The sequence below is a fragment of the Carcharhinus amblyrhynchos genome, chromosome 10 (assembly GCF_965287045.1).
Source record: "Carcharhinus amblyrhynchos chromosome 10, sCarAmb.v2.hapA, whole genome shotgun sequence".
Taxonomy (NCBI): domain Eukaryota; kingdom Metazoa; phylum Chordata; class Chondrichthyes; order Carcharhiniformes; family Carcharhinidae; genus Carcharhinus; species Carcharhinus amblyrhynchos.
The window spans coordinates 98,257,138-98,329,226 of NC_137333.1; the positions used below are offsets into that span (position 1 = coordinate 98,257,138).

Sequence of the window (72,089 nt, forward strand, 5' to 3'; positions counted from 1 at the left end):
TACTCTAGGTGTGGCCTACCAAGTCCCTGTATAATTGCAGCAAGACCTCCCTCCGCTTGTACTTAAATCAGCTCACTCTGAAGCATACCATTTGTCTTTTTTACTGTCTGCTGCACCTACATGCTTACCTTCAACAACTGGTATACAAGGACGTACCAGATCTAGTTGCACAATCCCCATTGAAGGAATGGTGGTACATGTGTTCAGGACAGATTGTATGTAGAAGATTGAAAGATGATTTACTTAAGCCCTATCAAATGAAAAAGGGGAGGAAGGAGCTACAATCTTCACATTGGAACCAGACCATATTGGAGTGAAATCAGGAAACACTTCTTCACAAAAGGATGCGAGTACTGGATCAATTAAGTGAGGAAAATGGAAGAAATGCAGCAAAATGGAGATGAGATATACCAATCAACACTTACCTAATTAAATGGCACGACAAGTTAGAGGGGCTGAATGGCCCTGTTTGTGCAGGATCTTGCCAAGAAGGCCTTGAGGAATTGGCATGGAAGGCGGCTCGGTGGCACAGTGGTGAGCACTGCTGCCTCACAGCGCCAGGGACCCGGGTTCAATTCCAGTCTCGGGTGATTGTCTGTGTGGAGTATACACATTCTCCGCTTTTCTGTGTGGAGTTCCTCGGGTATTCTGGTTTTCTCCAAAGAAGTGCAAGTTAGGTGGATTGTTCATGTTAAATTGCCCCTTATTGTGAAGGAGATTAGCCGGGTAAATATGTGTGGTTATGGGGATAGGGCCTGGGTGGTATTGTTGCCGGTGGTGCAGACCGAATGGGCCAAATGGCCTCCTTCTGCGCTGTCGAAATTCTATGAATTTTTATTGGTACCATCCAGGGTCTCATTTGCACTTGAGTTCTCAGCAGGCTTGAATACACCAACAGTACCACAAGTGATTCCTTACACTCAGCAAGGACAGCTGGATGTGTTTTATTGAAACTAATTGGGCACACTAATTCATTAATTCTGCACAAAAAATGTGTTGAAGCGGCAAGCTTTTCTTTCTGAGCATGCAAAGCATTGAAGCTGAGATGGGGAGCCAATAAACGGCGATGATAAAAAGATTTTTCTTATTTCTTTCCAAACCCTTCAAAGGTTTCGAAGGCGGTCTGACCTCTTTTTTTAACCTCGGGCGTGTTTGTGGTCGCGCTTTCCGTTGGGTTCCACAATCCATGCACAGCGTCAAGCATCATTGGAATTATTAATAAAATTGCCTCTGGCTGTACACACTTAAGGAGATGTGAAGGAGTCATGCAGTAACGGAGAAGAAATGCAGCTATACTCGGGGTGGAGGAAGGGGGAGCTGGGAGAGGGATGGGTGTTCTCTCTGGACGCAGTCTACCACCATCATCATGTCTCCTCCCCCCCGCCCAAAACCCCACACCCACGACCCCCTCTCCACCAGTGGCAGGCGCGTTTGTGAGCATTAGAGAGGATTATTCTGCCACGTTCATGACAGGGTTACAGTCGCACCATGGGAGCAGATTCTGGCCACAGTTTCCAGCACTTGACTGCACCGTAATGAAAGCCACACATGCTCCCTTTGATGTTTCCCTTCACAAAGAATGAAACGATTGCCAAGCATCTACAAATTCGAAAACAACTCCCCAGCAAATTCATAGCGATGCAACCGTAAATCTTCAACCTGCCGCAAGCGCATATTAGAAATAATCGGAGAGACTCGGATCCGAGGGCCCGGCCTCAGAGTAAAGGGATGGCTCTTTAGAACCGAGCTCAGGAGGAATTTCTTCAGCCAGAGAGTGGCGAATCTAAGGAATGCATTGCCACACAAGGAGAGGTCATTGAGTGTATTTAAGACGGAAATAGCTAGGTTCTTGATTGGTAAGGGAATTGAAGGTTATGGGGAAACGGCAGGGGAAAGGGGGTCAGAAACTTATCAGTGATGATTGAGTGGCGGAGTAGACTCAACGGGCTGAATGGCCTAATTCTGCATCTATATCTTATGGTTTTATGGAAATATTGTGATAGCTGAGTTCGCCCTGGGCAGGCATCATGGCGTGTTTAGAGGAGATAGTAGCATTTGGGTCATGATGAAGTGTATTATAATCCTAGCTCCTTTTTTGGGAATATCTAGATCAGGAATATTCACTCAATCCCCAAAAAAAGGAGGCATATTCACTCAGTCATAGAATCATAGAGTCTCTGCTGTGCAGCAAGACCCAACAAGAATGCACTGTCTCTCTCCAACAGAGCCCTGTAAACCCACATATTTATTCCGTTAATCCTTTTACTTTACAGATCTTGGGACACTAAGGGACAATTGAGCATGGCCACTTGACCTAACTTGCCCATGTTTGCATTACTTTGCAATGGTTCTATTCTTTTGAACAAAGGAACATTCAAAATCGCGCTCTGCTATCTATATCTTGGCCAATATCGACTTGGCGATTTTGCTATTTTGAACACTGCCAACCATTTAATGTTCTCCTCCTATTTGTCCTGTTTTATGTACAGCTAAAATGGATAATGTTTCCTCTGATAGACCCACAACATTTTCCTCTCTTGAAGACAGATACAAATATTTTTTGATACGAAGCTAGTATCATCTACCTCAGAGAAGTGGCAGATGGACTTCAACGCGGGTAAATGTGTAGTGGTCCATTTTGGCAGGACCATCATAATGCAGGAGTACAATATCAAGGGTAGGAGTCTTAGCTGGGTTGAAGAGCAGAAGGATCTTGGGGTCCAGGTCCATAGGACCCTTAAATCGGCCTCGCAGGTGGAGGATGTGGTCAAGAAGGCGTATGGTGTACTGGCCTTCATTAATCGAGGGATTGAGTTTAGGAGCCGGGAGGTAATGCTGCAACTTTATAAGACCCTTGTCAGACCCCACTTGGAGTACTGTGCGCAGTTCTGGTCGCCTCACTACAGGAAGGATGTGGAAGCTAGTGAGAGGGTGCAGAGGAGATTTACAAGGATACTGCCTGGATTGGGAGGCATGCCTTATGAAGATAGGTTGAGGGAGCTAGGTCTCTTCTCCCTGGAGAGACGAAGGATGAGAGGCAACCTGATAGAGGTTTATAAGATGTTGAGAGGGATAGATAGGGTGGATTCTCAGAGGCTATTTCCCAGGGCTGAAATGGTCGCTACGAGAGGACACAGGTTTAAGGTGCTGGGAAGCAAGTACAGAAGAGTTGTTAGGGGTAAGTTTTTCACTGTCAGTGGTGGTAGAGGCGAACTCACTGGGGTCTTTTAAAAGACTTCTGGGTGAGTATATGGGATCTAATGGGATTGGGAGTTACAGATAGTTCTATGGCTTGGTAGGTATAGATGTGATCGGTGCAATGTGTGGGCCGAAGGGCCTGTTTGTGCTGTAGTGCTCTATGTTCTATGTCCTATGTTCTATGTACCTCGAAGAAATGCTTTTCCTGTCATTCCCCAATTACAGCCAACCTCTCTTTGACGGCCACATGACGTCTTTGTCAACATATTCTCACAGGTTCAGTGTCAAGGTCAACCACAGCAGACTGAGTTTGAAGACTTGACAGTGAATTTGTCAAATGTACACACTGCATTCACGCTGGGTCCTTATGGCAAACAGCCTCCTTCTGCACCTCCTACAGGGACATTGCCTTCTCTCGCATTGTTTTTGCCTGTTGTCTCAAATTATGGTCTTTGACTGAAATTACTGATGCAGAATATTCTATGGAGATGATCATTTGTATGTATCAGTTTATAGAACATCAATAAGGAGGCATACGGCACGCTCGCCTTCATCGGCCGGGGCATTGAGTTTAAAAATTGGCAAGTCATATTGCAGCTTAATAGAACCTTAGTTAGGCCGTACTTGGTATACAGTGTTCAATTCTGGTTGCCACACTACCAGAAGGATGTGGAGGCTTTGGAGAGGGTAAGGAAAAGATTTACCAGGATGTGTCCTGGTATGGAGGGCATTAGCTATGGGGAGAGATTGGAGAAACTTGGTTTGTGCTGACTGGAACAACGGAGGTTGAGGGGCGACCTGATGGAGGTCTACAAAATTACGTGGACAGAGTGGATAGTCAATTACTAGGGGGCAGGGATTTAAGGTGCGCAGGGCAAGGTTTAAAGAAGACATTTGAGCAAGTCTTTTTACACAGAGGGTCGTGGATGTCTAGAACTCGCTGCCGGGGGAGATAGTGGAAGCAGATACAATATTGGCTTTTAAGGGGCATCTTGGCAAATACTTGAATAGGATGGGAATAGAGGGATATAGTCCCCAGAAGAATAGGAGGTTTGACTTTAGTTGGGCAGCATGGTTGGTGTAGGCTTGGAGGGCCTTTGTTCTTTGTTCTTAAGACTCCACTCGGGAATTCAGTCAGTTAACCAGTTGTTAGTCAAGGTATGGTTCGCTCCTCAGATGACCACTCTCAATTAAGGTTGAGGAAGGCAGGCCTCACAGACACTTGAATGGACCTTAAGAACTGATCGAACTCTCCCCAAAGGAAAGGAGCCACCAGCAAATATTACCATCCTCCAGATAGCCTTTTAATCATGTCTTCGTCAGATTATAACAACTTGGATATTATAAGGGTCCAGGCATCTCTCTTCAACAAAGAGTGGTGGTGGATGTGTGGAATTCACTACCACAGAATGTAGTTGAGACTAAAACATTCAAGAAGAAATTGGATGTGGCTCTTGGGGCTAAAGGGATCAAGGGATATGGGGGGAAGCTGGGGGGGGGGGGGGGTGGTCAGGATATTGAATTCAATGATCAGCCATGATCAAAATGAATGGCAGAGTAGGCTGGAAGGGCCAAATGGCCAACTCCTGCTTTGTATGTTCCTATGCAAAATATATTGCTGAGCTTATGGAGATGAGTTTTCAAGTTTGGGTACAGCAGGCTAAACGAGGCAATGGGCAGAATGTTACAAGATTGATTCTAACCATCCAGTTAACGTGAAAATGGGAAAGTTCTCGATCCTTTTATTGGGAGAGTTTTCATGCTTAATTTTACGTACTTCGTCATTGAAAAAAATGGTCCAAGCTGTCTCTTGCTGCTGCAGCCAATGGGTTGGGCTTAATTTGCCAGCCAGCCTGTAGAAGGAGCTACTGCACATTTACAGACCTCTGACTTTGCACATGAACAATAGCAGCAACAGGGCTCTGGCAGACAGAGAAAGAATGCTGTCTGGCTCCTGCTGCTGCAGACAACATCAACACATCATTCCCCCCACAAACAATCGCAGGAGCATATGGCCAGTTGTGAGCCCCACAACACATGGGCCGCTCAGACCGATTGTGCCCCCCTTCCCCTGATCAAATCCCATTGCAGAGTGGATCATGATTGGCTGAGTGGCAGGAAGCAGTGGATGATGGTTGAGGGGTGTTTTTCGGACAGAAAGGCTGCGTCCAGTGGGGTCCCTCAGGGATCAGTTTTGAGGCCCTTGCTGTTTATGTGAATGATTTGGATTTGAATGTAGGAGGGTTGATCAGTAAATTTGTAGGTGATATGAAAATTGATCAGGTGGTAAATACTGAGGAAGATAGCCTTAGATTGCAGGAAGATATGGACGGGCTAGTCAGATGGACTGATCAGTGGCAAACTGAATTCAATCTGGATAGGTTTGAGGTGATACACTTGGGCAGGACAAACAGGGCAACGGAATACATGATGAATGCAGGACTCTGGTAAGTGCCAAGGATCAGAAGGACCTTGGTGTACATGTGCATAGGGTATTCTTGTCTTTATTAGCCAAGTATAGCGTTTAAGAGCAGGGAGGTTATGCTTAACTGTATAAAACCACTATATTGGCCACTGCTGGGGTATTGTGTGCTGTTCTGGAATCCACATTACAGGAAAGATGTGATAGCATTGGAAAGGGTGCAGCTGAGATTTACCAGGATGTTGCCTGGGCTGGAGCAGTTTAGTCACGAAGAGAGACTGGGGTTGTTTTCCTTGGAGCAGAGAAGACTGGGATATGATTAGGATGAATAAAATTACGAGGGGCATTGCTAGAGTAGACAGGAAGAAACATTTCCCCTTGGTGGAGGGATCAACGCAGTAAGAGGTTTTACGACACCAGGTTAAAGTCCAACAGGTTTATTTGTAGCAAAAGCCACTAGCTTTCAGAACTGGCTGTCCCTTCATTAGGTGGGTGGGATCAATGACCGGGGCGGGGGCGGGGGGGGGAGGGGGGGGGGTGGGGCATGGAGTTAAGGTGAGGGGCAGAAGATTTCGAGGGGATGTGAGGGAAAACATTTTCACCCTGAGGGTGATGGGGGTCTGGAACTCTCTGCCTGAAAGGATGGTGGAGGCAGAGACCCTCATCACATGTGAGAAATATTTAGTTGTGCACTTGTGATGCCGAGACATACAAGGCTATGGAAAATGTGCTGGAAAATGGGATTAGAACAGCTGACTGGTTTGCCTTTGACCGGCACAGATATGATGGGTTGAACGGCCTCCCTCTGTGCTGTACACCTCTATGACTATGACTAACTCCTGAAGCCCTTTACTGGGACTGTCGGTCTTGATTTTGTGCCCACAAGCACACAAATTCAATTAAGTTGCTTTTGCTTATGGCTCTGCAGTTATCCAAATGGGCACTTGGGCAGACTCACAGGAGGAGATCTGGACTCAACCACATTGCCTATCATGACCACTCTTCTCATGGATCCCAGTCATGCATCATGGACAACTGCTTAGCCGAGCTGCTGAGACATTGGTAGTGCTGGAATTGGTGTGACTTTGGTGACAACCTCACCTCAGTAGTAACGCCCTTATCTTCATGACTGAATGTAATGGGTTCAGGTAACTCCTCCAGCACAATGTTAGTCTCTCTCAGGAACTCCCAGGTTCATATTAGTGAGAAGATTTTGATGCAGTTTTTAATTGTATTTTGAGGGCACGGGGCCCACTATCATTTGAAGGAAATCACAAAATTCCTTCACTGCCCAGTGGGTCCGCTCCTCACCACTTGTAAAGGACAAAGACAGACTGGGTCCTTGGTTCCAGTACAGATCTTTCCTTCAGACTAGAAGCAACTGTTGTTGTGAGTGTGACAGGAGCCAGCTGGTCAATCATAGAATCATAGAACCCTACACTTCAGAAAGAGGCCCTTCGGCCCATCGAGTCTGCACTGAACACAATCCCACCCTGGCCCTACCCCCACATCCCTACATATTACACCCACTAATCCCTCTAACCTACGCATCCCTAGACACTAAGGAGCAATTTCTTAGCATGGCCAATCAACCTAACCCGCACATCTTTGGACTGTGGGAGGAAACTGGAGTACCCGGAGGAAACCTATGCAGACACGAGGAGAATGTGCAAACTCCACACAGACAGTGACCTGAGCCGAGAATCGAACCTAGGACCCTGGAGCTGTGAAGCAGCAGTGCTAACCACTGTACTACTGTGCCATCCCTTTAAATTCTTCCCTGTGGAGACACCTCTGCCCTCTGGAAGAGTCACTATGTGTGATAGGTCCAGCACATTGGAGAAAATGAAAGATGGAGAATGGCTGTAGGACAAGTAATATCAACACAAAAGGTATTTCACTATATTTATGGATCAGACATTATTTTTATTGCAATCATGGCTTCCACCAGAGGAATGGAGCTGATATGATGAGCCTATGGTTTGTTTTTTCCTTCAATGCCTTAAATATCATTGGCCCATACAGCACAGTGGAAGGCCATTGCCATCAACCCCATGTCTTTCCCCATTCACAGAACGTTATTTCTTACACGATTCCAAGAGGGCAGGACGGTGACACAGTGGTTAGCGCTGCTGCCTCAGAGCACCAGGAACCTGGCTTCAATTCCAGCCTCGGGACACTGTCTGTGTGAAGTTTGTACGTTCTCCCCATATCTGTGTGGGTTTCCTCCCAGTACTCTGGTTTCCTCCCACACTCCAAAGATGTGCTGGTTAGGTGGATTGGCCATGCTCTATTGCACCTTAGCATCAGGGGGACCAGCAGGAGAGGTATGTGGAGTTGCAGAGATACAGCCAGGGTAGGATTGGTGTCGGTGAAGGCTTGATGGGCTGAATGGCCTCCTTCTGTACTGTAGGGATTCCAGTATTCTCCGATTCTATGTATTTGTAGTGGGCATCAAACAGAGCTGCACTGTTATACCAAACACCAGTTTCTGCCTCACTCTCTACAACATTTCTGGTTCTTTTTCTTCATGCTGTGCACCCGAATAAGAAATCTCAAACTGTACCATCAATGGAGGGGATGTGCCACCCAAGAACCAGCTATGTTCCAAAAGTTCCATCCTTCCCCTTGCAGATATAACCAACATGTGTCTCAGAAAAGGTTTGTTTAGAGGGGCAGAGACTGAGCAGATGAAATGTCCCATTCCTATGTTGCCATTTGGAGCTAAAGCTGTCAATAGGTTAAGAGTTCCACAGAGCTATTCCACAAATGACACATTGACCGGGTGGGTACGGTTGGTGGTGAAGCTGGGCAGAGCTGGTGAACTGGGAGTCAGCCTTTTTGAGAGGCTGCGCACAACTGGAAAATATCTGTTCCCATCAGCTAGATCTAGGATGGCACAGTGGTCAGCACTGCTGCCTCACAACTCCAGGGATTCGGGTACAATTCTAGCCTTGAGTCACTGTCTGTGTGCAGTTTGCATGTTCTCCACGTGTCTGCATGGGTTTCCTCCAGGTGCTCCGATTTCCTCCCACATTCCAACAAAGGCATATGGATTAGGTTGATTGCTGACGCTAAGTTGACCCTTAGTGTCAGGGGGGTTAAACATGTGGAGTCAGAGGAATAGGGTCTGGGTGGGATTGTTGTCAGTGCAGGCTCGATGGGCTGAATGGACTCCTTCTAGGGATTCTATGATTCTTTCTGCTTCTAGATTTTGCTTCCTTTTGTAAAACCCAACTCAATTTGAGATCATGACCTGAATTCTCCCATCCCGCCTGCCACTGGAAGTTTAGCAGGCGGGTTGCGGAGAATGTAAAACCCCTTTGAGGGTCAGGCGGGAATTTCCGACTTTTAGACTGGTGCGGCTGGAGAATTCCGTCCGAGAATTCCACAGCCGAGAATTCTTGTGCTCAGTCCTTCTCCCACCTACGTCCTCAGTTATACCTGACCTTCACTGGCCTCCCCTTAATACATCACAGCATTATTTTTCCAATGCTGTGGTGGCAGATTATGAGGTGGGAGCCACGGGCTTATAGGACTCAAAGGGTGCAGTGCTCATGACAGGCTGCAAATGTGGCTGAGACCCAATCCAGTGGAGGCCTTTCACCTATCCGTCTAGATCCCCTTCATGTAATGATTGTTGTGCAGGCCAGTGAAGACATTTGAGGTCCCCTCCCGGTCTCTGACCTCCCTCACTAGTGCCTACCTCTTCTGCTGAGGCTCCAGAGCTTCCAGCCCTCTGATTGGCCCAGCAGCAACAAGAATCCGCCTGCCTTCTTTCCTTTTGAGAGGATGACAAGTTTGGGAGCAGCCAACTGGGGAGTGTCCTCCTGGAACATTGTGACACCAGTCTCACTGCTGGCAACGGAAGGTTCCAGACTCTCATAGAAATCATAGGAACCCTACAGTACAGAAAGAGGCCATTCGGCCCATTGAGTTTGCACCGACCACAATCCCACCCAGGCCCAACCTCCATATATTTACCCATTAATCCTGCCAACCTACACATCTCAGGACACTAAAGGCAATTTTTAGCATGGCCAATCAACCTAACCCGCACATCTTTGGACTGTGGGAGGAAACCGGAGCACCCGGAGGAAACCCACGCAGACACGAAGAGAATGTGCAAACTCCACACAGACAGTGACCCAAGCCGGGAATTGAACCCAGGTCCCTGCAGCTGTGAAGCAGCAGTGCTAACCACTGTGCTACCATGCCGCCCCTCTCATTTGGCCTGATGTTGTGGTTTGAAACCCATGGGAAAACTCAGCCCACTGAGTTCAAAACGCTCAACTGCATGACCTACTATGGGGCAGTACAGTAACACAATGGTCAGCACTGCTGCCTCTTAGCGCCAGGGACCCGGGTTCGATTCTTGGCTTGGGTCACTGTCTGTGTGGAGTTTGCACATTCTCCCTGTGTCTGCATGGATTTCGGTTAGGTGCATTGGCTATGCTAAGTTCTTCCTCAGTGTACCTGAACAGGTGCCGGAGTGTGGTGATGAGGGGATTCTCACAGTAACTTCATTGCAGTGTTAATGTAAGCCTACTTGTGACACTAATAAATAAACTTTAAGCTTTACTATGCTCCATCTCTGCAATCCCTTCCTAATCACGGTGCCCAGCCCTTACTTTCTGCTTGGTCAACTCTGCCACTTTGAGTAGCAGGGCCAGAGGCCACCTCGCCCCACACTCTGGAATGATCTTCCTGGCTACTTCACCCCAATTCCTTCAAACATATCTCTTAGAATCCCTACAGTGCAGAAAGAGACTATTGGCCCATTGAGCCTGCACTGAGAACAATCCCACCCAGGTCTTATCCCTGTAATCCCGCATATTTACCCTGCTAATCCCCCTGACACTGAGGGTCAATTTAGCATAACCAATCAACCTAACCTGTGCGGGGAAACCGGAGCACCCGGAGGAAACCCATGCAGACATGGGGAGAACATGCAGACTCTGCCCAGTCGTGACCCGAGGCCGGAATGGAAACCGGGCCCCTGGCGCAGTGAGGCAGCAGTGCTAACCACTGTGCCACTGTGCCGCCCCACAGATACTGAGTGAAAGGAGTTACGTAAATTCTTACTGTAACCCTTGATTAAGATGTAAATGTGAGTCAATTAGATCTTTGAAAAATATCGCTCCTCTGTTTTGTGGTAAAATATTCTTTATTACAAGATGTACAGTATATTGAATTGACAATATAAACATAACTATACATTAGAGGGCTCTGCTTTATTTGTGCTGTTAGCTCCAGTTTTAGCTTTGTGCTAACAGTACCTCTGGAAGTTTGAGTGCAACATTTATACTTGTGTTCCTTTGCACCATGATTTACTGTTTTAAATATCTGAGTGGAGAAGTGAGTTCCCATAGCCTGACGATCGCTGGATTTTAACCAGCTAATAAGATGGACATTTTCCTTTAAATATGACGGTGAGATCTTTGTAGTCAACTGTTTCACTTTCAAACTAACTTAGGAAACAAATTGCATCTTAGGGCTCAATGCAAATTTTTTGTTCCTTCATGGGCGTCGCTGGCTGGCCAGCATTTACTGCCCATTCCGATTTACCCGAGGGCAAAAGAAAGTCAACCACATTGCCAAGGCTCTGGAGTCACATGTAGGCCAGACCAGGTAAGGATGGCAGATTTCCTTCCCAGAGGACTTTTTTAAAATTCATTTGTGGGACATGGGCACCGCTGGCTGGCCAGTATCTATTGCCCATTCCTAAGTGAACCTGATGGGTTTTTCCAACAATTGACAATGATTTCATAGTCATCCATAGATTCTTAATTCCAGATATTTTACTGAATTCAAATTCCAACATCTGCCATGGTGGGATTTGAACCCGGGTCCCCAGAACGTTAGCTGAGTTTCTGGATTAATAGTCTAGCGATTGTATCATCACACTGCATTAGTGTGCATATGATCTTGAACAATCAGAAACTTCCTCACTTCACTCCCCTGTGGGTGTTTGGCAGCTGCTAGTTTGTCGACTACTATTCCAGCAAATAAAGAGAAATCAAGGGGAACAGATAGGGGGGAGTAGGGAGAAACGATTTCTGTTGACTGGGGAGTCGAGAATCAGGGGTCATAATCTAAAAAAATTAGAGCCAGATCATCCAGGAGTGAACTTGGGAAATAGTTCTTTACATAAAATGACAACTGATCGCTCAAAAACTAAGATTAACAGATTATTATGATAGAATAGAATGCCTACAGTGCAGAAGGAGGCCATTTAGCCCACTTAATCTGCACCGACTCTCCAACAGAGCATCTTACCCAAGCCCATCTCCCTGCCCTATCCCAGTAACCCTACACATTTACCCCACTAAACCCCCTAACCTACACATCTTGGAACACTAGGGGGCAATTTACCATGGCCAATCCACCTCGCACGCACATCTTTAGACTGTGGGAGGAAGCTGGAGCACCTGGACAAAACCCATGCAGATATGGGGAGAACATACAAACTCCACGCAGACAGTGACCCGAGGCTGGTCCCTGGCACTGTGAGACAGCGGTGCTAACCACTGTGCCACAGTGTCACTCACTGGTTCACTTAGATGTATGAGTGGATATGGCAGATGGACTCAAGGAGGTAAATGATCTACTCCTGTTTCAATATTCCTCTGCATGTTATGTATATGTACAACATATGTGTACACATATTGTGTGCATCTGTATGTGTGTTTGCTGTGTTGGATGGTGTATGATTGGGGTTTGCTGTCTCTCATACACTTAGCTGACGTAACAGCTTAGCGCTTTTTGATGGGAACCCAATATAATTTGTGTTGGCAACAAATCTAAAACCAAAAGGCGACTGATATGTTTCAGATGCCATCAATGCCTAATATTTATCTTCAGCCTTCAGGAGTAAATCTGACGTGTTCTGAGAGTAATGGCCATCCTTGCCACTAAACAACAGTAATCTTTTTTTTTAATTCATTCGCGGGACGTGAGTGTCACTGGCTGGCCAGAATTAACTGCCCATCCCTAGCTGCCCTTGTTCAGAGGGCAGTTGAGAGTCAACCACATTCTTGTGGCTCTGGAGTCACATGTAGGCCAGACCGGGTCAGGACAGCAGATTTCCTTCCCTGAAGGAATGAGTTTTTCCAACAATCGACAATGGCTTCATGGTCATCAGTAGATTTTTAATTCCATTTTATTGAATTCAAATTCCGCATCTGTCATGGCGGCATTCGAATCTGGGTCCCCAGAATGTTAGCTGAGCTTTTGAATTAAGAATCTCATGATGATACCTATAGGCCATCGCTTTCCTGTAAATGTGGGACATTGAAACTGGAGGAGGCCATTCCACTTCTGTTCTGCTATTTAGAGAATGAGATCCTGGCTTCCTATGACCTCACTCTAGGGTATGGAAGCTAGAACTGCTCACATTACTCCAGCTGTGACCTAACCAGGGCTTTGCATTTTCAAAGCTTAACCTCTTGTATATTATACCACTAGGGCCATCACCGCCCCACAGAGCTAACCATCCTGAGGGAAAATCTGCACTGATTGTTTTCCCAATACTTGTTCTTGGGATAAGAACATAAGAAATAGGAGCAGGAGTAGGCCATCAAGCCCTTCTAGCCTGCCCCGCCATTCAATAAATCATGGTGGATCAGTTCCACTTTCCTGCTTTCTCCCCATAACCCTTAATTCCCCCGTCTTTCAGAAACCTATCTACCCGTGACTTAAATATATTCAGCGAGGTAGCCTCCACCACTTCAACGGGCAGAGAATTCCAGAGACTCACCACCCTTTGAATGAAGAAGTTCCTCCTCAACTCCGATCTAAACTGCCCCCTGCCCTTATCTTGAGGCTGTGCCCTCTAGTTCTGCTATCCTTTCTAAGTGGGAAGAATTTCTCTACCTCTACCCTATCTATCCCCTTCATTATCTTATATGTCTCTATAAGATCCCCCCTCAGCCTTCTAAACTCCAACGAGTACAGACCCAGTCTATTCAATCTCTCCTCATAGGCCAACCCCCTCATCTCCGGTATCAGCCTAGCAAACCTTCTCTGCACTCCCTCCAAGGCCAATATATCCTTTTGCAAATGCGGTGACCAAAACTGGTCGCGGCATTTCTGATGTGGGCCACACACATAGTCATTGCCCATCCCATGTTGCACTGAGAACATGTTTGATAAAATCTGAATGGCTTGTGAGGCCAATGGGGTGAGCAGACATGTGGGACTACAGGCACCTGTTGATCCTACCAGATTAAGGTAGCAGCTTCTAATTTTTCCCTGTAGGACATTGGCGAGCTAGCCAGGTTTATTTTAAACAACAAACTGACAGCTGCATGGGTCACCTTTACTGAAAACAGCTTCCTAATTCCAGGCTTTGCAACGAGAATCAAATTCAAATTCTGAAAACCCCATCTTCGTCTGAACTCACATTCATTGCATTATTAGTCCAAAACGTCTAGACCACTAATCCAGCAGCAAAACTGCTAGACGACTGCACCCTAATTCTGAGTGCAGGGGTGAAGTGGCCACACTGTCAGCTAATTCAGCAGAGTCCTGGATCCTTAATGCCCAGATAGCTCAACACCATATAGCATATCGGCCAAAGTAGGTCAGGAAGCAAGGGGTGAAAATAGATATCTCTGCCTCTAATAACAAGCTTTGCTCAAAACTTACCAACTACTAATGTTCAAAAGACATTTTACTTACACGTTTGTGTAATGACAATGGTTCTCATGGTAAATTTTCTTTATCATTAATTATTTATGTACAATTAAAAACTGAAATGATGCAAAGCCCCTAAAAACCACTGGCTGAGCCTCATCTGGAAGGACTGCGTCCAATTCCAGGGCTTCACGTGTGACGAAGAATGGAAAAAGTGCAGAGAAGATTTATTAAAGTTGCATGAAGAAAGGTGGACTTCCATCATGTGAGGAGGCCCAGGGAAGCTGGGATCAATTTCCTTTTAGGCAGAATTCTTCTTTTTAATTAGGTTCACGTTAACATTGCAATGGAGTTACTGTGAAAATCCCCTGGGTCGCCACACTCCGGCACCAGTTTTGGGTACACTGAGGGAGAATTTAGCATGACCAATGCATCTAACCGGCACGCCAAAGAGCAAAGAACAACACAGCACGGGAAACAGGCCCTTCGGCCCAACGAGCCCGTGCCGCCATTTTAACATTGTGAGTCCCCTCTTCCACCCGTGACCCTTGCCTACGCTTATGGCACTCCACATTGGAAACCAGATTGAGGGGAGACTAATTTAGGGACAATTTGTTTCAGCAATCAGCCTAAGAGCACATCTTTGGGGTGTGGGAGGAAATCGGAGCACCCGGAGAAAACCCACGCACAGAATGCGTAGACACTGTACAGACAGTGACCCGAACCAGGGATCGAACCCGGGTCTCTGGCACCATGAGGCAGCAGTGCTAACCACTGTGCAACTGTGTCACCCAACGATAGACAGAAGAGGTGAACAAAACGAAAGATTCTGGTGATCCAAAATGAGGAGAGGCTGGTTCCAGGGGTAGGTGATTTGGTAACCAGAAGGTAGCAATTTAAAATGATTGGTCAAAGAAGGAAAGGAGTCGGTGGGGAAGGTGGTGGTGATGGTGGTGGGGGGAATGTTTTAAAGCTGCAAGTTGTTACGATCTGAAATGCATTGTGTGAAAGGGCGATGGAAACAAATTCAATTGTCACTCCCCAAAGGGAATGGAACAAATAAAAAGAAAATCATCGGATGGTGACAACGGAGCAGGTGAGCAGGACTAATTGGATAACTTTTTCAAAGAGCCACTACAGGCAAGATGGGCTGAATGGCCTTCTTCTGCGCTGTCTGATTTTATGAAGCTATTTGAGAGAGGGAGATTTTGAAAAAAAAATCGCTGCTTGCAATGCAAATGACCTACTTTGTAAAATCAAGTCCGGTTAGTAAAATAATTAGGATTAATAACGGTATAAAATGTATCAGTCGATATTATCTGATTCCTAACTTTGACTGTCATGTTAATATAGAAAAGGCTTCTAGTCCCATTTTCTACAGCTTACAGCTTGTCGTTTAATTGCAAGAGCGCCCATTGTTCATTGATGGCACTGTTGCTCTACCTATAATGATCCAGGGTTCACCGAGGAGATCACTATGAACAGGCTCGACCACAATAGGATTCGTCACCGAGGCAGTTTTTCACCGAACATCAGAGTCAAGATTTCTCTTTCACTTCAGGCAATGACCATTAGAGACAGAGAAATGGCATTTGTCTTTGCAGGATCCCGGGTACTGGCGAGTGGCGCGCGGGACATCTTTTCCAAATCTCCTCTTGGAGCCAGCGGTGATGGAAGACGGCTTATTGCTTGAAAAAAATCAACAGTTATTTCCCATGGAGCACCAATCCACGTGCCTCTTTTTAAGACACGTCAACAAACAAAATGCATACTACCAATATCGAAGAGGGAAATCCTTCGACAGAACGTCGAAGCAATATTTTTGTGCGTCTGTTTTTCCACAAAGCTTCGCAGGGTGATCTTCAAAGTGGGCATTGTCCACTGCACACGGAAAGGCAGTTCCTTGGGCATTTACTGAAGGAAAAAGGAACAATTTGAAGGAAATTCTCCTTTTAAAAAACGTGAACGTAGGTTACCTTTGAGTCGCTGCCCAGCAGGTTCTTTGCAGTGCATTTGTAGAAGCCAGTGTCTTTGTTGGTCGGGTTTTGTAAGATGAGTAACCCTTGAGGGTCGAGGTATTTGTTGCCAATCAGCCGAGGCTGGCTCACTGCAGTGAGTCGAGTCTTGTCCGGCAGCTCCCAGCTTATCTCCGCTTTGGGGATCCCCATGGACATGCAGCTCAGCTGGACTGAGGTGCCACGCCTGGTGTACGTCACGGGCGTCGGCCCGTTCGTGATGCGTGGCGGGTAGGCTATGACGATCACGGCCACGCTCATGAAACTGAGGCCCAGCTCGCTCACTGCTTTGCAGGAGTAAGTGCCTCTGTCGTACACGGAGGCGTCACGGACCACCAGCGAGCCGTTCTGCAGGAGGGAGAATCGGCCCAGGCTCTGCGGTCGGTTCAGCACCACCCCACTGGGTAAGACCCAGGATAACTGAGGCTGCGGATTGCCCCCGATCATACAGTCCAGCCTCATCCTTTCCCCCGGCAGGATCCTGACCAAGTTAGTGTAGCGGTTGCGAATCTCTGGCTTGTGGCCAATCTCCAAGGTGACCAGCCTCTCGGTGGAGCCCACCGTGTTCCTGGCGATGCAGCGATAGGCCCCAGCCTCTGCAGCGGAAGGGCTGGTGATGTGCAAGGTGCCGTCGCTCCTGTGGAACATCTTTGACAACCGCTGGCCGCTCAGGAGCCTGCTTCCGTCCGGGAGGATCCAGGTCGTTTCCGGAGCGGGGTTCCCCCGGGAGGAGCAGTTCAGGTTCACGCTGTTACCGATCACGATCGCCACGCCCGCATTGAGTGGGTTGGTAAACGAGGGTTTCTCCAGTTTGTCCAGCACTTTGAGATGCACAGTGAGCCTGGCTTCCCCTCCGTCACTGTGAGCTATACACATTAACTGCTCTGCATCCGAGCTCCTCACACTCCGAATGTCAAGTGTCCCATTGCGATGTACCTGAATTCTATTTCCATGATATGGGGCGGTTACAACTATATTTTCTGACAGCACCCACATGACCCGGGGAGGTGGTACCCCTTCTGCTTTACAGTCTATTTGCTTACGGCCTTCCCTCACTGCTGTCTCCTTTATTACTGTATTGGCAGCCTTCTGTCCATTAATACTCGGTGCTTCAATGTTCACCCGCACGGTGATGACTCTTTTGCCCTCTCCTGCCGTGTTTCTTGCGACGCAGGTGTAGTTTCCGCTGTCTGATCTCTGGGCCTTGTGTATAAGAAGAGTTCCGTCAGTCGTGACCTGGTACTTGGGTGAAGGCGGGATGTACCCGTTGGTTGGAGAATACCAGCTGACCCTGGGAGTTGGCTCTCCTTTGGCTTCACACTTTAGGGTGCAGGTCTCACCGTACGCCACCTGAACAAGGGAGGGAGCAGCGCTTTGGAAAGTCGGGGGCTCTGCTACCACTTTCACATTGACTTTCATCTCGTCCTTGCCGATCTGATTCACCGCGTAGCAAGTGTAGTCACCTTCGTCTTTCAGCCCGACCTCGTTGAAGTACAGGGTGCCGTTATCAAACACCACATACCTTCGCGTTCGGGTCCCGCTGTCATCGGACTGCATGACACTGTTGACCATGGTGCCATCCGGTAGGCCCCACGAGATCTCTGGGTCTGGCAATCCTGATGCTATGCAGTCGACTTTGAGGTCTTTTCCATACTTGACCTTATGCTTGGCATCTTGCTTGTATTCAATCTTTGCTGGCTTCATCATCACGTTGACCTTAAGCACCATGAAGTCATCGCCCATCTTGTTCCTGGCCACGCAGAGGTAATCTCCTGCGTCTTTGTCTGTTACTGACTGCACCACCAGAGTTCCATTGTTGTACACTTTGATTCTCTTGCTGTAACTGAAAAATAAAACACAATCAGCGTTCAGCAACCAAAGAGTCGCTAGATATAAAGTTTATTTATCAGTCACAAGTAAGGCTTGCATTAACATTGCAATGAAGTTACTGTGAAATTGCCCTAGTCGCCACACTCTAATGCCTGTTTGGGTCAATGCACCTAGCCAGCACGTCTTTCAAAAAATGGCAGGAACCCACAGCACCTGGAGGACACCCACACAGACACGGGGAGAACATGCAAACTCCACACAGACAGTGACCCAAGCCAGGAATTGAACCCAAGTCCCAAGTCCCTGGTGTGAGAGGCAGCAGTGCTAACCACCGTGCCACCCTTATATATACATACATATCTCCATGACACTCTAAGAAGTCTCACAGCACCAGGGTTAAAGTCCAACGGGTTTATTTGGTATCTCTAGCTTTCGGAACGCTGCCCCCCTTCATCGTTGAGTGGAGATCCACACACCTGACAAAGGAGAAACGCTCCGAAAGCTCGTGATACTAAATCAACCTGTGGGAATTTAACCTGGTGTTGTGAGGCTTCATAGTGTGCCCACCCCAGTCCAATGCCGGCATCGCCACATCAGGGCTTCCTTGACACTCATCAGTGTAAAAGTTTGTTTCTATCCCTGTGCATTGTACACCTTTGAAGGCTCTTCTGATGGCTAAATGGCAACTGTACTTGAAGACATTAAGGGCTTGGTTAATGGTTTGCTGTTGTTACTCTTCTTGAGGTAGCAGATCTCAGCTGGCCCATTTGAGCATGCGTGAGTAATGTGGCACAGTGGTTAGCGCTGCTGCCTCACAGCACCGGAGACCTGGGTTCAATTCCCAGCTTGGGTCACTGTCTGTGCACAGTTCTCCCCGTGTTTGCATGCGCTTCCTCTGGGTGTTCCGGTTTTCTCCCACAGTCCGAAAGACGTGCTGGTTGGGTGCATTAGCCATGCTAAATTCTCCCTTAGGGAACCTGAACAGGCGCCAGGGTCTTGGGGACTTGGGGATTTTCACAATAACTTCATTGCAGTGTTAATGTAAACCTACTTGTGACACTAATAAATAAACTTTACGAGAGGTGGGCTTGGAATTGGAGATGTTAGAGTTGACATAAGTGAGTGTGCAGTCTCGATAGTAAGCTTTGCTACTTGAATATACCACAACCTAGCTTGTACCTGTGAACCAAAAGAGAAAACGCTGGATAATCTCAGCAGGTCAGGCAGCATCTGTAAGGAGAGAAAAGATCTGATTTTTTCCCTTCCAGATGACCCTTTATCAAAGCATTTTGGGAGCACAGTACCTGTGGAACTGTTCTCCCAAAATGCAACACGATCTCCAAGAGAGGAAGGAGGAAAAGCAGAGCATGAGAAATGAATAAAAATATATTTAATAACAGGCTGAGTTTTGCTATTCCTCTGATTCAACATTAGGACAAAATAAAACTTGGTTCAGGATGTGGCCAAACACTAAGGGCGCGATCTTGCCTCCTGTTCATGCCATCCGCTCGCTGTAACGAGGTCAAAGAATTTGCTGGGACCTAGTTGGCCAAAAGAAACCTGTAGAAAAGGACAGAGGTAGTCTCAGAATGAAAGTACTGCACTGGGGGAAGGCTAACTATGACAGAATTAGGAGCTAGGGAATGTGGACTGAGGGTGCCTGTTTGAGGGTAAATCCATATCCAAACTGTGGGACTCTTTTAAAAGTCAGCTGTTAACAATTCAGGACAAGTGTGTCCCTGTAAAAGTGAAGAGTAAAGATGGCAAGATTTGGGAACCCTGGATGAAAAGAGAGATTGTGAGCATAGTGGAAAAGAAGAAGGAGGCATACATAAATTTCAGGAAATTGAAAACTGATAAGGCTCTTGAGGAATACGAAGATAGCAGGAAAGAGCTTAAACAGGGACTTGGGGGGGAAAAAAAAGGGTCCATGAAATGTCCTTTGTAAGCAGGATTAAAGAGAGTCCCAAGGCTCTTTATGCATATACAAGGAGGAAGAGGATAGCTAAGGAAAGGGTAGGTCCACTCAAGGACAGTGGAGGGAATTTGTGTGTGGAGCCAGATGAGGTTGGTGAGGTCCTTAATGAGTACTTTGCATCAGTATTCACAAAGGAGAGAGATGTGGAATAAGGAGGATGTTGACATTCTTGGACATGTTGAGATAAAAAGGGCGGAGGTAGTGGGGATTTTGAAAAACATTAAGGTGGACACGTCCCCAGGACCAGTTAGGGTCTATCCCAGAATACAGAGGGAGGCAAGGGAAGAAATTGCTGAAGCTATGGTCAAATCTTTGAATCCCCTTTAGGTGCGGGCGAGGTACCAGAGGATTAAAGCGTAGCCAACATTGTTCCTCTGTTTAAGAAGGGCAGAAGAGACAATCTGGGAAATTGTTCTACCCAAGATCGTGAATGTAGCCCAATCAATCGCGCAAACCAGCCTCCCATCCATTGGCTTTGTCTACACCTCCTGCTGCCTTAGAAAAGTAGCCAGCATAATTAAGGACTCCAAGCATCATGGACATACTCTCTTCCACCGGAAAAATATATAAAAGTCACATACTAACCAACTCAAGAACAGCTTCTTCCCTGCTGCCATCAGACTTTTGAATGAGCCTATCTCGCATTAAGCTGATCTTTCTCTACACCCTAACTATGACTATAACATGACATTCTGCACTCTCTTCTTCTCTCTATGAACGATATGCTTTGTCTATATAGCGTGCAAGAAACAATACTTTTCACTGTGTATTGATACATGTGACAATAATAAATCAAATCAAATCATGTCAAAATTACAGGCCAGTGAGCCTTACATCAGCGGTGGGGAAATTATTGGTGATGATTCTTAGAGACAGGATGTACTCACAGCTGGAAAAGAATAGGCTTATTAGTGAGAGGCAGTTTGGTTTTGTGAAGGGGAGGTCATGTCTCACAAACTTGATTGAGTTCTTTGAGGAAGTGACAAGAAAAATTGACAGGACAAGACAGTGGATGTTGTTTACACGTACTTTGGTAAAGTCTTCGATAAGGTTCCTCATGGCAGGCTAAAGGCGAAGTATGGATGCAAAACTGGCTTGGGCATAAAAAGCAGAGAGTAGCAGTGGAAAGGTACTTTACTAACTGGAGGTTTATGACAAGCAGTGTTCCACAAGGATCAGCGCTGGGGCCTCTGTTGTTTGTAATATATATAAATGACTTGGAGAAAAAATTAGGTGGTCTGATTTGCAGATGATAAAGAAATTGGGGCAGTAACAGATAGTAAGGAGGATTGTTGGAGGATACAGCAGGATATAAATCAGCTGGAGACCTGGGTAAAAAGATGGCAAATGGAATTAAACCTGAACAAATGAGAGGTGATGCGATTTGGAAGGTTTACTGCAGCAGGAAAGTATACAGTAAATGGTACAGCCCTTAGAATATTAGCATATAGAGAGATCCAAGCATGCAGATCCACAGTTCCCTCAAGGTGGCAACTCAGGTTGACAAGCTGGTCCCGAAAGCGCATGGCATGCTGGCCTTCATCAGTGTGTGGAGATGCCGGCGTTGGACTGGGGTAAACACAGTAAGAAGTCTGACCACACCAGGTTTACGTCCAACCAATTTATTTGATAGTCAACCCACAAGCTTTCGGGGTTTGCCCCTTTGTCAGGTGAATGGAGAGTTCTGGCCTCAGACAGAGCATATAACAGCACAGACAGTTTACAGATTACTGATTGGAATGCGAGTCTTTACAACTAACCTGCTATTCAAGTCTTAAAGAGGCTGACAATATGAGTGGAAGGAACATTAAGCCCAGGTTAAAGAGATGTGTATTGTCTCCAGACAGTACAGTAAGTGAGGTTTAGCAAACCCAGGCAAGTCACGGGGGTTACAGATAGTGCGAATGAACCCAAGATCCCGGTTGAGACCGTCCTCATGCGTGCGGAACTTGGTTATCAGTCTCTGCTCAGCAACTCTGCGCTGTCGTGTGTCGTGAAGGCCGCCTTGGAGAACGTTTACCTGAAGATCAGAGGCCAAATGCCCGTGACGGCTGAAGTGACTTAAACCTGGTGTTGTCAGACTTCTTACTACGGCCTTCATCAGTCCAAGTGTTGAGCATAGGAATTAGAAAAGCATGTTGAAGCTGGATAAGACATTGGTTAGGCTGCATGTGGAGTATTGGGTACAGTTCTGGTGGCCACACGACTGGAAGGATCTTGATGCATTGGAAAGGGTGCAGAAGAGATTTACCAGGATATTGGACTTGGATTCTTCATTGGCGCATCGGAGGATGAGGAGGGACCTGATAGAGGGTTACAAGATTATGACAGGCTTGGATAGAGTGGACAGCCAGAGTCTTTTTCCCAGGGTCAAAGGGTCAATTACTTGGGGGCATAGGTTGAGAGTGAGAGGGGGAAGATTTAAAGGAGATGTAAGGGGCAAGTTTTTCACACAGAGGGTGGTGAGTGCCTGGAATGCACTGCCAGAGGAGGTGGTGGAAGCAGATTCTGTAACAACATTCAAGAGGCATCTGGATAGATACGTGAGTAGGCAGGGAATAGATGGATATGGACCACATAGAGGCAAGAACATATTAGGTTAGAGAGGCATCTGTGTTGGCACAGAGTTGGTGGGCCGAAGGGCCTGTTCCTGTGCCGTACTGTTCTTTGTTCTCTTTGTTCAGAGGGGAGAACATTTGTTTATAGTGACTGGCCCATTGGTATCTCCTTATTGGTTAATTCAGAAAAAGTGAAAGGAGGTTCTGGCGACATTATTACATCAGAAACAGTAGATTTAGACACTGCTTAAAACAGGTAACGAGTTACGCAGTATCTTACCAAAAAATTATTGACATGGAGTGATCTCAGGTTTACCACTGCAACAAGGAACAGAATCCAGATCCTTCCTACCAATCCTCATAGGGAGGGAGGAAGGGATAGAGTAAAGATTCATCTTCACATGTATCTCTGCCTATCTACTTCGTAGAATCATAGAATCCTACAGTGCAGTAGGAAGCTGTTCAGCCCACTGTGTCTACACCGATCACAACCCCACCCAGGCCCTATTCCCATAACCCCATGCAGTTACCCTAGCTGGTCCCCCTGACACTAAGGAGCAATTTAGCACGGCCAATGCACCTAACCTGCGCATCTTTGGACTGTGGGAGGAAACCGGAGCACCCAGAGGAAACCCACGCAGACACAGGGAGAATGTGCAAACTCCACACAGACAGAGACCCAAACTGGGAATCGAACCCGGGTCCCTGGCCCTGTGAGAAAGCAGTGTTAACTCTAAGGAAGACATAAAGCTTTTGGTCATCTGAACAAATATTTCCTTGTATGGCCCAGTGTCACCTTTTCTTCGATAATGCTACTGCGAAGCACCTTGGGACACTTGATTACTTTAAAGCCACTTTGATAAACATCAACTGTTGCTGAAATGATCTGATTTCAGTGTTGGAGGTCATTGCTGGGGTGATGAGGAGAGGGCTTGAGCAGTTGGCTAGGCCTGAATGGCACGGCACAGTGGCACAGTTGGCACTGCTGCCTCACAGCATCAGGGACCCGGGTTCGATTCCCGACTTGGGACACTGTGTGGAGTTTGCACATTCTCCCCATATCTGCGTGGGTTTCCTTCGGGTGTTCTGATTTCCTCCCACACTCCAAAGATGTGCAAGTTAGATGAATTGGCAATGCTAAATTGCCCCAAAGTGTCAGGGAGATTAGTAGGGTAAATATGCAGAGTTGCAGGGATAGGGCCTGGGTGGGATGATGGCCAGTACAGACTCAATGGGCTGAATGGCCTCCTCCTGCACTGTAGGAGTTCTATAATTCTGAGCTGCTCGCTGTTAATTGGCCTGCTGCCCTTTCAGCCCAAAATGGATTTCAATCTGGTTGGTGCCATGTCACACTTCGGATTAAAATCACCTCTGCTGTCAGATTCCTAATCCTCTTACCGATATTTTCAAATGTATATGTAATGCAGCGAATCCCCAGCTGAATTCACTTAATCATTATTGCAAAACAAAGCAATTCATTGTCAAATCGCAACTGCACAGTCCAGCTTCCAGTGAATGTACAACAGAAAGACTTACACTTACACAGCACCTTTTAAAATGTCAGAATGTCCCTGTGAAGCATTAAAGTGCTGATAAAGAATAAAGAGCAATACAGCACAGGAAACAGGCCCTTCAGCCCTCCAAGCCTGCGCCGCTCATTGATCCAACTAGGCCATTCTTCTGTATCCCTCCATTCCCAGTCTGCTCATGTGACTATCCAGATAAGTTTTAAACAACCCCAGCGTGTCCGCCTCCGCCACCCTGCTCAGCAGTGCATTCCAGGCCCCCAGCACCCTCTGTGTAAAATACATCCCTCTGATGTCTGAGTTAAACCTCGCCCCCCTCACCTTGAACCTGTGACCCCTCGTGTTTGTCACCTCCAACCTGGAAAAAAGCTTCCCACTGTTCACTCTATCTATAACCCTCATAATTTTATACACCTCTATTAGGTCTCCCCTCATTCTCCATCTTTCCAGGGAGAACAACCGCAGTTTACCCAATCTCTCCTCATAGCTAAGTCTTGTCAAAGATGAATTATTGTAATAGAAATGAGAAACTAGGCAACAAAGAGATGACAGAGCAGCTGAATAAATATTTTGGATCTGTCTTCACTAAGGAGGACACAAATAGCTTTCCAGAAATACTAGGAGACAGAGGGTGTAACCTGAAGGTGGGGCTGAAGGAAATCCTTATTAGTCAGGAAATTGTACTGGGGAAATTGCTGGGATTAAAACCTGATAAATCCCCAGGGCCTGACGCTTTGCACCTCAGAGCACTCAAGGAACATAGAACATAGAACACTACAGCACAAACAGGCCCTTCAGCCCACTAGTTGCGCCGATCACTTCTATACCTACTAAGCCATAGACCTATCTATAACCCCCAATCCCATTAGATCCCATATACTCATCCAGAAGTCTTTTAAAATACGCCAGCGAGTTCGCCTCCACCACCACCGACGGCAGCCGATTCCACTCACTCACCACCCTCTGAGTGAAAAACTTACCCCTAACATCTCCTCTGTACTTGCTTCCCTGCACCTTAAACCTGTGTCCTCTCGTAGCGACCATTTCAACCCGGGGAAATAGCCTCTGAGAATCCACCCTATCTATTCCTCTCAACATCTTATAAACCTCTATCAGGTCGCCTCTCAACCTTCGTCTCTCCGGGGAGAAGAGTCCCAGCTCCCTCAACCTATCTTCACAAGGCATGCCTCCCAATCCAGGCAACATCCTTGTAAATCTCCTCTGCACCCTTTCAATAGCTTCCACGTCCTTCCTATAGTGAGGCGACCAGAACTGCGCACAGTACTCCAAGTGGGGTCTGACAAGGGTCTTATAAAGGGTCTTATAAATGGCCCTAGAAATAGTGAATGCATTGGTAATCATTTTCCAGCATTCTAGAGACTCTGGAAGAGTTCCAGTGGATTGGAGGGTAGCTAATATAACCCCAATTTTCAAAAAGAGGAAGAGAGAAAACAAGGTATTATAGATCGGTTAGCCTGACTTTGGTGTTGGGGAAAATGCTTGAATTAATTATTAAGGATGTAATAACTGAGCATTTGGAAAGTGGTGACAGGGTCGGTCCAAGTCAGCATGGATTCGCTAAAGGAAAATCGTGCTTGACAAATCTTCTGGAATATTTTGAGGATGTGACCAGTAGAGTGGACAAGGGCGAACCAGTGGATGTCATGTATCTGGACTTTAGACCATAGAACCCTACAGTGCAGAAAGAGCCCCTTCGGCCCATCAAGTCTGCACCAAACACAATCCCACCCAGGCCCTACCCCCCTATCCCAACATATTATACCCACTAATCCCTCTAACCTATGCATCCCAGGACACTAAGGGGCATTCTTTTTAGGATGGTTAATCAACCTAACCCCATACATCTTTCAAAAGGTTTTTGATAAGATGCCGCACAAGAAATCAGTGAGTAAAATTAAAGTTCACAGTATTGGGGGTAAGGTATTGACGTGGATAGAGAACTGGTCGGCAGACAGGAAGCAGAGAGCGGGAATAAACAGGTCCTTTTCAGAGTGGCAGGCAGTGACTATTGGGATACCGCAGGACTCACTGCTGGGACCCCCAGCTGTTCACAATATACATCAATGATCTGAATGAAGGAATTGAAGACAATATCTCCAAATTTGCAGACGATATTAAGCTGGGTGGCAGTGTGTGCTCTGGGGAGGACACTCAGAGGCTGCAAGACAACTTGGATAGGCTGGCTGAATGGGCAAATACTTGGCAAATGTAACATAGAATCACAGAATCATAGAACCTTACATTGCAGAAAGAGGCCCTTTGGCCCATCGAGCCTGTACCGAACACAATCCCACCCAAGCCCTACCCCCATATCCCTATAAATTGTCCCTAAATTATTCTCCCCTTAATCTGGTTTCCAATGGGGGTACCATAAGCGTAGACATGGGTCAAGGGTGGAGGAGGAAAAGCACATTGTTAAAATGGCGGCGCGGGCTCGTTGGGCCAAAGGGCCTGTTTCCCGTGCTGTCTTGTTCTTTGTTCTTTGTATATATTATACCCACTAATCCCTCTAACCTACGCATCCCTGGGCACTAAGGGGCAATTTCTTAGCATGGCCAATCAACCTAACCCGCACATCTTTTGACTGTGGGAGAAAACCGGAGTACCCGGAGGAAACATAACATGGATAAATGTGAGGCTATCCACTTTGGTGGCAAAAACAGGAAGGAAGATTATTATCTGAATGATAGTTTAGGAAAAGGGGAAGTGTAACCTGGTGAAACAGTCACTGGAGGTTGGCATGCAGGTACAGTGGGTGGTGAGGAAAGCTAATGGCGTGCTGGCATTCATAGCAAGAGGATTTGAGTATGGGGTAAGGAAGTCTTACTGCAGTTATATAGCGCCTTCAGCATTGTGTGCAGTTCTGGTATCCTCATCTGAGGAAGGACATTCTTGCTATTGAGGGAGTTCAGCAAAGCTTCAACAGACTGATTCCTGGAATGGCAGGACTGACATATAAAGAGAGATTGGATCGACTGGACCTGTACTCACTGGAATTTAGAAGAGTGAAAGGGGATTTCATAAAAACAGATGCAATCCTGATGGGACTGGACAGGCTAGATGTGGGAAGAATGTTCCTGATGTTGGGGAAATCCAGGACCAGGGGCCACAGTCTAAGAATAAGGGGTAAGCCATTTGGGGCTGAGATGAGGAAGAACTTCTTCACTCAGAGAGTTGTGAACCTGTGGAATTCTCCACCACAGAAAGCTGTTGGAGCCGGTTCATTAGATATGTTCAAGAGGGAGCTTGACGTGGCCCCTGCAGATAAAGGGATCAAGGAGTATGGAGAGAAAGTGGGGAGTGAGATACTGAAAGTGCATTATCAGCCATAATCACATTGAATGATGGTGCAGGCTCAACGGGCCGAATGGCCTACTCCTGCTCCTATTTTCCATGTTTCTATATTTAAGATGCACGGCTGTGAAAAATCAGATAGTCTGCCCTTTTGTTTTGTGATGTTTGTTGAGGGATAACTATACAACCAGGAGACCGGGAAGAATTCCTCTCTGTCTTTAAGATGAGAAGTTGGATCAAGGTCTCATCTTTCTGCTCAGGTGTAAGTAAAAAGGTCCCACAGTACCATCTCAGTAAGGAGCAGGGAAGTTCCCCCCTTTGTCCTAGCCAATACTTACCCCTGAGTCAACATCATGCAGCATAAATCTCATCCTATTTCCGTTTTTTTTACAGCTCTGACGTAGGGTCATCCAGACTCAAAACGTTGGCTCTATTCTCTCCCCACAGATGCTGTTGGAGCTGCTGAGATTTTCTAGTATTTGATGGGAGTTTGCCATGCACACATTGGCAAAGTTTGGAGCTGGAGTACTGTGTGCAGTTTTGGTCGCCGTACTTGAGGAAGGATATATTGGCCTTGGAGGGAGTGCAGAGGAGGTTCACTAGGCTGATACCGGAGATGAAGGGGTTGGATTATGAAGAGAGACTAAATAGACTGGGTCTGTACTCGTTGGAGTTTAGAAGGGTGAGGGGGGATCTTATAGACACGTATAAGATCATGAAGGGGATGGATAGGGTAGAGGTAGAGAGATTCTTCCCGCTTAGAAAGGACAACAGGACTAGAGGGCACAGCCTCAAGATAAGAGGGTGGGGGGGTGCAGTTTAGATCGGAGTTGAGGAGGAACTTCTTCAGTCAAGGGGTGGTGAATCTCTGGAATTCTCTGCCCGTTGAAGTGGTGGAGGCTACCTCGCTAAATATATTTAAGTCACGGGTAGGTTTTTGATAAACAAGGGAATTAAGGGTTATGGGGAGAGTGGAACTGATCTACTTCAGATCAGCCATGATCTTATTGAATGGCGGGGCAGGCTCGAGGGGCTAGATGGCCTACTCCTGCTCCTATTTCTTATGTTCTTATGTTTGGCTGCTGCATTCCTGACATTACAACAGTGACTTCAATTTGAGAATACTTCATTGTCTGTAAAGAGCTTTGGGACATATGATAGTCATGGAAAAGGACATCACAAGTCTTTTTATTCTTTCGAAATCATAGAATCCTTACAGTGCCGAAGAGGCCATTCAGCCCATCGAGCTTACACTAACTTTCTGACAGGGTGTCATTTGTGTCTATATATACCCTGTTTGTGAACACAACTCCTCACTCACCTGAAGAAGGATCGACACTCTGAAAGATTGTGCTGCCAAATAAACCTGTTGGACTTTAACCTAGTGTTGTGAGACCTCTTAGGGTATCTTAACTCAGGCCCTTTCACCACCCTATCCTCACAACCCCCACACATTCCCCATGGATAACGCCCCCCCACCTCTGTCATACGCATTTAGGGCTACTAATGGGCAATTTAGCAAGACCAATCCACCCAACCAGTACATCCTTAGACTGTGGGTAGAAATCGGAGCACCCGGAGGAAACCCATGCAGAAATGGGAGGAACATGCAGACTCTGCAATAGACAGTGACCCAAGGCTGGAATTGAACCCGGGTCCCTGGTGCTGCGAAATAGCAGTGCTAATCACTGTACCACCTTGCTGCCCCATGAATTGGTGCCATGGGATTTTACAGAGCCACACAAGAGGGCTGATGACAGCTGGGTTTCATAGAACGTAGAACACAGAAAATCTACAGCACAAACAGGCCCTTTGGCCCACAAGTTGCGCCAAACATGTCCCTACCTACTAGGTTTACACATAACCCTCTATGTTACTAAGTCCCATGTACTTATCCAAAAGTCTCTTAAAAGACCCTATCGAATCCGCCTCCACCACCGGCAGCCGATTCCACGCACCCACCACCCTCTGAGTGAAAAACTTACCCCTGACATCTCCTCTGTAGCTACTCCCCAGCACCCTAAACCTGTGTCCTCTTGTGGCAGCCATTTCAGCCCTGGGGAAAAGCCTCTGAGAATCCACTCGATCAATACCTCTCAACATCTTATACACCTCCATCGGGTCACCTCTCATCCTTCGTCTCTCTAAGGAGAAAAGACTGAGCTCTTTCAATCTATCCTCATAAGGCATGCCACCTAATCCAGGCAACATCATAAGATGACACTTCCAGCAATGCAGGAGTCCCAGGCCAGCGTGGCCACCTGGAATTTAGCATTGATGTTGCTGGAGAGAGGCTTGAACACATTCTGACGGAAAGCACAAGTGCATGTCCGACCGACCACAGCTGACAGTCACGTTTGTGAGTGTGTTACTGAGCCACCACCTTCTCAAGGGCAATTAGGGATGGGCAATAAAATCTGGCCAAGCCAGCAAGGCTCACATCCCCTGAATAAGTAAAAAAATTGAACCAAGGAATTAGCAAAGACGCTATAATCAGTTTCAGCGTGTTGGGGACAAATGATCGTCCAGGTTTCATAGAAGCTAGGGGAGAAAAAAACCAGAGGGCATGGGTTAAGGGTGAAAGGAGAAAAGTTTAAAGGGAATATTAGGGGGGGGCTTCTTCACACAGAGAGTGGTGGGAGTGTGGAATGAGCTGCCGGATAAAGTGGTAAATGCGGGGTCACTTTTAACATTTAAGGAAAACTTGGACAGGTACATGGATGAGAGGGGTGTGGAGGGATATGGTCCAAGTGCGACTAGGCAAAAAATGGTTTGGCACAGACAAGAAGGGCCAAAAGGCCTGTTTCTGAGCTGTAATTTTCTATGGTTCTATTATGGCACAGAAGGAGGCCATTCACCCCATCAAGTCCTGCCGGTTCTATGTAGAGCAATCCCAATCAGTACCAAACCCCCACACTGGGGACGATTTTCCCATCCCGCTGCACTCAGTGGGCAGGGAGAATCCCGCATTCCCGATTCGCATTCCCGCCGCGATGGCGTAACCTAGCACCGGATTTCCCGGCGGAATCTGCTCTTTGCTGGAAATTGGCGGAGAGGCAGGGTATGGCTCAGCAACACACTTGCGCATTTACCCATCGAGCCTCTGCTGTCAAGGTCCCCTGTAAGTATCAGTTACCTGTAGCGCGAATCCACCAGCAATTTTGAAGGGAGCCTCCAGAGTATCCTGGGCCCTGGGTCTCCTGCAGCAACACAGTCCAGGTGCAGGACGCTTCCATAGCTAACGTCCACCCTCTGGGGAGATGAGACGGTAATCTTGGCAGTAGCCGAGTGCTTTTGAAGGTTCAGGCTCACCGTTCTCCTTGCCACACCGACTACGTTGGTTGCCACGCATTCGTAGTTCCCGACATATCGCTCCGCCAGTTTCCGGATGTAGAGGGTCCCGTTGGGGAAAACAAACAAGTTGCCGTTGATAAACTGAGAGGGTCGGATCTGTGTCCCATCGGAAAGGACCCAGCGGATGTTTGCCGGGGGCGCAGCTTTGGCAGTGCAGTGGACGTGAACTCCCTGCCCCCGGACAACCGAGACGCTCTCGGTCCTTGCCTGTTGGATCATGGGAGGCAGCGCCGCGATGTGCAGTCTCACCGTCACGGTGTCCGCTCCAACCGCGTTGCTGGCGATGCACTTGTAAACGCCTCTGTCCGAAAAGGCTGTCTCCCTGATGGACAGGGTCCCGTTCTGCAGCAACGTCAGGCTGTCCCCGTTGCTGCCCGGCCTCTGCACGAGCTTCCGGCCTGGCAACAGCCAAGAAACCTGGGGGCTGGGCATCCCGTCGGCCTTGCACTCCGCCAGGAAGGGCTCCCCTAGGTACACGGTGGTGTCTCTGTAGCGGGCTCCCACGATGCGCGGAGGCTGGGCCAACACAATCAAGGTGATCACCATCTTGTCGGTGCCGTGCTGGTTCCGTGCTGTGCACAGGTACTGCCCGCGGTCCTGGACCTGGACATTGTGAATGCCAAAGGTCCCATTCTCAAAGACTTCAAATCGTAATGCTTTGCTTCTGGCCATCATCACAGCCCCTGAATGAACAAAGAACAAGAGGCGCAATAATTGTAATGTTCACAGCATCAGAGAATCCTCACAGTGCAGAAGTGGCCTTTCTGTCCATCAAGCCTGCACTAACAGCAATCCCACCCTGGCCCTATTTGACACCCGTAATTCTTTAGCACGGGGGGTGGGAGAATCTTGCAAGGGTCAATTTGTGGGGTTCACGCGCGCGTTCCCACCGCAATAGCGTCTCCCAGCACAGGATGTCCTGAGGCACCTGCTCCATGCTGGAAATCAGCCGGGAGATAGGGTAAGTATTTAAATCCTAAATTTTAATCTAATTTGAATATGGTTAGCAGGCCCGGAACTGATGATCGGGGGGCTGGCGATTAGGCTGTTGGGGGCTACGGTGAGTCGGCGTAGTGGGAGTCTCAGAACTGGCCAGCTATCGGGAGGCTTGCTAGACTTGGAGGGAGTGCGGAACAGGTTTACCAGGATGTTGCCTGGTATGGAGGGTATTAGCTAGGAGGAGAGATCGATTAAACTGGGATTGTTTCTCCCCGGAAAGACAGAGGCTGAGGGGGTGACCTCAGAAGTTTATAAAACGATGAGAGGCGCAGATAAGGTAAACAGTTGGAAGTTTTTTCCCAGGGCAGAAATGACAATGACAAGGGGGCACATGTTGCAGGTAAGTGGGGGGGGGGGAAGGTTCGGTGGAGATGTGTGGGGAAGTTTTTTTACACAGAGGGTGGTGGGGGCCTGGAATGCACTGCCAAGTGAGGTGGTTGAGGCAGACACGTTAGCCATATTTGGATAGACACATGAACAGGCAGGGTATAGAGGGATACAGGTGGTTGGTCTAGGTGGGACATTATTGGCACAGGCTTGGTGGGCTTAGTTCCTGCGCTGTACTGCTCTTTATTCCTTGACTTCAAATCAAAGTTTGTGAGTACATTGTAGTTGAATGCACAGCTGTGGAGAATGAACCCCCCCCCCCCCCCCCCCGTGAAATTGACATCTTCTCTCTGTCAGAGGACTTCAAAGGGGTTTGCTTTCACCTGCAGCCCCTGAGAGGGAGAAAGGAAAATCTCTGCTGCAGGATGAAGTGCTGCAGTGATTTAAAATCCTGCCACGTGATCAAGGTGTCCTGGTCCTTCCATGCCCGCCTGGCATAGGGAGAGAGGGGGTTACCCTGATTTGCAGGGTGAAATCACCACACCAGGGGTGATCTTCAGGTCTGCCAGGGTTAGAAGTGGCAGTCCAATCGCCAGACCACCATCCCATGCAAGAGCGGCAAGATGAACTCCTTGCCCCAGCCCAAGCCCAGCCAACCCCCGAAGATCCTTGGGGGGACTCTTCCTCTGCAGCCTGGCAGTGGCAGAGAGGCAACTGGCCACTGGACCTACCTCTTTGACCACCTCGGGCCAAAGGGACCAGGCCGGGGTGTCAGTGCCAGGATGCCTGGGGCAATGCATCATTGGCATTGCCAAGGGCGTGGCCTGAAAGGGACCTAAAGGGGGCACAGGCTGAGAGTGGTCTCAGGGGGAGTGTTGAGTGGTGGTCTGAGGGGGGAGGAGAGCTGAATTAGGGGGTCTGAGGAGGGAGATGGCTGTGGGGATGCTGAGAGGGGAGGGTCTCAGGGGTAGTTAGGTCACTTCCATGCCCCCATGGCATAGGGAGAGAGGGGGTTCCCCTGATTTTCAGGGTAGGGATGAGGGCTGTCTTGTTTCTGAATGATAGGTGGTCCTCCCTGGACCCTCAGGGCCCAGCACACCGTGTCCATGCTGGTGATTACCATCGCCAAAGCCTGCCCAGTGCAATTGCCTGGGGGGTTGGGGGGGCGGGGGGGGGGGAGGTGGGGGTGCCCAGGTGAATGGGCCATTAAACCCTTTAACTGTACTAAAATTATTGAATTGCCACCTGCTCTGGGCAGGGACTGGATCCTGGCCAATGGGCCGGGATGGGTGAATCCCGATAGCCACTGGATTTACTTTGCCATTGAAATGGGCCAATGTCGATTGGTTCCGAAACACCAACCCCAAGTTGTCACCCCTCACCACCGACTTGGATCCCACAGAACAGGGAAGCGATGCCATGGCCACTTCAAACAAAGCCCCGAGATCAAAATAGAGGGACAACGCTCTGTTGGAGCGTTGGTAAGTCATCACGGCTCCAGGGCTCACCAAAGCGTTTAGCCGAGTATTCCAAGAGTGAGGCCAAGAAAATTCCCAACAGCCAGACTCCGCCTATATTAATGTTGTTCCTATTTCAGAAATCATGGGGGCCACAGTGGCACAGTGGTTAGCATTGCTGCCCCACAGCGCCAGGGACCTGGGTTCGATTCCAGCCTTGGGTGACTGTGTGGTGTTTGTATGTTCTCCCCGCGTCTGTGTGGGTTTCCTCCAGGTGCTCCGGTTTCCTCCCATAGTCCTCCAAAGATGTGCGAGTTAAGTGCATTGGTCATGCTAAATTGTCCCTTTGTGTCAGGGGGATTAGCAGGGTAAATACATGGGGTTACGGGGATAGGGCCTGGGTGGGATTGTTATCTGAGCAGGCTCGATGGACCAAATGGCCTTCTTCTGTACTGTAGGGTTTCTATGATTCATATGGACACTGCTGCCCCCTATTGGTTTTAGAGGGATAAGGAGCAATTTCTTCAGCCAGAGGGGTGATAATGTGTAATTCTTTGCCATAGAAGGCTGTGGAGGCCAGATCATTGAGTGTATTTAAGGTATAGATAGGTTCTTAATTGGTAAGGGGATCAAAGGTTACAGGAAAAAAAGCGGGAGAATGGGGCTGAGAAGCTTACCAGTCATAAGAGAATGGCAGAGCAGACTTTATGGGCAAAATGGCCTAATTCTGCTCCTAAATCTTATGGTTTTATACCCACTATCCTTATTCTCTGTCACTGGTCACTAAGGCAAAGTCCAAATCAGGTTAATAGTTTGTTAAGAATTCCATGAGCTTCAATTTTAGCAAACAGACATTCATGAGAAACTTCAACAAATGTTTAGAAATCCACACAAATAATGTCCATAGAGATAGAATCAGGGAATCATACAGTGCAGAAGAGGCCCTCCCACCTAATCCCATTTACCAGCACTTGGCCCATAGCCTTGATTATTATGACGTGCCAAGTGCTCAGCCAGGTACTTTCTCAAGGATACGAGGCAGTTTCTCTCTAATACCACATGTGATATTAAGGTAGAAATCACTTTAAGTAGCACTTTGGACAGCCCAATGTGCTTTATGTACAATGAACAGCAATTTAAAGGTTATAACTGGGTTACTCCAAATTATGCCTCAGGATCTTTTAAACCTGCTTAAATATCTCATCAAGAAGCCAACAGATTTAATAGCGCAGCACTCCTTTAATCCCACACAGATGTATCAATCTTGATCCATAGTGGGACTTGAATCTTGACCCTTCCACCTCACAGTTTTGTAAAAAAAACCACATAGCTAGCATTGCACATGTTCAAGAATTGCCCTACAGTACCCCAGGAAGTAAGAACTAATCCCCAGGACATGGCTATGAGCGATCCTGGACGAAAACCATCGGGATAATTTTAAAAAATGCTCTTTCAAAATTTTGTTCGCTCGTTGTAAAATTATTGGACATGTAGTAATGGACTGACCGACGGTCATTAACCAAAGTTAAAGTTTATTTATTAGTCGCAAGTAAGGCTTGCATTAACACTGCAATGAAGTTATGGTGAAATACCCTGAGTTGCCAGAGTCCGACCAACGCCTGTTCGGGTCAGTGTACCTAACCAGAATTTCAGAATGTGGGAGGAAACCGGAGCACCTGGAGGAAACCCATGCAGACACGGGGAGAATGTGCAAACTCCACACAGACAAGCCGGGAATCGAACCCAGGTCCCTGTGAAGCAGCAACGCTAACTGCTATGTTACCATCCGATCGTTTAATGAAGTATCCATTAATTTCGGTTCACTCCAAAGACATGTGGATTAAGTTGATTGGCCACGCTAAATTGCCACTTAATGGTAGGGGTATTAGCATGGTAAATACGTAGGGTTACGGGGATAGGGCCTAGATGGGATTGTAATTGGTGCAGACTTGATGGGCCAAATAGCCTCCTGCTGCACTGTAGGGATTCTATGATTTTTCCAATTTGTTTGGGAAGGCAATGAACCACTAGTATGGACACCTTTGTCGAAATTTTACCAGCACGCCCACCCCGGAATCGGGGCGGCTTCGGATGGGATCTTACGAGCTTCGGGTGAGCAAGATGGTAAAATTCCGGCACTTGTGTATTCGGATAATTGCAGACTGTGAGGGTGAGGTAGTGGGAAGTAGGAGGTCAAGTGATGACACCTCCAAGAACACGTTTAATTAGAGTTGGCAACCCAACACTGAGTGAATGTAACACTTGTACCCAAGAAATGTGACATCTGATTGAGTGACTGAATGGTGGGGCAGGCTCGAAGGGCTAGATGGCCTACTTCTGCTCCTATTTCTTATGTTCTTATGTTCTTATGACTAACCTTGACTAACTCATATGGACTAAATGTTCATGTTGACATTTAGTGTTCCTGCCCATTACGGAAACCATCACAATTTTCCTTCTAATTGATAGAACACCTCATTTCTTATTAGTTTGCTGACAATAAGGCTCTCAAACAGGTGTTGTCAATGGGTCACTTACCTGTTGACACCTTTGTCCAAAACACAAAAGGCTTGGGTTCCCCGACTGTGTCACAAGGTAGATAAACATCCATCTCTGCTTTTACTGACATCGTCAGGGGATTCCGAGTAACTATTCTTGGCTTTCCTTCGGTTGCCCTGAAATTGGGCCAGAGTTGTGCAGTATTGGATGAATTCCCTCCTCGCTTCGGAAAGATTGGGGTATGAGATAACCTTTTGTACAACGAGGTATTGCCAAGCCATTGAGCAGCGCGAGTTGTTGTGGGTAGAGTTGGAGGGGTACTCGTGGGCACTGTCACTGCGGGCACGGTCGGCTTGGGGATAGTTGCTGAGGTTTTCTCTTTAGTAAATAGGACTGGGATCTGTGCCTGAGATTGCCACTGATTACCTTGATTTGCGGTAGGCGTTTGGATAACGGAATGTCTCGATGATGGTATGTAATTTGTTTCATTGACTACCTCGTTGATGATCACTGGGCTTGTTCTGAATGGGGTTGCTGATGCTGCAGTGGGAGACTTGATGAAAGGTTCATCAGGTTTTGCTACAGTTTGCATTGTCCTAGTTGGAAACACGCCCCATTCAGGCTTGGCAGTATCTCCTGACCATACTCCAGCTGCAAAACTGTGGGGCCAAACCCTTGTCGTCGGTATCAGCGGCTTTTCCGATACTCCTACAGGAATATATTTGGGAGATTTCGGCCTAGAGCCTGGGTGTGGAATGGATACTCTGCTGAAATTTGCATCTGGCTTCCATTTATGCTTTGAAATCCAAGTTAAATTGTTTGACTGTTCTGTGTACGTTCCTTTAACTTGTCCGACTCGCGTCGTTACTGAAGGCTGCCTTGAATGGACGCTATCTGGTTTATTATCACTTTCAGATGTTGGCTTGCCTTCCAGTCGATCTTGGTTCTTTGCTCCCATTCCAGCAGCTTTCGGAGTGGGAAAGGCACCTCGTGGAGAAAGGAGTGCAGGCAGGTTTGCTTCGCCCACTGAAACTGTGGCTTGAGAAGGCAGTAGCGGGAAGGTTACATTGGTAATTTGGGCTTCTGGCACATTTTCTTCTGTTGCTTCACTAGATGGGGCAATGTCCTGGTTGGGAAATTGTGAAGGAGCTATGGCTACGTCAGGAGAAGAAGCTAGTTTTGACGGACTATCACTTCTATTTTGTTGATGTGTGGAAATTCTGTCGGAAGTTTCGACCTCCGGTGATTTAGTCTCTATTCCCAAAGGTGGCATAGTGTTTGATTCTGGAGTTTCCCTCGATCCCTGGACATTAGAAGCAGTGCTTGTGGTTAATATTTCTAAGTAATTCACTGCAGATTTTGACGTCACTGCAGATTTTGACGTCAAAGTAACTGTTGTGGGACTGGGCAGTGCAGTAATTGGGACATGTGAATTTAAGATCATATCTGGCGTTGTTCCGCCGTCCTGTACTCCCTTCAATTTACCCGATCCCGTCGGAACAAGTGAAGCTGTGGTTGGAACGTGGCTACCACTTGACTCCAAAGATTCTGAGGGAGTAGTGAGATCTGGAGGTTTACCAAATGTATTGGATGTCAGAGGTGATCCGGTTGTAGCGTCAAGTTTTGTACCATTGTGCAATTTATAATCCCTTTGAACATATGGCGCTTCTGTAGTTTCAAGTGTTGTCTGAGTTGTAGCTAATGGTTTTGGTTGATGTGGCTTTGGAGGCTGTGGCCCTTGAGTAGTAGGTGTCCCTGAAGCTTTGGTTGTGGATAGAGAATGTATCAAGCCATCCACTGATGTTAATGTTGGTTCCTTCGTTGTGAATTGCTCTAAAGGAGGCAAATTTAATTGGCCAGAAGCTATGGTTGCTAACATTGAATCTGGCCCTTTTTCTGATACAATGTTGACTTTGATTTGGCCAGTTTCAGAACGGCTCCTGTTTACTGAAACAGACTTCACAGTTGACTGGGTGGCTGGCATCACATTTACCCAGGTTGGTTTTATTTCTTTGGCCCTGGCTATTGGGTATAAATTTTGCCTTTGTCTGTACCTATTAGGCCGAAACCTCCTTCTGCCAGGCAGCCTTCTCCTTGGATGATTTCGCGAAGCAACAACAGACGTATTTTTGCTTTGGCCAGTCCTTGCATTAACATTCACAACAGTGGTCGCCTTTGCCATGGTTGTGGGCACCGTGGCTTCCATTGTAGTAGATTTGGCTGTGGTAGTGGGAGGACTGGTAGCAGTGGTTGTGATAATAGCTGGTCTAGTTATGGTGCTGGGGACCAACGTTGTAAGGGAAGCTGTGTCAGTGGTGGGGGCCAAGGTGGCAGTCGTTCTAGTTCTCTTTGACGAGGTAGGGAGGCTAGTGATGGTTGAAGTTGCTTCAGTTGCGGCCAAAGTGGGGACTGTTTCACTCGCTAAGACTGGATCTCCTCTGATAAACGCGCTGTCTGTTTCGTTGTTAGAACTTGTATCTGCAATATCAATTACGGACTCCTTTCCAAAAGACTTCCTCGCTGGATCTATAACAGCTTTAGTCATCCAAGGCTCTGCTAACTCCTGATGTGCAACAATTTTTGGAGCATTAGTTTTGCTTCCAATGACAGATACATCATCATCATCATCATCTCCTGGTTCCCCCAGAGTTGGCTGTACCTTAATCATTTCTCTTCTTGGCTCAGTGCTGACCTGTTCCGAGGCAGTTGGCAATTCCCAAATCTCTGACTCAAGCCTTGGTTTTGAAAGGAACTTGGCCACAGTACTGGACTCAGTAGCGCTTTGGAGAATGGGGTCAGCGTGAAAAGCACCAGAGATTTGGCTTTTGGCAGGATTAGTATCACCTCTCACTCTTTGCTGCAGAAAATGTTCCCGGTGTTTGAGAACAAGAGGTTTGTTAAGTGTAGTGTTCTCCGGTGTATCGTATCCTTCCTTTATTATACTATGAGGTGAGCTGACATGTATTAATTCATCCTCTGAAAAGTTTACATCACTAGTACCTGATGATTCCTCCACGCCAGACTCTTCTTCTGAGGCTGGGTTCAGCCTGTTGGGCTTTTGGCTTTCGTTCCTAGCTGGAGAAATGGTGGTGGGTTTATAGATTTGGAACAAGGGGTTTGCCGTCACTTTAGGAATAGTTTTAGCTCTCACCTTTGCCAAGATGTCTGCCCACTTTTGTGGGTCAATCTTTTTATTGGACATACTAACTCTTCTGCGAGAATCCCATCTTCTCCTGCCTTCCGTGGCTGTCTTGCCCCTGCCTCGCTGTGGCCCTGGTCTCAGCTTGACGTTCCTGTTCAATCCTACTTGGGAACGGTCATGGGTGTCATCAGCATGAAGGCGTTTTCGCCCAATGGATGCGCTGCCAGTGTATTTATTGTAGGTGACCTGCTTCTGACTTTCATACGCTGTATCCCTACCTGAGCCCTCCTGTTCCTGAGTCACTGGGTCCTCTTTTCTTATAAAGAGGTTGGGGATTGGCGCTCCATTGCCTTTCCCCTTTTTGGCTTGTTGGCCGTGCAGCTTCTTAATGACGGCCACGTTAACCGTCAGCGAATCGGTGCCGTACTCGTTGATGGCGAGGCATCTGTAATGCCCACTGTTGCGAACGTGACTAGATTTGATGACCAAAGTCCCATTGTCCGTAACAAATCCACTAGTGGTATTTGATGGGGCCCTGAGCACATTGTTACTTGGAAGGATCCAGTTCAGCTGGGCACTCGGTACTGCGGAGGCAGTGCAGGGCAGAGAGATGGTATCCCCAGAATGCACAGTGACGCCACTTTCTTCCACTTGACTTGCATGGACTCTGGTGGGTTGCACAGCAACCCGATAGGTCATTGTATCGGTGTCATCCTTAACAGTCGCGATGCACTGATATGGACCGGAATCATAATAACTTACAGCCTTCACTATTAATTTCCCAGTGTTAGAGACAGAAATACGGTTATCTTCACTCGTGTACGGAGCTTCCAAACGGGCACCATTGGGTAAGACCCACTGTACTGACGGACTCGCTGAGGAAAGAATTGGACAGTTTAGCTGCAGCATAGTCCCCGTAACTAAAACGTGGTCCGTCCTTGCCCCCTCCTCTTCTTTTATTAATACCCAGCTGGTCTTGGTTTTTGGGGCATTGCTGATTGGAAAGTGCTGTGACAGGTACATTGAGAACAGGAGGATGACGTGGCTTGCTGTAGTTTGCCTTCTGTCAAGCTGTATGTTGATGTAATGTTGCATTAACCATGAGGGCTCAGCCATAACATCTGCTTTCACATCGGTGTAATAGTAAGCATCGTTATCGATGGCTTGTTTATATCGATAGCTAAGGTCAGGCTCTTTGGACAACATCAGGCCTCTTTCTAACCTTACAGGTGTCTCACTGTAGTAGGCAATGAGTTTCCAAAGCCTCTCCATCTTTTCTTGATCCATGTGGCACACTAGGGTTGCTGAAAGGGTCAGATTGACTGCAATTTCTTGCTCACTTAGACGATACCATTGAATTGTGGTATCGTTCCTCAGTTTGTTGAGGTGGCAGACTAAGTGGTTGTGGTTCCCTTGCTGGTCAGTTAAGTTCAAAGTCATGCTTCCAAATGGCTTTTGATGGTTTTGATTGGATATATCTTCACCTTCGTCGTCTTCCCATCCACTAACGTTACTCTTCTTCAATGGGGATACAATTGTTGGCTTTGTACAAGTGAGCGCATTGGAATCCAACTTAAAAAGCTCTTTCTTGATGAACTGTTCAGGTTGGGAGCACAGTGCGCACAGCCGCCCTCCCGGATACGTTCTGTCCTTTTTACATTTTACGACACCTGCGAAAGGTAAGAAAAGAACCATCAAAGTATTTGACAGAGATCGCTTTCTTTTACTCAATCCTTCTCTTCTTTTCCTCCATGTTTCTTCTGAGTATGCTGTTAGGGTACAATTAAAAGGGATTTATCAAGCAAATGTAGACCAAATGTATGGGGCAATCTCAAACAAGTGGTCACAGGTATAGGTTGCGAGGCAGTAGATTTAAAAGTGAGATGGGGAGGAACTACTTCTCTCTAAGGGTGTTGATTTTGTGGAACCCCATTGCGCAGTGAAGTCTGAATCATTGAAGGGTTTCAAGAAAGAGATAGATTTATCTCCATTTCAAAATGGGAGAATGGGATATGGGGAAAAGACGGGGAGGTGGATTTGACACCAGGGAGAGATCAGCCATGATCTGACTGAATGGTGGAGCAGGCTCGAAGGATTGGATTTGCCTACTCCTACAGCTCTGTTGGCACATGATGCCATATCATATTTCTCCCAAGAGATGACTGATTCCAGGACAGTTGCTGGATCATAGATTGTAGAAACCCTACAGTGCAGATGGAGGCCATTTGACCCATCACGTCTGCACCAACCACATCTTTGCCAGTGAGAGTGAAGTCTCGCTGCCAGAACCAGAAGTGGGATCCTAACCTATGGGGACTTCCTCAACAGCAGCAGAATCCCAATGGGGGTGCAAAGTGGCTCGCCACTGAATTGAATTAATTGGCCATCCCAACTCCTGTTCGGAAGGGCGGTTACACTGCTGTCATTCCCACTTCTGGTAATATCTCATGACAAAGTTTAATGTTTATCTGTTATTCTCACTAGCAGGCTTACATTAACACTGCAATGAAATTACTGTGAAAATCCTCCAGTCACTACACTCCAGCACCTGTTCGGGTCCACTGAGGGAAAATATAGCATGGCCCAAAGCACCTAACCAGACATGTTTTGGACTGTGGGAGGAAACCCATGCAGACATGGGGAGAATGTGCAAACTCCGCACAGATAGTGACCCAAGCTGGGAATTGACCCAGGGTCCCTGGCGCAGTGAGGCAGCAATGCTAACTAATGTGCCTCCATGCCTAGTTTTGAAGGAAGTTTCTGATTCGTATTACACTTAACTTGAAGATGTGTTTCCTGGTCTCAACATTGATTTGGTTGCAATGAAGTTGCGCTCCTGTCACTGTGAGCTCAATGCAATCCTTGCATTGAAGAATGTGGTTGTCAACACAACTCACATTCCTTTATTTGTATGATAACCATAAAAGCCATGAGAAATGTGCCACTTCAAGTGGTTCCACAACTATATATTGATTAATTTTAGAGTCATACACCAGAATTTTATCGTCCCGCCCCCAACAGGAATCAGACTGGGCGCGGGGCTGAGCGTGGGAAGGTCTGTCAACCTCAGGTCGGTTTTATAGTTTCAGGATGAGCAAGGTCGTAAAATCCCAACCACAGGATGGCTCAGTGGCGCAGCGGTTAGCACTGCTGCCTCACAGCGCCAGCCTTGGGTCACTGTCTTTGTGGAGTTTGCACATTCTCCCTGTGTCTGTGTGGGTTTCGTCCAGGTGCTCCAGTTTCCTCCCACAGTCCAAAGACATGCAGGTTAGGTGCATTGGTCAGAGAATAAGCAGGGTAAATGAGAGTTATGGGAATAGGGTTTGGGTGGGATTGTGGTCGGTACAGACATGATGGACCGAATGGCTTTCTTCTGTATTCTATGGATTCTATGATAGAGTCATATAGAGTAGAAAAGGCTTTTCAGCCCACTGAGTCTGCAAAGACAATAACTACCACTAAAGGTGTGCTAAACCCATTTTCCTGCACTTACCCTGTGTTGTTGCAATGTTATAATGTTTCAAATGCTCATCTAAATATTTTTTAAAGGTTGTAAGGTTTCCAGCCTTCACCACCTTCCCAGGCAGCGCATTCCAGATTCCCACCACTCTCTGAGTGAAGTTTTTTTCTCAAATCCCCTCTGAATCTCCAGCCCCTCACCCTAAAACTATGCCCCCCCTCGTGACTAACCCATCAACTAAGGGGAACAACTGCTCCCTATTCACCCTGTCCATACCCCTCATAATCAAATACACTTCAATCACGTCCCCTTCCCTACTTTGTAAAAAAAATAAAATTTGGACTATGGAGCCGATTGATAGCATTGGAACAGGAGTGGGCCATTCAGCCCTCCAGTCCTCCTCGCTCAATCAGATCATGGTGGATATGTATCTCAATTCCATTTGCCCACTTCTGCTCTCAATCCTCCCTTGACACCCCATCGACTGCACTTTGCACGGAAAAGTGTAGCTGATTTCCAATCTTAAAGGCCTGGCACTAATTTTAAGATGAAGTTCCCTTATTCTTGATTTCCCCATTTGGAGAAATGGATGGATTGGATGGTGCTTGGGTTTTGATCTAGGTTCAACTCTAGCTGAGAGCGATGGGATCAGGTTTGGTCCTGGATACAACTTGTAAGGATCTTTTCTAAAGTGACTCGGTGAGTCTCTGAGCAGCTTTAGAATGTGCCTCTGGAGGGAAGGGCTCACAGTTAAAAATCTGTCGGATTCCAGCATTTAACCGGCAGCCATAATCAAAGAAGCCGTGGAATGTTGGCATACAAATCGAATAAAAATAGTTACACAGCTGTAGCAGGAGGAACTCTGCTGAATTTGCATTTTTTGTGAGCATTACAGGGAATTTACAACACTGAAACAGGTGATTCAGCCCAACTGGTCTATGCCTTTGTTTATATTCCAAATGAGCCTCCTCGTCATCTCACCCGAACAATATGGCTTTCTATTCATTCCACTCCACCCCGCTACCGACAACCAACATTTAAGGGAGGCACGGTAGCACAATGGTTAGCGCTGCTATCTCACAGCACCACGGACCTGGGTTCAATTCTGGCCTCGTTCTCCCCGTGTCTGTGTGGGCTTCCTGCGGGCGCTCCAGTCTCCTCCCACAGTCCAAGGATGTGCCTGTTAGGCTGATCGGTCATGCTAAATTGACCCCTAGAATCAGGGAGGTTCTCAGTGTAAATACATGGGATTAAGGTGATAGGGTCTGGTTCGGATTATTGTCGATGCAGGCTCAATGGGCTGAATGGCCTCCTTCAGCATTCTAAGAACATTTAATTTATCCAACTTCCCCTTAAAATCATTTCCATTGATGACAGAGCTCACATTCTCACCACACTATCAGTCAGGATATTTCTTCAAAATTCCTTGTGGATTTATTTTAAAGATATTTTCGAAGTCTTAATTTCAGGCTCTTCGCAAGTGGCAACAACTTTTTTGCATCTACCCTATCAAACCACTTCACCACATTAAAGTATTTGATCAGGGTAAATCTCAATAGAGAGGAGAACCTTCAGAGTCTACACATTCTCCCCGTGTCTGTGTGGGTTTCCTCCAGGAGCTCCGGTTTCCTCCCACAGTCCAAAAGACGTACTGATTAGGTGGATTGGCCATGCTAAATTCTCCCTCAGTGTACCTGGACTGGCGCCGGAGTGTAGGGGATTTTTACGGTAGCTTCATTGCAGTGTTAATGTAGGCCAACTAATAAAATAAACTTTCAAAAAAAACCTCAGGCTGTGCAGAGGGGAAGGAGAATTCACAGTGTATTTTAGTAGACTGGTGGCATGTTGGCACAGTGCTTAGCACTGCTGCCTCACAGCGTCAGGGATCCGGGTTTGATTCCCGGCTTGGGTCACTGTCTATGTGGAGACTGTAGGTTCTCCGTGTGTCTGTGTGGGTTTCCTCAGGATGCTCCAGTTTCCTCCCACACTGTGAAAGCTGTGCTGATTGGGTGCACTGGTCATGCTAAATTCTTCCTCAGTGTACCCGAACAGGCGCCAGAGTGTGGCGACGAGGGGATTTTCACAGAAACTTCATTACAGTGTTAATGTCAGCCTACTTGTGACACTAATAAAAAAACTTCAAAAAAAACCTCAGCCTGTACAGAGGGGAAGGGAGATTCACCTTGCGTTTTAGCAGATCACAACCTGGACTAACTGCTGTTGGAATTACAAAGGGAAAATGCTCCATTTCCAACACACATTCCTTGTCTTGATCAGCGTGTTCAATCGTAGAATCCCTACAGGGCAGAAGGAGGTCATTTGGCCCACCGAGTCTTGCACCGACCACAATCCCACCCAGGCCCTTTTCCCGCAACCCTCATTTATCCTGCTAATCCCCAGAAATGAGGGCCAATTTAGCATGGCCAATCAACCTCACTCTTCTCTGACTGTGGGAGAAAATCGGAGCACCCGGAGGAAACCCATTGTAGAGGCATATGTTCAGACTCCACACAGACAGTGACCCAAGTCGGGAACTGAACCCGGGGCCCCTGGCACTGTGAGGCAGCAGTGCTAACCACTGTGCCACCGTGCTCCCCCCTCCCCTCCTCCAAAAAAAGCTCAAATAACAAGTACGTTCCCATTTAGTGCTCAGTCGCTGATTTACCTGCAGCCTCTCTTTCCCAGTCGAGGAGCCATTTTAGCCTACAGTCACATGACCAAGGGTTCCCATGCAGGTAGATGTTTTCCAGTTGCGACATGGAATGCAGCATCTCCCGGGGCAGCGTCCTGATGGAATTATCAGAGAGGTAGAGGTGCTTCACCGACGAAACTTTAAAATGCCGTAGGAACGAGAAGGTCACGAAGGTGCCGGGGTGGATTTGCTGCAACAGGTTCCCCTCGAGGTGGACCAACTTCAGGGAGGTCAGCCCGTAGAAGGTGCCCGGCTGAATGAACTCGATCTTATTGTGGTCGATGTGCAGGCGTAACAAATTCGCCAGGCCCCGGAAGGTCTGCCCCGTTACGACACTCACTTTGTTGTAACTCAGTTTCAGGACCTGCGAGAGGAGGATAATTTAAGTTGAAACGTAACGGGCAATCCCAGAACAAAGCTGAATCAGTTCAGCGTGCAGAATGATTCACGCCAAAAAAACACCGTGGCGTTACGTTAACAGGAAGCACGTGCATCTCTTTCGCAGATCACTGGGGCGGGTCGTACTTGCGCTGCCCACAGAGAGGTTTGCTGAAATTTCTTGGATCTTCTTGGGAGGTGTAATGAGAGATGGAGGAAAGTAAATGCAGGTGGAAGAGGTGGTCAAGAAGGCGTATGGTGTACTGGCCTTCATTAATCGAGGGATCGAGTTTAGGACTCGGGAGGTAATGCTGCAACTTTATAAGACCCTTGTCAGGCCTCACTTGGAGTATTGTGCGCAGTTCTGGTCGCCTCGCTATAGGAAGGACATAGAAGCTATTGAAAGGGTACAGAGGAGATTTACAAGGATGTTGCCTGGACTGGGAGGCATGCCTTATGAAGTTAGGTTGAGGGAGCTAGGTCTCTTCTCCCTGGAGAGACGAAGGTTGAGAGGCGACCTGATAGAAGTTTATAAAATGTTGAGAGGAATAGATAGGGTGGATTCTCAGAGGCTATTTCCCCGGGTTGAAATGGTTGCTACGAGAGGACACAGTTTTAAGGTGCGGGGAGGCAAGTACAGAAGTGATGTTAGGGGTAAGTTTTTCACTCAGAGGGTGGTGAGTGAATGGAATCGGCTGCCGTCAGTGGTGGTGGAGGTGAACTCGCTGGGGTCTTTTAAAAGACTTCTGGATGAGTATATGGGATTTAATGGGATTGGGGGTTATAGATAAGTCTATGGATTGGTAGGTGTTGATCTGATCAGCGCAACCTGTGGGCCGAAGGGCCTGTTTGTGCTGTAGTGTTCTATGTTCTAAAGAGAAAAAGCTGTGGCACTAATAAGGATCTGGGACAAGTTAACAGCAAGAAGCTAACTCGGCAGAATGCAGGGGATAAAGAAAGGGTTTTTTTTAATTCATTCGAGGGACATGGGCATCGCTGGTTGGCCAGCATTTATTGCCCATCCCGAGTTGCCCTTGCAGGGTAGTTGAGAGGCAACCACATTGCTGTATATGGCATTCTTCTGTTTAAAATCTACCTGTGCCTGAATATTAAAATATTTTAGTCTGTTGCATCCTATGGCAGCACAGTGGTTAGCACTGCTGCTTCACAATGCCAGGGACCTGGGTTTGATTCCCAGCTTGGGTCATTGTCTGTGCGGAGTTTGCACAGTCTCCCCGTGTCTGCGTGGGTTTTCTCCCTCAGCCCGATAGACGTGCTGGTTAGGTACACTGACCATGCTAAATTCTCCCCCAGTGTACCTGAACAGGTACCGGACTCTGGCAACCGGTGTATGTTCACAGTAACTTACTCGCAGTGTTACTGTAGGCCTACTTGTGACACTGATAAATAAACTTTTAAACTTCCCGGGATTCTACAACAGTGATCTGTGTAAACTCGTCAATCAAGACACCGAGAACTACATGTCAGTTACTCTGAGATTGGTGGTGGAAAAATTATTTGACTCTATCCTTAGGGATGTGATAAGGGATATAAGAAAATCTTGACAAGATTGGCCAAAGTAACATTGGGCAGAGTGAACACAGATCTATGAAAAGGAAACTCTGCTTGATAAATCTATTGGATTTTGGCCATGCTAAGTTCTCCCTCAGTGTATCTGAACAAGTGCCAGAGTGCGTCAACTAGAGGATTTTTACACTAACCTCGTTGCAGTGTGAATGTAAGCCTACTTGTGACACTGATAAACAAACTAAATAAACTCAAATGCATGCTGTGATTTAAATATTTATGTCCAGGCACCAAGTACTACCTGCAATGATTGCAAATCATTGAAAGCTCCATCTGGAAGCCTTTGGATTTCATTTCCGTGTAGCATCAGAAGCTCCAGCTTTTGAAGTCCTTGGAAGGAGAGTTTGCTCACAGATTGTATATTGTTAAAGCTGCGAGAATAGGGGAGAAGCAAATCATCATCCTGTACCTTGGTCAAAATGTTTTTTTAAAAAAAAACAACTCGACACAATCTCTAGAACAAACCTCTCAACTTTCCAAACTAGGTACTGCACCCACCAGCTCAAATATTCGGATGACTCAGTTTTTCAGTTGTCAATGGATCTTTATGGTAGATTTGTGTGTGCTGAATTACCAGGGTATTACTAGGTATTGCACCCACCAGCTCAAATATTCAGATGACTTTTTTGTACTCTTTATGGTAGATTTGTGTGTGCTGAATTACCAGCACAGATAAAGAAAGAACTTCATTTATAGAGCGCCTTTTCTGGTGTCAGGCCATCCCAAAAAAGGAAGTACTTTTGAAGGTTCTTTAGTGTAAGCAATCAAGCAGCCAATTTGCACACAGCAAGCTCCCTTAAATGGCAATGAAATATCTGCCTACCTAAGGCATATAAACTGCCTTAGTTACTTTGGCTAAGGGACACTATTGGCCAGGACATTAAGAGGAACTCCTCTGCTCTCATTCAAATAATAGTGGGACCTTTGACATTCATCACAGAGGGCTGATTTCCTATGCGGAGGATAGTACTGCTGACAGTGCAACACCACCACTGCCCCTCCATCAACTCCTGTTACTATTGCACTGCGGCTGTCAGGAAGACTTTGTGTTCAAGTCTCCGGAATGGGGCTTGAAACCTTCAATTCTCTGCCTTGAGGGTGAGGGAGATACCAATGGAGCTTGGCCAATACCTTACCTGTCAAACGTGCAGCTGACTGCATGTGGAGAATTTTAATCCCTTAAAACAGATCGGTTTGGGTTGGATGGGATATCAAGATTTTAAAAATCTCAATCCCAAACCCAGCCCGCTCCTGCTTTTAATGGAGGAAGAGTAAGTTGTCCCACAACACCAGGTTAAAGTCCAACAGGTTTATTTTGGTAGCATGAGCTTTCGGGGTGCAGCTCCTTCATTAAACTCACCGGATGAAGGGGCAGTGCTCTGAAAGCTTGTGCTACCAAATAAACTTGTTGGACTTTAACCTGATGCTGTGAGACTACCTACTATGCCTACCCCAGTCCAATACCAGTAACTCCACATTAATGGAGGAAGGATTGAGAACCATAATCCATAATCAAATTCGCAATGGTGATCTGGGAAGACGAATTTGTAGAATGCTTTCACAGCAGTTTTCTGCAGTATGTTGTGTTACAAACTCAGGATAAAGCTATTTTCGAGTTAGGATTGTGAAATGAGGCAGGGTCAATTGATAATGTCATAGTAAAAGGCCATTAGGAAATAGTGATCATAATAACATTGACTTCCATGGTAATTTTGAAAGTGGCATATTCCAAACACAAACAAGATGATTAAATTTAAACAAGGGCATTTACATATGTATGAGGGGAGAACTTGCTGCGGTTGATTAGGAAAATGGACTTAACTGTGTGGCAATGAATAAACAGTTGGAAATATGAAGGTACTTTGAACAAAACTCATTCCATTGAAAACCAAAAACTCAGAGGAAAAGATCCCCCCCTGGCTTTCTAAGGACATAAGAACATAAGAAATAGGAGCAGGAGTAGGCCATCTAGCCCCTCGAGCCTGCCCCGCCATTCAATAAGATCATGGCTGATCTGATAGTGGTTCAGTTCCATTTACCCGCCTGCTCCCCATAACCCTTAATTCCCTTATTGGTCAGAAAGGACGTTGACGAGCATTAAATTCAAAGAAGAGGCTTAATATATTGGGGCAGCACAGTGGTTAGTGCTGCTGCCTCACAGTGCCAGAGACCCGAGTTCGATTCCCGACTTGGGTCACTGTCTGTAAGGGGATTGCACATTCTCCTCTGTCTGCATGGGTTTTTTCCGGGTGCTCCAGTTTCCTCCCATGGTCCAAAGATATGCAAGTTGGGTGGATTAGTCATGCTAAATTGCCCCTTAGTGTCAGAGGGACTGGCTGGAGTAAATGCATGGGGTTATGGGGATAAGGCCTGGGTGGGATTGTGGTCAGTTAAGACTTGATGGGCCAAATGGCCTCCTTCTGTACTATAGGATTCTATGGTGAAACGATTAAAGAGGTTAAAGAGGCTTATAGATATTGCCCATCCCTAACTGTCCTTCTCAAGGGTTAGGCAATAAATGCTAGCCTAGCCAGTGGCACCCACACCCTGTGAAATCAGAAAATAGCAAGTATGAGGTTTGGGAATATTTTAGAAATTGGCAAAGAGCCACCAAAAAATTGATTTAAAAAAGGGAAAAGTGGAATGAGAGTAAACTGGACAATAACTTTAAAACAGATTGCAAAAAATACCATATCTGTAATCAAAAGGGGAAATTAAGAAAAGGCAATAAAGCCTGTCCCTGCTAGTGATGTCCAGATTCCATAAACAAATAAAGAAAGAAAAAGGAAGAGAATAGCTAAAGTATTTCCTGATAGAAATCTGCAAGATTATGAGGGGCACGGACAGAGTGGATAGTCAGAAGCTTTATCCCAGGGTAGAAGAGTCAATCACTTGGGGGCATAGGTTTAAGGTGCGAGGGGCAACGTTTAAAGGAGATGTAAGAAGGAAGTTTTTTCCACAGAGGGTGGTGGCTGCCTAGAATTCACTGCCAGGGGAGGCAGTGGAAGCAGATACGATAGTGAGTTTTAAGGGGCATCTTGACAAATACATGAATAGGATGGGAATAGAGGGATATGGTCTCTGGAAGAGTTGGGGTTTTAGTTAAGTCAAGCAGCATGGTCGCTGCAGGCTTGGAGGACCGAAGAGCCTGTTCCTGTGCTGTAATTTTCTTTGTTCTAAACTTTGGTCCCTTAGAAGCAGAGACAGGGGAAAATATCACTGGGAATCAGGAAGAGGCAAAAACATTGAACAAGTATTTTGTGTCTGTCTTCACAGAAGATGACACAAACCTAGGGCTAAGAGTGAGGAAGTTAAGGTTTATGTTGTCAGCAGAAAAATAAATGAGATGAAACTCAAGGAATTAAAATCAATCAAATTCTCACGATCTGATTAGCCTACATCCTATATAAGATAGCTGAAGAGATAGTGGATATGCTGCTTCTGATTTTGAAAATTCTTTATATTTTAAAATGATCCCGAAAGATTGCCGTGAATTCAGTCACTGGGAACGTGTTGGAATCTATTGTTCAGTAATTCTTAAAAATGCTCTTCAAAAAACATGGTAAAATGAGAAAAAATCAACTTGGCTTTACAAAAGAGAAATCCTGTTTGACATATCTATTCGAGTCTTTAAGGATATAATTATTTAAGTCAAGAAAGGGGAACACCAGAAAGCTTGGATTTCCAAAAGACATTTGATAAGGTGCCACACAAAATGTTAATACACAAGGGAAGGTGGAGTTGGGAGTGATTTATTAGCATGGACAGAGGATTGCTTAACAGGCAGGGAGCAGAGGGCAGGGAAAAATGAGACATCTCCAATTTGACAGGCAGTGACTAGCAGAATGCCGCAAGGATCAGTGAGTGCCTCAGCTATTTGCAGACGGTATTAATATCTTGGCAAAGAGACAGAGAGGAATGTATTTAAGTGTGCTGATGGTATAAACGTTTTAGGGCGGCACGGTGGCACAGTGGTTAGCACTGTTGCCTCATAGCACCAGGAACCGGGTTCGATTCCCGGCTTGGGTCACTGTCTGTCCGGATTCTGCACATGCTTTCCCTGTATCTGCTCCAGTTTCCTCCCATAGTCCAAAAGACGTGCTGGATAGGTGCACTAGCCATGCTAAATTCTCCCTCAGTGTACTTGAGCAGGTGCTGGAGTGTGGCGACCAGGGGATTTTTATAGTAACTTTATTGGAGTGTTAATGTAAGCCTAGAACATAAAACAAAGAAAAACTACAGCACAAACAGGCCCTTTGGCCCACAAGTTGCTCCAATGATATCCATACCTGCTAGGGTTACCTATAACCCTCAAATCTAAGGAAGCCTACTTGTGACATTAATAAATAAACTTTAAACTTTCAAAACTTTTAGGTGAGAATGTAAGCTGTGAGGAGGACATGAAAAGGCTGCAAAGAGATCGAGATAAGTGAGCAACGAGGATAGCACTTGGAGAGACGTGAGGTTTTTCAGTCTGCTTAGAAGACTAGAATTGCAGAATATTTTAAAAAGGCATGAAACTTGTAAATGTTCAAAGGGACTTGGGTGTGCTTGCCAAAGCAACAAAGAAAAGTTTGCATGCAAGTGCAACAAGTAATAAACAAGGCAAATGGCATGTTGGCGTTTACTGCACAGAGATTGGAGTGCAAGAATGAAAAAGCCTTGCTCCAATTGTATGGGTGAAAAATATCATTTGGCTTTGATACTTAGAGAAAGATACACTTGCATTGGAGTTAATACGGGGAAGGTTCATTAGATTGGTCCCTGGGATGAGAAGTCTGTACTTTGATGAGACGCTGAGTAAACTGGGTCAATATTCATTCGAGTTTAGGAGAATGAGAAGTGAGCCCATTGAAATATTTAAGTTTCTAGAGGGACTTGACAAGGGAGATATCAGGGGGTTGCGCCCCCTGGCTGGGGAGGCTAGAACAAGGAGGCAATGGCTGGAATTCTATCACCTTGCCCGTCCCGGAATGCGGGTGGGTGAGGCTCACAAAACCTTGGACAGGATTTTGCGAGCCTCGTCCGAGCGATGTTGTAAAATCCTGCATTTGGTCTCAGGTAAAGAGGCTGATCATTTAGGATTGAGATGAGCAGAAATTTCTTCACTCAGAGGGTGGCGAATCCTTGGGATTCTCTACATCAGAAGGTTGTAGTTGCTCCACCGTTGAATACAGTTAAGGCTGAGGTAGACAGATTTTTGAGGGAATCAAGGGATATGGGACACAGACGGGAAAGTGAAGTTGAATCTGCAGGACCTCCATGATCATACTGAACGTTGGATCAGCTTCAACAGATTATTTGGTCCTATCCTGCTCCTATTTCATATGTCCATATTAAATACTATTAGGAACAATAGCATAGCGGTTATGTTCACAGCATAGTAATCCAGCATCCAGTGACATGAGTTCAAATCCCACCACAGCAACTGGGGAACTTAAATGCAGTAAATTATATAAACCTGAATTAAATCTGGCTTCAGGAGTGATGACTGTATAACTAGGGGATTATCACACAAACCTATCTGATTGAAACTCCCCCCTCAGTTTGGAGAGTCAGCCCAGTAAAGATTGGGCCACTAAATTTCACATCCAACGATCTTCAGGTTAGGTGGATTGGCCATGCTAAATCACCCCTTAGTGTCCCAAGATGTGAAGGTTTGGGGGATTAGCGAGGTAAATACATGGGGTTACAGGAAAGGACCTGAGTGAGCTGCTCTATCGGAGAGTCAATGCAGGCCTGATGGACCAAATGTCCTCCTCCTGCACTGAACGGGATACTAAGTTTAAATAAAGATCAATCGATCTACCCTTAGAATTCATCTTTGTATGCAAATATACCCTTTGTAGACATTGCAACCACACACAATTATACTTCATAGATCCAAGAGATCAGGCACCATATACAGATGGCTACAAACCCTAAATTCATTCTTTCCACCTCCTTTGGTATTCTGGTCGGCACTGCTGTTAGTGATCGGAAAGTGCAGTGAACTTCGGTTGAGAAATAACAGACGCAGGTATGGGGACATGAGAGTGTCAGACGTGGCAATCCCAGAAACAGAATCAGCACCATGGAGAGGGTCTCCACATTAACCACGTTGCGTAACACCTCAAGCATCTTCGCCATTCTGCTGTAAGAGATGCTGGAACTTTCACACAGTCTGCGGCAGAGTGTAGGACGATGGTATTTGCTTTTACACAGCACAGGTTTTTTCGTCGCGCTCTCAGGAAATATCAAAATGTTGCCATCTTTCCAATCTTGAGTGATCCATCAAAAAAGGACAGCTGCTTAAAGATGTAAGCCATGCCCTGGGAGGAGTGTAAAGTTCCAATTTGTCCTGCAGAAAAAGAAATAAATCATTCAGGTATTGGTCATTAGGTATCCAAAGTATTACACGTGGCAGTGTGAGAAGACAAGGGCCTCAGCAAGTCTTTTCCTTTTACCAACCCAGGCACAATCCACTCTGTTATAGACTCAACCCAACACATTTTTATTCCTGGGTTTGATTCCGGCTTAGGTGACTGTTTGTGTGGAGTCTGCATGTTTTATTATTATTATTATTCATTATTGTCACAAGTAGGCTTACAGTAACACTATAACGAAGTTACTGTGAAAATCCCCTAGTTGCTACGCTCCGGTGCCTGTTTGGGTAATCTGAGGGAGAATTTGACGTGGCCAGTGCACCTAACCAGCACTTCTTCTGGATTGTGGAAGAAAACTGGAGCACCCGGAGGAAACCCAGGCAGATACAGGAAAAACATGCAGACTGCACACAGACAGTGATCTAAGGCGGGAATCGAACCTGAGTCCCTGGTGTCGTGAGGCAGCAGTGCTAACCAATGTGCCACCGTGCTACCCTGTGCCAGCCCACATTTTCCCCATATCTAAGTGGGTTTCCTCCAGGTGCCCCGGTTTCCTCCCACACTCCAAAGATGTGCAGTTTAGGTGGGCTAAATTGCCCCTTAGTGTTCTAGGATGTGTGGGTTGAGGGGATTAGCCATTCTAAATGCTTAGGGGGGTGGACCTGAGTAGGACATGTAATAACTCCACAAAAGTCCCATCACCAAGTCACTTTATTTACACCATACATCTGTACACAGCCAGTTCTCCAGTTGCTCGCTGCTGAATGCAGGCAGGGAGTCTGACACACCTGCTTTAAATAGGAAGCATGAGGCTCCCTGACTTAACCATCAATTAGGACTCATCAGATAGTTCATGCTCTAGCAAGCCAACCTCATTAGCCTGGCTGAAGTCATCAGAAGACGCTCTTTCAGAAAGTCGGCACAGACGTGATGGGCTGAATGGCCTCCTTCAGCACTGTCGGGATTCTGTGGATAAAACTGCACAGCTGGCAGAAAGATTTCTCGGGCATTACCAGCCATCCCAGTTCCTGTGGGGCAGGGGGCTCAAAAAGGTTCAAGAAGAAACCTTCCCCTGCTGTAACAGTTCCATTATAAATACATAACTAGGAAAAAAAATGAAAGTAAGTCTGAGGCAGCTAACCAGACTGAAGGGAAGTTTCCATCTTTTATTCCTTGCATTCTAGCCAGTTTAGCAATAAGGTAGCAAAATATTTCTAAGGATAATATTTCCAGTAAGGATTTGGCAGAAGCTTCAGGCTAGAAAGTTGATTTGAAGATTAGTACATTGAAAACATGAAGGATCACAATTGTATGCTGTATGTACAATTGAATAAGTCTTTAATCCAGATCTGCATATCTAAATGCCTTGATTAGATTATTATACCGTGATCACTCCAGGCTATCCAAGCTTCTAGATAAACGAGCCATTTTACTATGGAATTACTAGGATTAAATTACTGCAGAATAACCATAAGCAGATTTCCATTATTCTTGATTTCACTGATGTCTCGTTTCTTTTTCCCCAAATTGTCTCCTTTTTTTGAACCTGTATTGTTTTTACCCTTTTCTATTCTGTTAGGGAGGGCAACTGGGGGAGGGGAAGTTGCTCACATCACCCCACTGCTAGGCAGACATCGTAGAATCTGACAGTACAGAAGGAGGCCATTCGGCCCATCGAGTTTGCACTGACCAAAATCCCACCCAGCCCCGATTCCCGTAACCCCACATATTTACCTCGCTACTCCCCCTGACACTAACGTCAATCAACTTAATGCGCACATCTTTGGAGTGTGGGAGGAAACTGGAGCACCCGGAGGAAATCCACACAGACAGGGGGAGAACGCGCAAACTTCATACAGACAGAGACCCAAGCCGGGAATCGAACCCAGGTACCTGGCATTGTGAGACAGCAGCGCTAATCACTGTGCCACCATGCTGCCCTTAGGTCATTTCCTCAGTGTCAGGCTACGCCACAGGCCCAATTCTGCTCAGCCTGCATGACATTCTGCATTATGATCACTGAACAGCCATGAACAGACTGCAAACTGTCACCAGGTGTATGTACGTTTTTATATTTTATTTATTCGAGTCACAAGTAGGCTTACCTTAACACTGCAATGAAATTACTGTGAAAATCCCCTAGTTGCCACATTCCGGCACCTATCCGGGTCACTGAGGGAGAATTTAGCACGGCCAATGCACCTAACCAGCACATATTTCGGAGTGTGGGAGGAAACAAGAGGACCCAGAGGAAACCCATACAGACACAGGGAGAATGTGCAGATTCTGCACAGTGACCCAAGCTGGGAATTGAGCCCAGGTCCCTGACGCTGTGAGGCTGCAGTGCTAAGCACTGTGTCACTGTGCTTAGCACTGTGGTGTTCGCCATGAGGTGTAATAGCAAGTTGCACATAACATTCCCTGTGTCCTGCTTACATTGATGGGAGTAGGGCGGGGGTGGGATTGGGGTCACTGCAGACTCGGTGGACTGAATGGTCTCTTTCTGCGCTGCAGGGTTTCTATGATTCTATGATTCACTAGTATAGAAACGGTTAAAAAAAACCTTATCCCACATTGCTTTTGTAGCTCTTTACTCTTTGACTCCAAGTGATGTCATATTAGACGGATGCCCTATACTTCAATCCTTTAACCCTTGAGAATAAGGACTGGAGTTGAATCCTTTGTGACGTCTGAGTCACAAGCTTCTGGGTATAAGTCCCAGTCTAGGGTGTGTGCACAAAGGTTGACAATCCAGTGCAGTACAATCCAGTAGTTGACAATCAGTGCAGTACATAGGGGTTGCACTGATGGTGCTGCCTTCTTTGACATTGAACCGATGCCCCACCTTCGGAGGAGAAACCTGGAAGACTTATACCCACAGCATGCATCTTGTGACCCTGACAGATTCCTCGCTCAGAGCTCAACCTGACTTCCCACTTTCTGTGGGGTTGGAAGTGTTCCAGGGCAGACTAAAGAACTAAGTCCTGAAGGAGTGGGGAGTGGTTGGAGGTTTGAAACTGGGTTGGCAGAGGGATCTGACTACTGACCCCAAAGCATCTTTGTACAGGAAAGTATTCTGAGTTCTGTGTTGGGAAGGGGAGTAAATAGAGAGTCAAAGGGAAGTGTCTCAGCTCCTCCTGACCCACAAGCAGTGCTGCAAAAACATCTTCTTCCCAAAGCTATACCAACCTTGTTTCGGATATTGGATTTCTGTCTGCCTCATTGTAAATCCCACAAAGCCGGTTGAGTTAACGCCAGCCTCATTAACAAGCTTAAAATGACAACTTTCCATTGTCGGAGAAATCCATCTGGGTCACTAACGTCCTTTAGGGAAGGAAATCTGCCGTCCTTACCCGGTCTGGCCTACATGTGACTCCAGATTCACAGCAATGTGGTTGACTTTCAACTGCCTTCAGGCAACTAGGGATGGGCAATAAATGCTAGCCAGCCAAGAACACCCACATCCCCCAATGAATGAATAAAAAATAAACCTTGCCTCCGAAAGTGGGTCTCATCTCAGTAAAACCCTTGTCGGTGGGTTGAAGCCGACTTCCTGACACCCTCGGAAATTTTTCCCTGATTTAATTTCCCACTTGCACCCAACCCCACATGCTCACCCACGTTAAAATCCTCTCTTACGATTCCGTACACTGTAGCCTCTGCAGTATTGACTGTGAATGAATGGTTCTCTGCGAATGATTGATGGGTTGAACTGCACCTCCCATATGTTTGATAAAGGCTACGTCTTACTCTAGATTTTTCAATGACACACTCCATAGAATTTCTCAATCAAACAACCGCACCCTTATTCACTTTGACTCTGTCAAGCACTTGGCAGTAGACACTGTCTATTGACAGTCGCTCGGGGCAGGAATGCAGTCAATGAAGATAGATAGAGTCCCAGTGAAGAGGGGCAGCTTCTCATGTCAGTGAGAACAGAAAAAGAACACACTGCTCGAGTAATGTTCCCACAGGGTTCAATACAGTGTCATTTAATGCCCAGCCTTATAAAGTGGGGACTCAACTGATGGTCGAGTTGAATTACTGTAATTCTAGTCAAAACCCGCTGGAAATGCAACTATTTACATCTGAATGAGAAAGGTTTACACTCGTGTAACAATTCGGTTGAAGATTTACACCCAAGCCACAAATAATCAGTCAGACACTGAGGTACTGTACATCTTCTGTTCCTCAGAGAAACCCAAGCACAAAACCCAGCGGGCAAACGAGGAGAGGTTTCTAACGCAGAAAACCGATATGATCTGGGCTGGACTGCCTGGAAAGAGTTGGAAACAAATTAAATCGTACCTATCGAAACAAAAGATGCAGAAAAGGAAACATTCGCAGAGCAATAGTTGAAAAGCAGATGGACTAATTGAATGGATCTTTCAAAGAGCTGGCACAGGCAAGCTGGGCCGAATGGCCTTGTTTTGTACTTCTTGATTCTACGATTCTGTACATACATAGGTTGATGGTGAGTCAAAACATGTTAAAGCGGTATTATCAGAATGAGAATGAAATCCTGATCCAAAGAAATGTTTAATTTCATTAATTGCCACCTGATATTGTGTTGGCCAGAGGAGGAGGTTCAGATTGGAGGTATTTCCCGATCACTGCCTCAATAATACCACAGAAAAGTTACAGCTCAGAAATAGGACATTTGGCCCATCTTGTCCATGCCAGCCCAAACACACCCACGTTCCCTTTCTAATCCCACTTTCCTGCACCCAGCCCATAACCCTGTATCTTACAGCACTGAGGATGCAGATCAAAGGACAAGCAAAGAACAAAGAACAATACAGCACAGGAACAGGCCCTTCAGCCCTCCAAGCCTGCACTGATCATGTGCTCCTAACTAGACCATCCGTTTACCTCCCTCTATTCACAGTCTGTTCTTGTGACTATCTAGATAAGTTTTAAATGATCCTAGCGTGTCTGCCTCAACCATCTTGCTAGATAGTGCATTCCAGGCCCTCACCACCCTCTGCGTAAAAAACGTGCCCCGCATATCTATATTGAACCTTGCCCCCTTACCTTGAACTTGTGACCCCTTGTGTTTGTCATTTCTGACTTGGGAAAAAGCTTCACCCTATCTATGCCGTTCATAATTTTATAAACTTCTATTAGGTCACCCCTCAACCTCTGTCTTTCCAGGGAGAACAACCCTGGTTTACTCAATCCCGCCTCATAGCTAAGACCCTCCATACCAGACAACATCCTGGTAAACCTTTCCTGCACTCTCTCCAAAGCCTCCACGTCCTTCTGGTAGTGTGGTGACCAGAACTGGATGTAGTATTCCAAATGTTGCCTAACCAATGTTCTATATAACTGCAACATCATATACCAACTTTTATACTCTGTGCCCTGTCTGATAAAGGCAAGCATGCCATATGCCTTCTTCACCACCTTTTCCACCTGTGTTGCCATCTTTAAGGATCTGTGGACTTGCACACCCAGATCCCTCTGTGTATCTATAGAGATCCCTCTGTGTGTCTATAAAGATTCTTTCTGGTTGCATCACAGCTTGCATGGCTCCTGCTCTGTCCAAGACCACAAGAAACTGCAATAGGTCATAATGAAGCCCAGTCCATGCAAATTAGCCTCATATCCATTGACTCGGTCTACACTTCCCACCGCCTCGGAAAAGCAGCCAGCATGTTTAAGGACTCCGCGCACCCTGGATATTCTATCTTCCGCCTTCTTCCGTCAGGGAAAAGATACAAAAGTCTGAAGACATGTACCAACTGACTCAAGAACAGCTTCTTCCCTGCTACCATCAGACTTTTGAATGAACCTACCTCAGACTAAGTTGATCTTTCTCTACACCCCAGCTATGACTGTAACGTTACATTCTGCACTTTCTCTTTCCTTTTCTACAATACGGTATGCTTTGTCAGTATAGCATGCAAGAAACAATACTTTTCTCTGTACATTCATATATTGTGTCTGGAACAAGCTGCCAGAGATAGTAGTAGAGGCGAGTACAATTTTGTCTTTTAAAAAACATATAGACGGTTACATGGATAAGATGGGATATGGGCCAAATGTGGGCCATTGGGACTAGCTTCTGATTTTAAAATATAAAGGGTGCCATGGGCTGAAGGGCCTGTTTCTATGCTGCAAACCTCTATGTCTCTATGTGACAATAATAAATCAAATCAAATCAAAGTACTATTGCTTTGGTGCAATTCCTATCAAATATAAAGGACATCTTGATTGAAAGTTTCTGTGCGGTGGAGAAACGGGCTCAACAAAGCAGGAAGGTAACACATCCGATTCACAGTCTCTGCTAAGTTACTTAAACCGAAGTGAACAGCGGGAGGTGGGGAAAGCTGCAGCTGTGCGAGGAGTGTGTGTATGGGAGTGTGTGAGGAAACCAGCCAGGTTTCCAACTGATCACAATCCCATGTGTGTGTGCTCAAGTGTCCTGTATGTGTGCGTTTGTCTGTCTGTCTGTGTGCATATTTGTGTAGGGGGGTGTATCCTATATCACTGTATCTGTGGGTTTGTGTCCTGTATCTGTATGTGTATGTGTTGCGGTTGCGTGTGGCTATAGGTGATTCGCTCTTTACGTGGACACACACAAGTGCCATCAGTTACCACATACGCATGGGTGCACAAAAAGTGTAAAAGGAGTCACTGACCTAAATAAAATGCCCAAACAGAGTTCAACAGTATGTTTTGTGTGTGTATGTGTGTGTGTGTGTGTGTTATGTGTGTCTGTGGGGATGGGGGGATGATATATGTGTCCTTGTTTTGTATGTGTGTTTGGATCTGTGGCACGTGTGTGTGTGTGTATGTGCCCTGTATCCATTGTGTGTGGATCTGTGGAGTGTGTGTGTGTGTGTGTGTGTGTGTGTGTGTGGGGGGGGGGGGGGGGGGGGCGGCGGGTGCACCCTGTATCCATGTGTGTGGATCTGTGGAGTGTGTGTGCGTGTGTGCATGTGCCCTGTATCTGTGTGTGTGGATCTGTGGATGTCTGTGTGCCCTGTATCTGTATGTCTGCCTGTTTGGGTCCTGCAGCTTTGCGTGTAGGTGTAGGATAACTTCTGTCCATCTGCGTGTGCTGGTGTATGCAAGGGAATTATCATCTGAAAAGGCAAAATGGACAGGGCGAGGGGCAAACGGCTGGGTACTAAGGTGAGGTGCTCCCTCCTGCAGACTGCCAGCATGGTTACAGCAGACATAGTGGTATTGTATTAATATCACCCAGCGAGTAATCCAGAGTCCCAGGCGAACACCACGACGGAACTTAAATTCAATTAGTTAAAATCTAGTCACTGTGGTAATGACCATGAGTCAAAAAAAAAACCCATCTGGTTCACGAACATCCTTTCGAGAATTAAAGCTGCCACCCCCTTCTGGCCGATATGTGACCCAGGGGTTGATTAGTTCAGTTGGCTGGTTTGTGATGCCGAGCAACACCAGTAGTGTTGGTTCAATTCCCGCACTGGCTAAGATTATTCATGAAGACCCAGCCTTCTCAACCTTACCCTGAGGTGTGGAGGTGCTCAGGTTAAATTGCCACCTGTCAGCTCTCCGCCCCCCCCCCCGAAGGAGATAGCAGCCTTTGGTTATCAGGGACTATGGCGAATGTGCTTTACATCTGACTTCAGACCCACAGCAAAATGATTGACTCTTAACTAAATGTTCCAGCAGCCGTATCAAACTGCTGCAGAGTTGGAAAGGAATGAACTCCCTCCCACATGGTTCAAGAAGTCAGCATCCCTTCTCAAGGGGCAATTAGGGATGGGCAATAAATGCTAGGCCTAGCCAGCAACACCCACATCCTGTGGATGAATAAAAACAAAAATGATCTCTGTGCTATCCTGCTTCAGAGTGCAGAAGGAGGCCATTTAGCCCATCATGCCTGCACCGGCTCTCCAATGAGATATGGATATCCTGTGTCTGTTTCTGTACTGTATCAGTGTTGAGGTGGGTGTCCTCCGTCTGCCTGGTGCCTGTGGGCGGCACAGTGGTTAGCACTGCTAGGGACCCAGGTTCAATCCTGGCCTTAGGTGACTGTCTGTGTTGGAGCCTGCATGTTCTCCCTGTGTCTGTGTGGGTTCCTTCTAAGTGCTCCAGTTCCCTCCCACACTTCAAAGATGTGCAGGTTAGGTTGATTAGACATACTAAATTGCTCCTTAGTGTCAGGGGCGCTAGAATCATTGAATCAGAGAACCTACAGTGCAGAAGGAGGCCATCTGGCTCATCGAGCCAACAATCCCACCCAGGTCCTATCCCCGGAACCCCACGTACTAACCCTAAGGGGTGGCACCAACACTAAGGGGCAATTTATCACAGCCAATCAACTTAACCCACACATCTTTTGGACCGTGCAAGGAAACAGGAGCACCCGGAGGAAACCCACGCAGACACAGGGAGAACGTGCAAACTCCACACAGTGACCCACTGTACCACTGTGGTGCCCAGCAAAACTGGGGTAAATACATGGGATTAAGGGGATGGGGTCTGGATGGGATTGCAGTTTGTGCAGGCTCGATGGGCCAAATGGCTTCTTTCTGCACTGTAGGAATTCTATAATAGCCAGTGAGGAGGGAATTGATCTGTTGCCTTTTGCGGGAGGGAAAGGCGGTGGGTGGGGGAGATGTGTTAGGGAGGTGCCGCACTCGCTCCTTCATTCATGTATTAATCAATCAGTGCTCAGACTGCGCTCTGCAGCACGGTTTTGACACAGAAAGCACACTCCCAACTACAGGAACTGTGCAAAACTGAGATAGCTCTACACCCCAGCCACTGAGAGACAGCAGCGTTTGATTCAGGAAGGACGATAAAAGAGCTATTTAACCAGATCGACGCTGCCTGGGTCCTCTTCCCCTCCTCTTGTCTCTTTTCCCTGTGAATTTTCCCAAGCTAAATTCATGCATTTCGCTTTTCCTGGATAGACGTCAAAATCTGTTCAGAATGTACAGTTGGGGAGAGATAAAATGGGAACTCACCGCGGCAGGGAGAGCTTTCACTCAATTCTGCAAAAGTTGGGAAGTATGGATGCGAAAGTCAAGGCAAGAATTGTTGCTGAAAACTGTCAGGGCAAACAGCCGAGGAGGAAGGGAGAGAAACACTGGCGGATTGGAGAGAGGATCAGGGAGCCGCAAGTGACTCTATGAGAAATGCAGCAACTTTTGTTTCAATTCTGTCAGCACAGACACGCCGTCTCTCGCCGATTTTCTAAATACAGATGATTCCGATTAAATACTAACACACACACACACACACACACGGGAATGAGGCATTCTCTGACAGAGCCCCCAGCGCCAGCTGCTAGATAACGCGTGATATTTTCAGAGCTTTCTCTGAAAAGTAATATCACTCCCTTGTCAACAGCTCCAGGTTGACGGCTGTCCTGCCATCTCCTTTGCACCGGAGATAAATATCGGTAACATTTTGACAATGCGTCTCACTTGTCGAAATGAGATAGTTTTGAGCCCCAGTCAACATGCAGCCCAATTAAATGTGGTTAATATGAGACCATCAATGCTTAGGTCAGAATGTATTCCACAGCCTTTATACAGTCTAGGGGCTTTACACAGAAACTTCATTGCAGTTGTCCCATTGCAAATCAATACTTAGATCCAAAGGTATTCGATTTATGCAGTCCAGGGGATTTTCATTGCAGTGTTAATCTCCGCTTACTTGTGACACTAACAAATAAACTTTAAACTTTTTTATTTTAAAACCACAATAAAATTCAGACATTGTCTTGCTAATTTAAAAGATATTTAACATATTAAGATGTCAATTAAACAGCATAATTCCGCAGGCTACAGTATAAAAAGTTAAAATTATATATATATATGTGTGTGTATTTTATTATTTACCTTGCTTTCTTAGAAGTCCATATTGGTTATCTGACAACCTCCTGATCCGCAGAGTTGTTTGCTGACTGTCAGTGGTCTGTCTTCTCTGGCTGAGGGTAGGTCTCGCCTAAGCTCTTTTGGAAAAGCTGTATCCCCCCACTTTTGGATCAGTGTGTATGTTTGAGAGATTCTCAATCACACTGCACAGCGCCGTCCCGTTAGAAAGTTAAACAGCAGGCAAACTGCAGAGCAGAAACCCACCTATAATGTCACGCTGCTCTTTCTCTCTAAGTCCACTAATCATACAAAGTGCAGGGGTGGAATCTCAACTTGCAGGCTCAATTAGATTTTGCACTTTATAAACAAAATTTCGGGTTCCTTGTTGCAATGAAATCGCCAGTCAGAATGCAGCCCAAGCAGAATAAATTATTTTCTTTCTCCCCTGCAGTTTTTTTTGTAAATCCGTATTTAAAATTGTGATGTTGAAGTTTCTGTCGGTGAAACTGCTCTGAGCCCCTCTCGGTTGGAGCTGGAAGGATAACAGTGCACACTGAGGTCTCTCACAGGGAGCCCCGCTCTAAGGGGAGGGAGCATTACCTTTCTATGTGTTATATATTCACCTCCCTGCACATGGCATGTGGACTCATTGGCCCAGCGTTACACAGCTGAGGCCGCCCCATCGCTCCATCAGATCATTCACTCCAGAGAGAAGAGGCTCCAGCCCTGAACGTTCACAATGCGTCAGGCAGAATGTATGGCGAGAGAGAAGTTGGAAGAGTTTAGGGTAGTAGATTTAAAACAAGCCTAGGCAGAGAACTGAAGTGAGGGAGGGTGGAGTGGCAAGAACAACACGCGGTGGGTGGGGGAACAGAAGCAGGTTAATGGGAACAGACTCTCTCCAGCAGCTGAGTGTTTGTTTTTTTATCACAGAGTTCATAGAATCCCTACAGTGCAGAAGGAGGCCATTCAGATCTGGCTTTCAGACCCCTTTCAGATGCGTCCACACGCACTCTGCCTGCAAAAATGGGTGTCATGGTAATTTTTAATCTGGCCTAATGCAGCGTCCTGAGGTTTTATGAGCCTTTTGGAATTGCTGGGTGCAACATGATTGACAGGCCAAATGCTGGCTGGGGACACTTTTCACAGAAAAGGCCAAGGTTTTAGTTTCGGTTGAGTTAGTTTTATAAAGAGAGCCTCGATCCTAAGTTTTTACCTTAGAATTTGGCAAAGGGTAAGTATAAGGTGTTTCACTCCGGGTATGATTCAAATAACCTATTAGGGAGCCTTTATCAAACAAAGTTTATTTAAGAACACAGTTAAAATTTAACAACAAGAATTAGCTTAATTTTTACATGAATCATCCATAATAAGGATAAATCTTGATATTCCAAATCAAGCAACACTTAACAAACATACGCCTCTTTCTAGATTTGGTGCAAAGCAAGCACGCTCACGTGATGCTGGATTTTGCAGCTTCTTTACACCTGCATTGAATTAGTCCTTTGATTGTTGGATTGAATCTCTGCAGCTTCCCAATGCTGGAACTTTTAGCTCTGGAGAGAGACAGACAGACAGACAGACAGAGACATTGCCTGCTGCCACCAACTTCTAGCTAACAACTCAACTGAAACTAAAACCTTGGATTTTTCTGTTGAAAGAAAACTGTCTCAAGGCAGCACCTTACAGAATTAGGCAATTCGGCCCATCAAGTGTGCTCTGATATTCAATCATGGCTGATATGCTCCTCATCCCCATTTTCTTGCCTTTGCCCCTTAACCCTTCAACCCATTACCAATTAAAAATCTGTGCAACTCCTCCTTAAATTTATTCACTGTCCCAGCATCCACTGCACTTTGGGGGAGTGAATTCTACAGATTCATAACACTTTGGGAGAAGTAGTTTCTCCTCAACTCTATTTAATTTTGCTACCCCTTATCCTAAGACTATGACCTCACATCCGAGAATGCCCCACAGGAGGAAGCATCCGCTCCACATCCGTTTTATCCATACCTTTTATTATCTTGCATACCTCAATTTGATCTCCCCTCATTCTTCTAACATTCACAGAGTAGAGGCCTAAACTATTCAATTTCTCTTCATACAACAAACACCTCATGTCTGGAATCAAATATATGACTGAATATTGCTTCAGTAACAATTAGAGGACACCAGTTGCAGACATTACTGCACCAATAAAATCTTGCAAAGGAACTGATTGAAAAAAACCTGCAAAGAAACAGAATTAAAATGCATTCCTTAAAGGCACAGTATTGTCACACCTCCCACTTAAGAAAAAGATAAGAACATAAGAACATAAGAAATAGAAGCAGGAGTAAGCCATCTAGCCCTTCGAGCCTGCCCCGCCATTCAATAAGATCATGGCTGATCTGCCGTGGCTCAGTTCCACATTCCCGCCCTCTCCCCATAACCCTTAATCCCCTCGCTTATCAAAAACCCATCAACCCGCGTCTTAAAAATATTTAGCGAGGCAGCCTCCACCACTTCAACGGGCAGAGAACTCCAGAGATTCACCACCCTTTGAGTGAAGAAGTTCCTCCTCAACTTCGTTCTAAACCGCCTCCCCTTTATCTTGAGGCTGTGCCCCCTAGTCCTACTGTCCTTTCTGAGCGGGAAGAGTCTCTCCACCTTTATCCTATCCATCCCATTCATCGTCTTATATGTCTCAATGAGATCTCCCCTCATTCTTCTAAACTCTAACAAGTACAAGCCTAGTTTATTCAGCCTCTCCTCATAGCTCAACCCCCTCAACTCCGGCATCAGCCTAGTAAACCTCCTCTGCACTCCCTCCAAGGCCAAAATATCCTTGCGTAAGTGCGGCGACCAAAACTGCACACAGTACTCCAGCTGCGGCCTCACCAATGCCCTATACAGCTGCAGCAAGACTTCCCTACTTTTATATTCAATCGCCCTCGCTATGAAGGCCAGCATCCCATTAGCCTTCCTGACCACCTGCTGTACCTGCAGGCTGGGTTTTTGCGACTCATGCACAAGGACCCCGAGGTCCCTCTGCACCGTCGCCTGCTGCAGTTTTTCGCCACGTAAGTAATCGTCCTTCCTACCATTATTCCTACCAAAGTGGATCACCTCGCACTTGCCAACATTAAATTCCATTTGCCATTTCCTGGCCCATTCGCCCAGCCTATCTAGATCCTTCTGCAGACTCTCCACACCCTCCGCACAATTTTCCGTTCCACCAATCTTGGTGTCATCAGCAAATTTCGACACCATACACTCGGTTCCCTCCTCCAGAGATGAACCATCAATATTCAAAGTTGGCTTCATTTATCAAAACCTTTTAGTTTTCCACAACTAGGACTATATAATAGATATACATAAATTTAATAAAATCAAAACATGGAAACATAACAATAATATAATCCATTTCAGTCCTTGTCTTCCATGATCAAACACCCCTTCTCCTTTCTTTTCTCGACACACTCCTTCCTTGTTCCTCTCCAAAATTCTCCTTAATCCTGTGTTGGTTCCAAGGTCGAGCTCACTTTTGTCATTAAGGTGATAAGTTAACTCTGGTAATGCCCTCAGAGCGATAGGCAGGATCAGGAGGATAAAACTTTACATGTGTGTAGTCACGACCACTCAGAACTGTCATTTTACCGCTGTCCCCTTTCTTGTTAATTGGCCTTAGCTCCTCCTGTATCAGGCAGTCCATCTCCTTCGCTTGCTCTAGTTTTGGCTGAGTGCCAAATTCTTCATTCTCGCTGTAACAGAGGATGGAGCAAATGAGATCAGGGGGAATGATCCCAATGGGCAACAAACCAAAGTTTTAGCAGACAGTCAAATATATTACAATCAATTTTACATGAGTGGTTTGGATTTGGAATGCATGGCCTGAGAGTGTGGCGGAAGCAGGTTCGGTTGTAGCCTTCAAAAGGGTAAATATTTGAAGGTGACAGAAAGCACTGGGATATGGGGAGAGACAAAGGAGAATGTGGGTGCGATAACCTCCCTGAGTTCCATGGGGAATCTCTACTTGATCTCCTGGCAGGGGGGAGGCAATGATCAGGCAAATTGATCTCCCAGGCCAGGATAGAGTCAATGATAAGGGTAGCCGATGAGGTTTGACTGAGGCACCTCCTGGTGCAACTTTTCAAAGCCATCTCGGCCTTATGGCTAAGCCCAGGAGTGGGGTGCAATGTCTCATCCTGTCAGCTTGAAGCTTGTTTGCGTCTCTTGTGGGGACCATGAATTGGATTCAATTGGAATTTGGATTGAATATATCATAGAATCTCTAGAGATCAGAAGGTTACCATTCAGTCCATCAAGTTTGCACCTACCACAATCCCACCCAGGGCCTATTCCTTTAACCTCACACATTTACCTCACTAAACCCCCGACATCAAGTCAATTTAGCAGGGCCAATAGACGTAACCCACACACCTTAGGACTGTGGGAGGAGACCAGAGCACCCAGAGGAAACCCACGCAGACACAGGGAGATTGTGCAAACTTCACAACAGACAGTGACCCGAGGCTGGAACTGAACCCAGGTCCCTGGCACTGTGAGGCAGCAATGCTAACCAATGTGCCACTGTGAAAAAAGCAATCCCCATGTGGACCTCATGCAATACGAGTTCCCTTGGTAACAGACAGTGGGCCTGCCCACACGGAAGTCGACACTTGAATCCTTTATAGGCCACACCAGGAAGGGTGTGCAGAACTGTTTTGTGTAACCATCACGGAGCAGTGGTTTACTGTTGTGTTTAACAATAAACACCATTCCTTTCCAGTAGGGTTCCTGAGTTATTACAGTGACTAATAATTCCTCTTCAAAAGAACTGAACAGACTCGGTAGGCTGAATAATTACTTTCCATATGACGCAGCGATTCTGTAGCTGGACAGCAACGTAAAAGGGTACGCTCCTATCTTATAGATCATAGTTGCTTAAGACACAATGCCATGTTTTCCATCTCTCTGGCAAGCATTTCCTCAATTCTTTCCATCATGCTACAAAATATCACAAAACTGCCTCAATCAGATTGTAGCAGAGTTTAAGTTTGGGGACTTAGGGAAATATTCCATTAGGCAATGACTGTATACATAAACGTAAGGAATTATTTATTTTTACAAATTAAGTACCAGTGATATTTGCATCAGCTGGGCTGACTGCTTGGAAACAGGCCCTTCGACCCAAATTGTCCGCGCCACCTAGTTTTTACCATTAAGCTAGTCCCAATTGCCTGTGTTTGGCCCATATCTCTCTATACCCATCTTACACTGTAAGATGTCGAAATGCTTTTTAAAAGACAAAATTGTACCCACCTCTACTACTATCTCTGTCAGTTCATTGCAGACACCCACCATCCTCTGGACCCTTTGGTATCTCTCCCCGCTCACCTTAAACCTGTTCTCTCTAGTTTTAGACTCCCCTACCTTTGGAAAAGATGTTGACTCTCTGCTTTATCTATGCCCCTCATTATTTTATTGACCTCTATAAGATCATCTCTTAGCTTCCTGTGCTCAAGGAAAATAAGTCCCAATCTATCCAGCCTCTCCTTATAATCCAAAGCATCAAGTTCTGGTCGTAACTTAGTCAATTTTTTCTAGTTTAATAATATCCTTTCTATAATAGGGTGACCAGCAGTGTACACAGTAATCCAAGTGTGGCCTCAGCAATATCTTGTACAACTTCAACAAGACATCCCATCCCCCATATTCAATGTTCTGACCAATGAACCCAAGCATACTGAATGTCTTCTTCACCACCCTGTCCACCTGTGACTCCACTTACAAGGAGCTATGAAACTGTACCCCTAAAACTCTTTGTTCTATAACTCTCCCCAACGTCCTACCATTAACTGAGTAAGTCCTGCCCTAATTCGATCGATCAAAATGCATCACCTGGCATTTATCTAAATTAAGTGTCATCTGCCATTCATCAGCCCACTGGCCCAATTGATCAAGATCCCATTGCAACACTCGATAGCTTTCTTCACTGTCCACTATGCCACCTATCTTGGTGTCATCTGCAAACTTACGAACAATGCCCCCTAAATTCTCATCCAAATCATTAATATAAATGGCAAATAACAGTGGATCCAGCACCGATCCTGAGGCATACCACTGTCACAGGCCTCCAGTTTGAAAAACAACCCTCTATAACCACCCTCTGTCTTCTGTCGTCAAGTCAATTTTATATCCAATTGGCTACCTCACCCTGGATCCCGTGAGATTTAACATTGTGCAACAACTCATCATGGGGTACCTCATGAAAGGACTTGCTAAAGTCCATGTAGACAACATCGAGTGAACTGCCCTCATCTACCTTCTTCGTTACTCTTCAAAAAACTCAAATTCATGAGACATGATTTTCCACTCACAAAGCCATGCTGACTGTCCCTAATCAGTCCTCGCCTCTCTAAAGGCCTGTAGATTCTGTTTCTCAGAATACCTTCTAACAAATTACCCATTACCGACATTAGGCTCACTGGCCTGAAGTTCCCAGGCTGTTCTCTGCTGCCCTTCTTAAACAAAGGCACAACATTGACAACATTGTCACCCTCCAGTCTTCAGGCACCTCACCTGTGGCTGTCAATGATTCAAATATCCCTGGTAGGGGACTCACAATTTCCTCCCTATGCCTGGGATACACTCATCAGGTCCCAGGGATTTATGTACCTTGATTCACTTTAAGACTTCCAGCACCTCCTTCTCTATAATATGTACACTCCTCAAGACATCACTATTTATTTTCCCAAATTCCCAAATATCCATGCCTTTTTCAACAGTAAATACTGAAATATTAATTTATGATCTCACCTATCTCTTGTAGCTCCACATATAGATGACCTTGTTGATCCTTCTGAGGCCCTACTCTCTCCATAGTTACTCTTTTGCCCTTTATGTGTTTGTAGAAGCTCCTTGGATTCGCCTTTGCTTTATCTGCCAAAGGAATTTTGTGCCTCCTTTTTGCCCTCCTGATTTCTTTCTTAACACTACTCCAATACTTTCTATACTCTTCAAGGGATCCACTTGATCCCAGCTGCCTATACATATCATCTGCCTCCTTTTTCCTGTTGACCAGTGCCTCAATATCCCGAATCATCCAGGGTTCCCTTCTTCTACTGACCTTGTCCTTCACCCCGAAAGGAACGTGCTTACCCTGCCATCCGTTTACCTGCCAACAGAATCCCCCAATTAACTTTTGAAAGTTCCTGTCTAATATCATCAAACTTAGCTTTGCCTCAATTTTGAATTTTAACTTTTGAGCCAAACCTATCATTTTCCATAGCTATCTTAAAACTTATGGAATTATGGCCACTGGTCCCAAAATAAATCCCTCACTAACACTTCTGTCACCTGCCCTTCCTTATTTCCCAAGAGGAGGTCAGGTTTTGCCCCCTCTCTAGTCGGGCCATCCAATACTGAATGAGAAATTCCTCCTGAAGACACTCAACAACTATCTCTTCATCCATTCTATTGAAATGTAGTGTTCTGCATATTGCAATTGAATATATTTTTCTCCCTCTTCTAGGATTGGATGTCTGGGCCAAGGGGTTGACATGCTATGACGAATTGCAACACATAAAGCCATTTATGTTTTCAGAATAATATTAAACTTTTGATTGTTTTTCAACTAATGTTTAGCGTAAAATATAAACAGAAAACTTATGGCACAGAACGAGGTCATTCGGCCCATTTCTCATGCATTTGCCAAAAAAGAGCTATCCAGACTGACCCCACAGGCCTTCAAACTCTTGTTCCATAACCCTGATGGTTCAGGCGTTTCGAGTGCATGTCCAATTTTTTTTTCAATGCCGGGCATTTTTCAGCTCTTTCCACCAACAGGGTTTTCCAGTCCTGCCGATGGCAACCATCTGTAGCTGGTTCCATTCAGCGGTAGAATAGGCGAGCCATGGAAAACGTAGTAGACATTGGCGGGACTGGAAGATCCCACCAGTCACCAATGGCAAGCTGCCTCCACCGCTGGAAGACATGACATGGGCAGACTGGAAGACTCTGCCCACTTTGGGGACTTCTGCCTTTGCTATGTTTTCAGGTAGTGAGATACCCACAACCCTCTGGTTGAAGAAATTAACGGTCCGATCACATCTAGTTTCTCTCTATTGAGGGAAATGGAAGGAAGAGGGGGGGAAATCAGGATACTGAATTCAATGATCAGCCATGATCAAAATGAATGGTGAAGCAGACTTGAAGGGCTGAATGGCCTACTCCTGCTTCTAGTTCCTATGTTTTTATATTCAGCGGATCTTTCTCCTTACCCTATTTGTAACTGTAACACTATATTCTGCACCCTCTCCTTTTGTTCTCCTCTATGTACTCTATGAACAGTGTTCTTTGTCTATACAGCACACAAGAAACAATACTTTTCACTGTATCCCAATACATGTGACAATAATAAATCAATTCAATTCAACTATTTTAAATGTAGGTCCATTGGTTATTGGCTTCTCTGCTATGGAAAATCGATCTTTCCTACCCCCTCTATCAGATCCCTCACTTAAATATCTCACTTATGACTCCACTCAACCT

At 46.3% G+C, this 72,089-nt stretch overlaps 1 protein-coding gene across 1 annotated transcript; it reads right to left on the minus strand.

Moving 5' to 3' along the window:
* Positions 1–13,598: 13,598 nt before the first annotated feature.
* Positions 13,599–53,650, minus strand: mxra5a (matrix-remodelling associated 5a). Its single transcript, XM_080197663.1, has 6 exons — positions 53,295–53,650; positions 47,616–47,745; positions 45,383–45,773; positions 36,155–40,927; positions 30,616–31,516; positions 13,599–18,115 (listed from the first exon to the last, which is right to left on the minus strand). Exons 1-6 carry the CDS (start codon positions 53,501–53,503, stop codon positions 16,210–16,212), a joined length of 8,310 nt encoding a protein of 2,769 aa, XP_080053789.1. The 5' UTR covers positions 53,504–53,650; the 3' UTR covers positions 13,599–16,209.
* Between the last annotated feature and the right edge of the window lie 18,439 nt (positions 53,651–72,089).

Bases quoted from the DNA above. Each gene is read 5' to 3' on its own strand.
- mxra5a (XM_080197663.1), bottom strand. From the start codon at position 53,503: ATGGCGAAGATGCTTGAGGTGTTACGCAACGTGGTTAATGTGGAGACC. The intron at 47,746-53,294 runs GTTTGTAGCCAT...CTATTCTCGCAG, and splicing joins GTGGAAAGAATGAATTTAGG to CTTTAACAATATACAATCTG. The intron at 40,928-45,382 runs GTAAATCAGCGA...TACCTTTCGCAG, and splicing joins CTGGGAAAGAGAGGCTGCAG to GTGTCGTAAAATGTAAAAAG.